Source organism: Camellia sinensis, chromosome 8 (assembly GCF_055761805.1).
Source record: "Camellia sinensis isolate YWXY chromosome 8, ASM5576180v1, whole genome shotgun sequence".
NCBI classification, from domain to species: Eukaryota; Viridiplantae; Streptophyta; class Magnoliopsida; order Ericales; family Theaceae; genus Camellia; species Camellia sinensis.
In genome coordinates, this window is record NC_138968.1 from 187,875,400 (window position 1) to 187,936,347 (window position 60,948).

Genomic DNA, 60,948 nt, shown 5'->3' on the forward strand with positions numbered 1-60,948 from the left:
TCAGAGAACTAATTACTTTGTATCATAATATTCAAAAAATACTTAACATTAAACATAACTTTACAAAGTTATTACTCACAGATGATTGGTAGCCCTAACTAGATGGTAAGGTGGCCCTTCACTTGTTCTGAGGCGCGTGACCTACATGAACACATATACGAACACATACTTGAAACAAACGTTCGAATTGTACATAACTTATGTCGTTTGCTCTTAGTGTGTTTCTAACCCTTAATCCTCATTATGGAGTCTTAATCATGGCTTAGAAATGCCTAGGATGGAATGAGGATGTAAGAATGCGTTGGAAAACATTTCTCAAGATTTACTGAAAATAAGGTCCACGCTCGAACGTGGCTTTCCTCGCTCGAGCGGACATGCAAAATGTGAATGGTCGCTCGAGCGCACATTCCTTCGCTCGAGCGATCTGTAAAAGACAAGAAACTTTTGGGAGCTTGCAATTCACGCTCGAGCGGACTTTTTGTCGCTCGAGCGGAGTGCACGGACTCAGATTGGTCGCTCGAGCGTGAACTCCCACGCTCGAGCGTAGATACAAATTCTGGAATTTCCAGATTTGATCACCAAGCTCAAAACTCGAATTCAACCTTCCAAAACACATCTCTTGGGCCCCAAAACTTGAGATAACATAGCAAACTTGTAAAACATGAAGAATTTAGGATCATTTCATAAAATCATGGCCCAAGGGTTTGCCAAAAGTTCCCAATTTCAACTTAAACTTCAAGAATGTTTATGAATACGACATGCATTAATTTTTCTTGTATCAAACTCCTCAAAACATGATCAAACACCACAAAAAAACTTGAAACTTGATGATTTTCCCAAATGAGGATGAATTTCAAACATGCAAGAGAGGATTCATGGAAATTATGCTCAATTTGTAAGAAAATGTACATGCATGCATGAATTAGCTCTAAATTCAACATCTTTGGTCCAATTCTTGCACACAATCACAAATTCTTCATGAAATGATCTACTAGATGGTTAAAAGTCATAATTAAGTCTTAAATCCTTACCTAGAGTCTTGAATTACTCTTGTTCTAGCACAATCTTTGACCAATTCAAGCTATAGCCTCCAATTCTTCTTCAATCTCTTCCTTTCTCTCTCTAGAATTGTGCTTCTTCTCTCTCTAAAATGTTTCACCAGATTTTTCCACTCAAGGGAGATAAAAGAAATGAGCTCAAATGAGCTTATAGGTTACATATAAGTCTATGGTGCTCAAAATACATTAATTAGAACATAAGGCTTACCAAACGCAACTTAACGAATCAGACTGAATCAATTTTTAATAAAATTTGCCATATGGTTCTAAAAATTCCAAATAACACATCGGTGTAGTCAATTTCAGTTTCGGGTGCCGATAAGGCTTTCGATTTACACATTAAAGTAGAATTCCAAACAGATATTTCTATAAGTAACAGATAAAAGGTCAAATATCATGCAATTTACATATTAATCCCATAATTCATTTGATCCACTCAATTAGCATCTTTAATCACTGATTAGTAGCTAATTACAGGTTGGGGTTATTACACCCAACCAACATATCAGATCAGCATAATCTTCTGCAGTCTATCAACCGAAAGTAACAAAACATCAGCAACAGCCTTCAAGAGATCACCCCAAACCGAAACTAGCAAAAGCATCGCAAAATTGCAACAGTAGCATCTTATCACCACCAGTAGCAATAATACATCAATAATACAACATAAGTAAGCTACCAATAGAAACAACTATACCCAATGCCCAAGATAAAAACACTGCATCAACCATTATGAAAAACTCCATTGCTATTACATCTACTAACAGACCATCCCCACAACGCAACCCCTGAATTACTAGATGAATTTTCTTACCAGATGGATATTCTTTACAATGTCACAAACATTATAAGAACAACCTAGATCAAATGTTTTCAACCACAAAGCTAACCGAACCTTAATTAGCTCACACAACTCCTCCAAAATTGGTTGCTTGTTAGAAAATATAAACTCATTTTTGCATTTCCACACAGACCATACCACCGCTGAGGGGATAGCTCTCCAAAACTGTTTTTTTTTTTTTTTTTCTTTCTAAAATTCTAGCTCAGTCACCAGTTAAGTAGACAATTCACTGATCCTAGAGTTGCCCAAGATAATCCCCACCAGTCAATTATACTCACCCATATTTGCCATACAAAAGGACACAATAACATTAGATGGTTTACTGATTTCAATTCAGATTTGCAAAAAACACACGAAAAGCCTACACTGCCTTTAACATACCAATTTTATTTAGATAATTTGCTGTCTTGAGTCTACCTTTCCATGCCAACCAAGTAAAGAATTTGGCTTTAGGTGGAGAGAAATTATTCCATATTAATCCATATTAAACCAGCTGCTGTCAAAGTAGGCCCAGATTCTAGATCACCCCATTTGTAGGCATTGCTTACCTTGAAACCCCCTCCATGATCAACCTTCCATCTCACATGGTCCTCTATGTCAATACTTAACCTTGGCCCTACACCCAATCTGTCAGTAAGCCTTACTACTTCTTCTTTCTCCCACGCATGCAGATTTTTTCTAAAATTAAAAGACCACCGATCTGTGCTATCCTTTCTTGAAATCTGCACATGCAGTGACACATCTTTCTCTATACTCAACTGATACAACCGAGGAAATTAAGCACACAAACTAGAATCCCCTTACCAATTATCCACCTAGAACTGTACTATTCTATCATTCCGTACTCTAAGTTCCACATTTTCCATATAAAATGTAAAAATTCTTGGGTTAGATTGTGCCACATCCAGAACGTCCCTCCAGATCTTTGAAGTGGAAGCTGCTACAGTAGCTAATGGCACCCACCTTCCACCTATGGATCCATACTTGCTACATACAATTGATTTCCAAAGTGCACCATCCTCCACTGCATATCTCCACCAGCATTTGAGAAACATACACTGATTGGAAAGTCTAATATCTTTAATTCCAAAACCCCCTTTTTGTTTATTCATTGTAATCTCGTTCCATTTGACTAAATGAATTTTCCTCTTTGTATCTGTACCTCCCCACAGAAAATTAGCTTGCAGCCTATCAAGCTCTTTAGCCACACTTTCAGGAATCTTAAATAAAGACATGTAGGTGTCGTTTGGTAACACTTACGTTTTTAGTTTTCTGTTTATATTTACAAAAAATTTTAAAAACTCAAATAAAAACTTGTTTGGTAAAATTTTTGATTTATAAATCAGTGGTCTCAGTTTATAAATTTGGCCAAAAAAAGAAAACACAAAAAATATGTTTCCGTGTTGAGTTTTGAGTTTTTTTTTTTTTTTTTACCACCCAACACTAGCCACCACCCGCCACTATTTTCCACCACCGTCTTCCGGCACCACCACCTACCCCTCACCACCACCACTCACCACCTACCTGCTACTACCACCCATCACCCACCACCCGCCACTACCATCCACCGCCTGTCACCACCACCCACCACCTACTTGCCACCACCACTCACCACCCACCTGCCACCACCATCCATCATCTGCCACCACCACCCACCCGCCACCACCACGACCACTACCACCACCATCACCCACCACCACGACCACCATCACCCACCTGCTATCACCACCCACCACCAACCACCACCACCACCACCACCACCACCACCCACTCGCTACCACCTACCACCCACCACCCACCATCGTTACCCATCCACCCACCACCACCACCACCCGCCATCCGCCACCCACCTGCCCCCACCACCCGCCGCCACCACTACCACCACCACCCACTCGCCACTAGCCACCACCCGCCACCATTTTCCACCACCGTCTTCCGCCACCACCACCTACCCCCCACCACCACCACTAACCACCTACCTGCCACTACCACCCATCACCCACCACCCGCCACTACCATCCACCGCCTGTCACCACCACCCACCACCTACTTGCCACCACCACTCACCACCCACCTGCCACCACCATCCACCATTTGCCACCACCACCCACCCACCACCACCACGACCACTGCCACCACCATCACCCACTACCACGACCACCACCACCATCATCACCCACCATCCACCCGCCACCCACCTGCTATCACCACCCACCACCAACCACACCACCCACTCGCTACCACCTACCACCCACCATCCACCATCGTTACCCATCCACCCACCACTACTACCACCACCACGCACTCGCCACCATCCACCACCCGCCACCGTCACCTATCCACCACCCGCCACCACTCGCCACCCGCCACGGCCCACCACCACTCGCCACCCACCACCACCGCCACCACCACCACCATTCACTCGCTACCACCCACCACCTACCACCCGCCACCGTCACCCACCCACCCACCCACCACCACCACCACCACCGACCATCCGCCACCCACCTGCCACCACCACCCACTCGCTACCACCCACCACCCACCACTTACCCGCTACCACTTACCACCAACCGCCATCCGTCACCCACCTACCACCACCACTCACTACCTGCCACCACCACCCACTCACTACCACCCGCCACCGGCACCCACCCACCCACCACCACCACCCACCCGCCACCACCAGCTACCCACCACCCGCCGTCACCACTTTCCATCACCGTCTTCCGCCGCCACTTGTTACTACTTGTCATTTCTCACTCTTTTTTATATTTAAAATTTTTTTTAAACATTTTATCAATTACCAAACGCGTTTGTAATTTATGTTTTTCTAAAAATATATAAAAAAATAAACTAAATCCAATTTATAAAATTTTTATAAATATAAACTGAAAACGTAAACGTTACCAAACACACCGGTAGTAAATGAGAAGTGAGGACAAAACAGATTTGATTATGACCACTCGACCTGCGAATGACAGCAGCCTTCGTTTCCAACTTGACAACTTTTTCTTAAAATTTTTACCATTCATTTATCTTGTTCTATTTGAAATTCACGTAAATGGATAATAAATTTTTCTTCGTGTTTGTGGTATGACCACCCAAACAAGAATCACATAATTTAATAATAAAATTTTATTTGTTTATAATATGACCACATGAATTTGTATAATTGCTACTCTCTCGCAAATACTATTAAGTGTGTTTAGTTTCAATTTTCTATATTCAATTACCTAGAAATTGAGTTTTTTATTTTTTGTATTTTTTTGTTTTTAGCGAATATTTTTAAAATTCTAAACAATTTTTTTACTTTTTTAAATACACCTTACTTAGATGTATTTAAAAAGTAAAATATTTGTAAAAAAAAAATTTTAAAAAATCAATAAATATACAAAAATACAAAAAAATATATTGAATTCTCGTATTTTTTTTTATTTTTATATTTTTGGTATTCAGTGAATTTTTTAAAGATTTTTTTCATAAATATTATATTTTTAAATGTATTTATATTAGGTGTATCTAAAAATTAAAAAAATTGCTTAGAATATTAAAAAAAATAAGTGAAAATAAAAATACGAAAAATAAAAAAAATTTAGTTTTCTGAGAAGTGAATCTTAAAAATAGGAACCAAACAAGTTGATGGGTCAGATATCGGATTAGAATGAACGAAGTAGTTCATGGTTGTGGAAGATGAGAGACTATCCTCCACACCAACTTTGTTGATTCCCATTTTCCATTTCTTGTAATAAAAACGAAAATTGAATGACAAGCGAGTGCGATACATACCAACAAAGTTGCAACCAATATGTGGGTGATCAATATTAGCTCTCATTCACCACACTCTGGTATTCCTTGTTTGTCTAATTGAATTTTGAACAACTAATAAGTTACAAGAAATGCTATTTTTTTAGAATTTTTTATATAGAATTTTTTATTAGACTTATGTGACAGTAATGTATTTGATATAATAAAAAAATCTTGGTTTTTCTTCTTCTTCTTATTAAAGTTAAAAGCTCATGACTTAGTCACATCATTTTGTATAATTTTCTGTTTGTATTTCTTTGTTTGTATTTTATGTTTTTATGGATAGAACCAAGCTTCTCCAATTTAATTTTTGAACTGCAGGGTCTAATTTTCATGGTTGTGGGCTCACTTAGCATTCATTTTAATAATTTGAACTGTTCAAAAAATTATATTAACCGTACATCAAAAGTTACATGATCAGATCACATTTCTTTTTAAAATAGTGGACAACAAGTATTTTAAAAATAGATTGTCTATTTTTTATAATCATAATAATATAAACTGATTATATGACTATCGATATTCGATCAATTTAATTTTTTACATAAGTGATTTATCCAACAAATCTTATAAGTTGAACAATTTAAATTATTAAGATAAGATCAGAATAGGCCCACAACTATGAAATTGAATCCCCAATCCATTTTTTAAACTAGTCACAAGCACGGTTGATATGGAGACATACATGAAGGACATATAAGCGGACTAATTTTCAATGACATGGTGAAGTGAATTAATTAGGCAAGTAGCTTCCTTAGTGGGCTCCAAATCTAAAATAATTCCTCTTAGTTTGTTCGTAAAATTAGGTCAAATACTTTGTATTGTCTTCTTCAAAAGTTAATTTTTTTTGATGATTATTGTCGTAGTTAGGAAGATGGCTCTTTCAAGGTTCAATCATTCACTATATCTGGACTCTTAAAAAAAAACAAATGAATTGATTTGGCACATGGGCATTAGTGCACGTGTCCAAGAATTTGCATTGCACATGGCAGCACATGTATAGTTCTAAACTCACACAAATGACTCATCAAGTAATATTGATACTGAAAAATGATTTATCTATGTAATTTTTTCTCTCCAAACCCCTGGAACAATGTGAAAAGTAAAATTTAAAAAACCCACATTTAAATATTTTTTTTCAAAACTCTTCTTACATACATTTTATCTTGTTATCCTGTTAAAGAGATTGTGAGGAGAACAAATTATGTAAATATAACACTGATGATTTATGTTTATATAAAAAAAATTAAGTCTTTAACTGAAAAAATGACTAATCTTGCTATCTTTTTCCTTTTTGTGTGTGTGTTTGTGTTTTTTTTACCGAGGGAGTTAAAAACAACAATTGCCATTTTAAAGTTTTAAAAACAATTATTAAATACGGTAATATTAATTATACATCCTTTTAAATTGTACAAATTTTCTCTCTTAACATTTTTTTGAGAAATTTAATACTAGCTTCTCTAAAGTATTTTCATAATTGTTGCCCAAAACCCATGATTACCCATGTTTAGAAAATCAATTTAAGGAAAAAGTTATGGAGACAAAAAGACTAGTGAATCAACTTGCAACACTCTGGATTTACAACGTGTCTATTTTCAAGTATTAATCTTCATATTACCATTAAAATAAAAAAAGTATTTTTATTTTGGGGTTGGATGAGAATTAGAGAAATGGACTATAATTATGATAAAATTACATGACTATAATTATTAAATCAATTTAATTTTTATATAATTTCAAACATGGCCAGGGGTTGGGATTAGACCAGATAAGCCCATCATCTTTTATTAGACAAACACAAAACTAATATAAACACATGACTAAGATGAAGTCATGAAGCAAGGAGCTCAGCCGGGAGAGTGGATACCAGTCGTGAGGGCTAGGAAAAGACCAGGACCATGGACGATGGAAGGGAGTGTAGGTGTGTTCACTGTGTTTGTGGACAACCTACCAGCATCATTGAATCCAAAGGTTTGTTAAATCTTTTTACAAAGTTTGGAGTGGTAAATGATGTTTTTATACTGCAAAAGAGACGAAGGGTTACCAACACAAGGTTTGTTTTTGTGAGGTTTGATTGCTCTGTAGCAGCCAAAATAGCTGCCTAGAAAGCCAATGGTCTATGGGTGGATGATTGACCATTACAGGTGTACGGGGAGCAAATATTCCGGCGTGCCCGTATTCCTTTCTTCCAAGCTCCGTCGATATCCGATCACCTGTGAGCAAATAACGGTGAGCTACCCGGCGGTGTGTGGCCGGAAAAACCCTCCGACGGTCAAGTTAGCACACACCTTAGAGGGAATAGAGAGAAGGGAGAGAGTGTTTGAGTGTAAGAAATCCTTACAGATGTGTTCGTGTGTTGCGTATGGGGGGCGCAGACATGCTTATATACCTTCTGAGCCCCATATCCACTCCCAGTCATCTCCTGACACGTGGCTCTACTATCCCATCTGTCAGCATAAATCATGCCATTCACCACCTAACCTCAACTGCCTGACTTCGCAGCTGGAGCTCGGCAGCCGAGCTGCTCTTCCTCGGCCATGTCATGCTTCATACTCATGCGCCCAGCCGGACAAACACGTGGATGACCGGGCTAGGCGGCGTCTCGGCAAAGCCTAGCCCGGGCACCTCCTTCGGTTGGCCTTCCTGCCGGTCAATCAACTACCTCGGCTGACCGCGCCTTTCCGGGCGCCGGTCTCTCAGCATGCCTGGCTTCGACCATCCTCGGATCGAACATCCCGGTCTGACCGGTCGCTTCCCGGCCGAGCAATTTCTGTACGGTCCGGGGTGGCACACACTCGGTCCAAACTCTGCCCGGCCCAAGTTTTGGCTCCCCTTCTCTGGGCGAACAGTGGATCATCTCGGCCCAATGCGCTGCTGGGCTCTCAACCTGATCGGTCAATATCTCGGCCCAACCCCAGATCATAAATTACCCTCTCAATTGCCCCTTAATTCCGTCCGCGGAAGCGTGACTGGGATTATTCACTTCGACCGAGATAACATCTCTCCGGTCGTCAAGACGCCAAGCCTTCACCGAGCTAATCTGCTATCCTTCCCCGGTCATGTTCCTCGGCTTACAGCCTTTTCGTCGAAAGTAGCTCGGCTGGCTCTTCGTCTCTTCATCCCGTCGCTTCAATCCTGACGTAGCCATAAATGGGGACACGTGGCGTGCTCCCATTGGTCATCGAGAAGCCAACCCGCCGTTCTTGTTAGATTTTGAATTTGGGCGGTCTCTTTCGCCTATACAAACTCCCCCCCCCATCGTTCCATTTTTTCCTACTGCTGCCTCCATCTCTGACGATTCTAAAGCTCAAGCTCGACTGCCATTCTGCCATTCTTCGTGTTTAGGAAGAACACCTTCAGCCCTTCACAGGTAAGATACTCAATCCCTCTTATGTTGCTATTTTCTTTTATTTTACACACATTAGGGCACAAAAACGTAGCTTTTAGGGCATTGACCATTGAAAACGTCACAAACCTCCCACTGTTCTTGGCGTTCTTCGTCTTCTTGAAGAACGCTGAAGAACTGGGGTGAACCGGGCTCTGGGCCTTTTTTTGATCCAAAAAACCAACCAAACCGGGCAAACAACATGTTTGTAATAACCACGGCACAAACCGAGATAACCCAATTACTTGATCGCTTAACCGGGCTAAAATCAGGTCTGCTTGGGCGACCGAGCTCCTTAATTAGTCAACCGAGGTGGTTTGGCACCCTTACCGACCGAGCTGAAGTCTTGCTCCTAATGCGAAACCGCGCTCACTTACACTTGCCATCCTTTTCCTGCAGAGTCCAAGGGGACCATTGCCATTCCTGAACCTCTCAGGACCGAGCTGCAGCCAATTACCACCGTGCCCAACCCATCAACCGGGCTATAGTAAGTCGGCCACAAATGGGGAAATTCCGCTTCCTAGTGGACACTCCGGCCGCGCTAGCCGCTTTCAGAGAGGAGTACGGCGTCCCGGTCGACGTCCATCTCGAGCTGGCCGAAGAAGAAACCACGCCTTGGGGTAGGGAGGAATGCCCCTTCACCGTGCTGTCCATTGTCGAAGGGGGCCTTCGTTTTCCTCTTAACCCGCTGATTACCGAGTTCTTACGCCGAACCGGGCTAGCGCCAACCCAAGTGTCCACCAACACGTACAGGATAATAAATGGCGTGCATGAGCTAAATAACCGGTTAGGCATAAGCCTAGGTTTAGCCGAGATCCTACGCCAATACACACTTGGTCACACCGGCGACGGTCTCGCCTATTACCTGAAGATTCGACCGGGCCGAGAGAAAATCGTAACCGGCACACCAGACAAGGATCTTCATGACGACGATTTCTTCTGGGTGTCTGGTAACTATGAAACAGCCGAGACACCGGGCTGGATGATTAGCAAAAATTTTGGGAGCACATGTAAGCTGCGCAAATAATCTCGGTTTACACACTTATGTTTTCCGCAGTTTAATCATTCTCTTGTTTCTTTTGCAGCCATCCAAGCCTTGCAAGCCAACTACAATTTCTCCAACGTAGAGGCGATCAGGACCGCGCTTCGCTACCGGGATCGTGACTGTAACCAACTACTCGGCTATAGTTCTACATATAGATATTCCGCTCCCCGCCGGAGTAAAGTAACCGACTTCCTCAGAGCTCCTTCGCCACCGCCAGATCCAACCCTTCCCGACGTCCCGTTAATCCGGTTAACAGACGAGCAAGAAATGGCCAAGAGAAGTCGAATCAAGAACCTGCTCACCGCCACATCTGCCGAGGTGCCGAGCGTGGTAACCCGGTCGCCAACCGCCGGTCAATCCAGTGGCGCCGTGGTCGCCCTGGCCACTCAATCCGCCGGGCAATCCAGCCGAGAACTTTCTGCGCGGCGGGCCGGAAAAAGAGCTCGGGCAGATCCGTCCGCCGAGCTAGTCACCGAGCTCGCCACCGAGCACCCCACGGACGCCCCCGCCCCAGTGCCAGCCTGCCGCCCACATCTGAAGCACCGGGGTCAGGACATCCCGGCAACGGCTTCGATCAAGGCTGACAAAGAGCATCTGCTCGCCTTTGATCTGTCCAAAGCATTCCTACTACCGAGCGACGTGGTTGGCAGCGACCACGTCCCTGACACTCGGTTAGTCAAGTCATCAGTAAAGTCCATGGCCAGGGTAAGTCGGCGTTCTTTTGAAAATTTCACAAAGTGTTTGCCCGGTAATTTTTCTTCTCGGTCTCCTTTCTAACCTACTTCGCTTTTGTGCAGGCCATTCAAAAACAACATCTTGTCTTGGAGCGCATCCACCGGCTTAGGCAAAAGGCGAACGATACAGCCAGCCAGGTAGAGAGCCTTCAAGCCGAGCTCGGCCGGGCTAAAGCTTCTCTCGAGATGGCCAATAATGATAATAACAGGCTGCTCGGTCAACTGAATGCAGCTGAGAAAAAACAGAGCGAGCTCCAGGCCGAGGTTGACACTCTGAAGAAGGAGAAGAGGAAGGCTTGCCGGGCTGCCAACAACGCGGGTTTCAACGAGGCCGAGAAGAATTACCAGAAGCAAGTCTTTGCAACACAAGACATATACTTCAAGGCTGGCTGGAAATCCGCTTGCGAACAGCTCGGCCAGGGCTCTGACACCGACGTTTTTGCCAATCCTCCCAAAGCTTCACTACCGGTCTATCTCGTGCCATATGCCAACGATGTTTTCAGCGCTTTACAGACTGAGGCCGAGGAGGGACTTGAAGATGGGGACGGGGAGACAGATTCTGAGGAAGAAGAGGCCGAAGTGCAAGAGCAGCCCGGCAATGAGGAGCCCGGTGAACAAGATACCGGTCCAACCGTTGACCTTGAAGCCGGCGAGGACGAATTCACTCATCTATCCCCTCTAGTTTAATTTTCTTCTCTTTTGTATTTTTGCTTTCAACACTGCTGATGTAACCGGGCTTGGTCCCCACTTTTTGTAATGAATTTCTTATCAATGAAAATTCAAATTTTTGCAAGTGTATGCACGGTAGTAATCAGTTCTGTCTTCAGCAAAACATCTCGGTATAACTCATCGAACCGGAATACATAACACGGTCTAAGTACTTCAGCAGAACAAGACCAATTCATGAACCGAAATAGCCATCTCGGCTGTAACAAAGTTGAACAAATCAACACTTCCAACCGGAATACACCACCTCGGTTGGGAATCCAAAGTTGGACAAGACACCAACTCTTCCAACCGGAGTACATCATCTCGGTTGGGAATCCAAAGTTGGGCAAGACACCAACTCTTCCAACCGGAGTACATCATCTCGGTTGGGAATCCAAAGTTGGGCAAGACACCAACTCTTCCAACCGGAGTACATCATCTCGGTTGGGAATCCAAAGTTGGGCAAGACACCAACTCTTCCAACCGGAGTACATCATCTCGGTTGGGAATCCAAAGTTGGGCAAGACACCAACTCTTCCAACCGGAGTACAACATCTCGGTTGGGAATCCAAAGTTGGGCAAGACACCAACTCTTCCAACCGGAGTACATCATCTCGGTCCGTAACATAAAAATAATAATCCAAGTGCTAATGCAAAATGACTTCTATAATTTGACAAAAAGAATTACATTCTGCTTTGCAAGCCAAAAAATTGCTTTACAAAAAGAGGAAAGTAAAAAGCTTAAAAATAATACAATTTCAAGTTGGCCGCATTCCATGGCCGGGGTATGGCTCTTCCCTCTAGATCCTCCAAGTGGTAAGCCCCCTTGCCAGCCAGACCAGTGATCTTGTAGGGTCCTTCCCAATTTGCCCCTAGTTTGCCTTCTCCTGGCACCAGGGTGTTGCCCATAATCTTCCTCAAAACCCAATCCCCAACTTTGAACGGTCTGGGGTGCACTGTCTTGTTATACTTCTTGGAGAGCTCTTGTTGGTAGGCGGCCACATGGATGAGGGCTTTCTCCCGGCGCTCTTCCGCTAGGTCCAGCTCCAAGGCAATAGCCTCGGCATTTAGCTCGGGCTCAAAACTCTCGGTTCTGAGGGTAGGTATTTCAACTTCCAAGGGTATGACCGCCTCCATGCCGTAAGCCAAAGCAAATGGAGTTTCCCCGGTTGAACGTCGCGGGGTTGTTCGGTATGCCCAAAGTACACTGGGCAATTCCTCAGCCCACTTTCCCTTGGCCTTTTCCAGCCGTTTCTTCAACCCATCCAGGATAGTCTTGTTCGACGCTTCGGCTTGACCATTGGACTGCGGGTAGGCCGGGGTGGAGTTGTAGAATTCTATCTTCAGATCTTCACAAAATCCTCTGAATAGGCGACCGTCAAACTGGGTGCCGTTGTCAGAGATCAAAATCTTGGGGACGCCAAACCGCGTGACAACGTTCTGCCAGACAAATCGCTTCACGTCTTTCTCTTTGATGGTTGCCAAGGGCTCAGCTTCAACCCACTTTGTGAAGTAATCTGTGGCCGCGATGAAGAATTTCCGGTTGCCCGGTGCTGTTGGCAATGGTCCCACTATATCTAGCCCCCACATGGCGAAAGGCCAAGGACTGGTGAGGGGAAGAAGTTCCCTGGCAGGCTGGTGGATCTGATGGGCGAATTTCTGGCATTTCTCGCACTTGCGGACATATTTTTGCGCGTCAGCCTGCATGCACGGCCACCAGTATCCCTGCGAAATAGCTCGGTAGGCCAAGGACCTGCCCCCGATGTGGCTGCCACAAATGCCTTCATGAATTTCAAACAAGAAGGCCTCCACACTGTTCGGGTGCACGCACTTGAGATAAGGACCGGTGAAGGACTTCTTATACAACGCGCCTGATGGAGAGAGCCAAAACCGCTCGGACTTCACCCGGATTTTGTGTGCTTCTTTCTTGTCCGTTGGAAGAGTCCGGTCTCTGAGGAACAAGATCAAGGGGTCCATCCATGAAGGACCTAGCTCGGCGTAGAGTACATCTGTCTGCCCGGCGTTTTCAATGCTCGGCCGCGGAAGAAAGTCAATCAATAGGGGGTTTGGAGACGTACTATCGACCATGGAAGCGAGGCCGGCGAGTTCATCAGCCCGGCTGTTTTCTTCTCGGCCAATCCGTTGGACTCTGATTGCCTCAAACTGCTTGATATGGTCTCTGACCAGAGCTTGGTACTTCGCCATCCTGTCGTCCTTCGCTTCATATATCCCTGAAACTTGGTTAACCACAAGCTGGGAATCACTATATACCAGAAGCTCGGCAGCCTTCATTTGAATTGCACTCTTGAGCCCAGCAAGAAGCGCCTCGTACTCAGCCTCGTTGTTAGACGCCGGGAAGCCGAGTGTGATAGAATGCTCAATGGTTAGGCCGTCCGGGGATATAAGAACGATACCTAGGCCGGCACCATGACGGTTGGACGCTCCATCAACAAAAAGCTTCCACATGTCCCCCACAAAAAGCTTCCAGCAGTCAGATGGGTCCTGAGAGTTGCGAAGGGCAATGGGATCACAACTGCTCGGCTGTGCGGTGTCAAGTTTGGTGTTGACCGGTTCAAATTCAGTGCCCCTTGGTGATTCGACACCGGACTCAGCAAGTTGGTCCGTAATGCCCAAGTCCGTAGGCGAATCACCAGGTTGCGGTGTGAAGCCGGCCGCAAGGTCTGAGCTGCCTGGAACCATTACTCCTCCCCTTGAGGATTCGGCACCGGACTCAGCAAGTTGGTTCAGAATGCCCAAGTCCGTAGGCGAATCATCAAGTTCTGAGCTGTGTGGAACCATTCCTTCCCCCCTTGGTGATGCGGTACCGGACAGAGTGGATGGGTTGGTGATACACAACTCCGTCATCGTAGCACCGAGAGGTATTACCGTGCAAACTGAGGGAATTTCGATGGTGCGCGCTAACTCCGCGGCGCGACCTTCTGCAGCTGGTAGTTCCTCGGTTGGCATTGTGGGCGTCTCATCATCTGCCTCGGCAATGTCGACCGGGCATACCGGATGAGTGCCAGGTGAGAACTCGGCAACAAAATCGGCCAAGGTTTGCGCTTTGATTGCGGTGCGCGGCTGGAACTTCACATCGAACTGTCCCAACTCGACCGCCCATTTTAATATTCGGCTTGAAAAGTCTGCGCGCTCAAACAAGGCCTTGAGGGGGAACTCGGTCAGTACGACGATGGTATGGGCGTGAAAATAATGTGCCAATTTCCTCGAAGCCATCATCAGTGCCAACGCAAGCTTTTCCAGCGGCAAGTACCTCGTCTCAGCCGGCAGCAAGGTCTTACTTACGTAAAAAATTGGGAGGTGCTTAATTCCTTCAGCCCGGACTAACACCGCACTTACTGCGTGCTGGGAGACGGCAAGGTAAAGGTAGAGTTCCTCACCGGGCTCTGGTGTAACCAACAGCGGCGGAGAAGACAAATAATCTTTGAGCTCGGCCAAAGCTCGGTCACACTCGTCATCCCATGAGAACTTTGACTTCAATGCTTGAAAGAAAGGGCGACAGCGATCTGATGACCGGCTTATAAATCGATTAAGCGCGGCGGCCATCCCGGCCAGATGCTGCACGTCCTTAGCCGAGCTGGGTTGTTTCAATTCTTGCACGGCTCTGATCTGAGTAGGGTCTGCTTCGATGCCTCGGTTCGTGACTAAGAATCCCAAAAATTTCCCGGATCCCACACCAAAGGCACACTTCGAGGCGTTCAAGCGCAGCTTGTGCTTCTTCAGAATGGCGAACATCTCGGCTAAGTCGGACAAATGGTGTGCCTCATGTCGGCTCTTTACCACCATATCATCGATGTAAGCCTCCATTGTTCGGCCGAGCAAAGGAGCGAACATTTTGGTCACCATCCTCTGAAAGGTTGCCCCGGCGTTTTTCAAACCAAAGGGCATAACTCGATAGCAGAAGAGTCCCCTTGGAGTCGTGAAAGAGGTGATCTCTTGGTCAGGCCCATGCATGGCAATCTGGTGATAGCCGCGGTACGCATCCAAGAAACTGAGCCGATTGTGTCCAGCCGTCAAATCCACTAGCTGGTCTATGCGCGGCAAAGGGAAGCTGTCTTTTGGACAAGCTCGGTTGACTGTCTTGTAGTCGACACAAACTCGCCACTTTCCATTTTTCTTGGGCACCACTACCGTGTTGGAAATCCACCGAGGGTAGCGCACTTCCTGTATTGCTCGTGCCTCAAGCAAGTTTTTTACCTCCTCTGCTACTATCTCGGCGTGATGCAGCGCCGATCTCCTTGTTCGCTGGATGACTGGCTTTGCTCCAGGGAAGACATTGAGGTGATGGCAGATAAAGCTTGGGTCAAGACCAGGCATGTCGTAGGGCGACCATGCAAAGACTTCGATGTTCGCCATCAAAAACTCAATCATCTCGGTTCTCTCCATGGCCGAGAGACTTGAACCGAGCAAGAAGAATCTGTCCGGCTGCTCGGCATCAATCCGCACCTCAACTAATTCTTCAACAGCCTTGTCTTCTGCTTTGGTGCCAACATCATCCAAGACACTCCGGTCCTCCGGTCCCTCGATCATTTGAACGAATCCTTTTGCAGCCCGGCTCCCGTTGACCGCCACGAAGCACTGCTTGGACATGACCTGATCACCCCAAATCTCCTCGATTGCCCCCATAGCTGAGGGGAATCTCATCACCTGGTGGTAGGTCGATGCTACGGCTTGCATGGCGTGAAGCCATCCTCTTCCAAGGATAAGGTTGTACGTTGAAGGCACTTGTAGCACCCAAAACTCCACTTGCTTGACCACGGATCCCGCTTTGACCGGCAGGATAATCTTTCCCAATGGCCACTCCGGCTGCGAGTTAAATCCAACCAGTGGCGAAGTGGCCGGAGCCAAGTCTGTCTCACGGAGTTTGAGCTGTTTGAACGCATCATAATACATGATCTCGACCGAGCTTCCCTGATCGATCAAGATCCGTCTAACATCAAATTCTTTGACGCGTAGTGTTACTACAAGAGCATCGTTGTGCGGCGTCTGGATACGCTCTAAATCCCTTGAGGTGAAACTAATTACATCTTTCTCCTCTGTCTTCCCCCTTTTGATGGCAGGCTGTACTGACAAAACTTCCCTCATATGCTCTGCCTTCTTGATCATGCCCCGGAGTTCGCAAACGCGCTCCGGTTCCACGATGCCGTAGATGACATTAATAACTCCTTGTGGTGGTGCATCTCGGTCATCCTGTCCCCTGGGATCGACCGGAGCCTGATTTGGTTTCACGCCGCCATCAATGTAAAGGTCCAGATGCCCGGCTGCGACCAATTCTTCCAAATGTTGTCGCAAAGGCAAACAATCCTCAGTCCGGTGGCCCCTCTCTCGGTGAAACGTACAACGATACCGCGGATTGTACCCCTTTTGTCCATCGCCCAACTTAGCAGGAAACCGGACATACTCCTCGTCTCGGATTTCACTAAGTATGCGATAGATTGGAATCTTGAAAACCGTGGTTATTCCAGTCCTTGCCTTCATTCTTCTGTTTGCGTCCTCAATGTCATCCCGGGGGTAGTCATCCCGGTCATTCCGACGTCCTCTACCCCGGTTTTTACGATTTGAACCTCGGTCTGATTCCTCTGCTCGGTCATTTGAGCGGTTGGACTCTTGCCCAACTGCGTGCACCTTGCCTGCTGTCTTCTTGTCTGTTCCGACCGGAGTGGCCTTCACGGTGGAAGCCGACGCATCATCCTCTACTCGGATGTGCTCATTGATGCGCTGCATGAGCTGGCCCATGGAGGTCGGTTGGTGCATGGTAAGCGAGTCCCGCAGTCTATGTCCGACCGGGAGACCGCGCTTATATTGCGTGATAGCAAGGTTGACCGGGCAGTCTAAGATCTCGTTGAAGGTTTCCCAATACCTTGAATTGTACGCCTTCAGTGTGTCGCACGGTTCCATCTTGACACTTAGCAAGTGATCGACTTCCTTTGGTGTTTTTGTGTTGGTTTTGAAGCGCGTAACAAACGCCTCGGCCAACTGATGCCACCTTTGTATGCTCCCTTCCGGCAACCTCTCGAACCACTTTAGGCCCAGCTCGCCTAAACTTGACGGGAAGATTAGGCACATAAGTCCGTCATTGCGCCGATGTCCGGCCATAACCTGTCGGAAATGGCTCACATACATGTACGGATCGGTTTTTCCGTCGTAAAGTGTGAACTTAGGCTGATGGAAGCCTGCCGGAAGCGGCGTTGTTTCTATTTCCAGGGAAAAAGGAGTGGCACTCAGCCTTGCCAAGTCTGTATCTTCGAATATTGGCATTGCCTGGCGGGGTGGAGGCATTCCGACCTCCTCGCTGCCGTGAACCCCGTAGGAGAGCCGCTGGAAAGCAGGTATTCTCTGAGCTTCGTGCCGGCGAGCCCGCTCCCTTAACACTGCCCGTAGGTCCTCTGACTGAGCAGAATAAGAGTACCTCGACGTCGTCGCCGGACGTGAGGGTTTGTAAGTGCTGTCTTGCGCGCTAGACTTTTCTGCATGCATGTCGGAATCACCAACCTGGTAACTCCTGGTGATGGAAATGGACTGAGTACGTCGTTGACTCTAATCGCCTGACCGGCGGGATGAGGTGCGCTCACTGTGGTCTCCCACTCCAGCTACACCTTTCCCTTTGACATGCCGCTTAAGATCCTCCATTTCCCCCGCCATCCGCCTGATGACAGCGTCTTGGTCCCTTAACTTGCTTTCCAATCGCCTGGCGTGTGAGTCTCTCCGCCGGTGACCGTCTGGGCTCCGTGAATGCCCATGACTCCTTCCGCGCTTATCCCGCGCGTCTCCTGACTGTCCTCTAGTGGGCGTCCCCAAGTCAGCCATTGGATGGACGGCAGGTGGTCCCTCTCTCCTTCGGGTATACTCCGGGGTGGCTCCGTCGATGGCGGACAACGGGAACTCGTCGTTGTTCGCCATGGACGGCGATCAGATGAACCTGGAAGACAAGGTTTTGTCTGTCAACTTTCCCACAGACGGCGCCAATTGTACGGAGAGCAAATATTCCGGCGTGCCCGTATTCCTTTCTTCCAAGCTCCGTCGATATCCGATCACCTGTGAGCAAATAACGGTGAGCTACCCGGCGGTGTGTGGCCGGAAAAACCCTCCGACGGTCAAGTTAGCACACACCTTAGAGGGAATAGAGAGAAGGGAGAGAGTGTTTGAGTGTAAGAAATCCTTACAGATGTGTTCGTGTGTTGCGTATGGGGGGCGCAGACATGCTTATATACCTTCTGAGCCCCATATCCACTCCCAGTCATCTCCTGACACGTGGCTCTACTATCCCATCTGTCAGCATAAACCATGCCATTCACCACCTAACCTCAACTGCCTGACTTCGCAGCTGGAGCTCGGCAGCCGAGCTGCTCTTCCTCGGCCATGTCATGCTTCATACTCATGCGCCCAGCCGGACAAACACGTGGATGACCGGGCTAGGCGGCGTCTCGGCAAAGCCTAGCCCAGGCACCTCCTTCGGTTGGCCTTCCTGCCGGTCAATCAACTACCTCGGCTGACCGCGCCTTTCCGGGCGCCGGTCTCTCAGCATGCCTGGCTTCGACCATCCTCGGACCGAACATCCCGGTCTGACCGGTCGCTTCCCGGCCGAGCAATTTCTGTACGGTCCGGGGTGGCACACACTCGGTCCAAACTCTGCCCGGCCCAAGTTTTGGCTCCCCTTCTCTGGGCGAACAGTGGATCATCTCGGCCCAATGCGCTGCTGGGCTCTCAACCTGATCGGTCAATATCTCGGCCCAACCCCAGATCATAAATTACCCTCTCAATTGCCCCTTAATTCCGTCCGCGGAAGCGTGACTGGGATTATTCACTTCGACCGAGATAACATCTCTCCGGTCGTCAAGACGCCAAGCCTTCACCGAGCTAATCTGCTATCCTTCCCCGGTCATGTTCCTCGGCTTACAGCCTTTTCGTCGAAAGTAGCTCGGCTGGCTCTTCGTCTCTTCATCCCGTCGCTTCAATCCTGACGTAGCCATAAATGGGGACACGTGGCGTGCTCCCATTGGTCATCGAGAAGCCAACCCGCCGTTCTTGTTAGATTTTGAATTTGGGCGGTCTCTTTCGCCTATACAAACTCCCCCCCCCATCGTTCCATTTTTTCCTACTGCTGCCTCCATCTCTGACGATTCTGAAGCTCAAGCTCGAATGCCATTCTGCCATTCTTCGTGTTTAGAAATGGAGGATATTATGGTATGAGAAAGTAGAGGAAGAGATGTGGTTATAACATTCAGATCAAATGAGGAGAGGGCACTGAAAATATCATCTAAAAAGGAGCTGATTTTGGACTGGTGCAAAGATATTGCTGAAGGAAAACCAGGGCAGGTATTGGAGCAGGAAAGATGTGTATGGCTCAGCTACTATGGCATCCCATTACACCTGTGGAATAGCTCCAATCTAAGAAGGATCAGTGAGGTCCAGGGGCAAGTTTTATGTTTTGAGGGAGATATGAGCCAACCACTATCATTTGTGTGTGCAAAGGTTAAGGTCTCCACCAAAAGCATGGAACCCATAAAATAAATTCAGTTGTAAATCTGGAATGCAGTGGGATGGTGTTTCCAGTGAGAGTCTACGAAAAACATGTGGTAACCGTGAAAACACTAAAACTTATTTGCAGATGCCACAAGCTTCAAGATATGGATGAGATTGGTAGTTCAAATGTGTTAGAGAAACAATGTGTGGGTCGGAATTGTAGGAAGGATGAAGATGATGATGCTGATATGGAGGATGAATCAGCTGCTGATTTGGAGGTTGGGTATGATGTGGCTAAAAAAACTAGGCTAGCTGGTGGAAGTTGGAGTGTGGAGGTAGAGAATGTGGCATGCCGAAGGAGTGTAACGAAAGCTAAAGATGTTCAAAGTGATGTAGGAAAAGTAATCAGTGCTGAGGCCTGCAACATAATGATGGAAGTGCGAAGCCAGAGGATCAACTTAACAGAGGAGACGATAGTCAGTCAGAGCATGGAAAATCAAGTGTGTATGGAAAATCATGTTCGAAGTTATGTTAGAAGTCTAGGTGGGTCAAGCCTAGAAAGGCCTGGTGTGAATATTGAAGTGATTTTGGGCCAAAATAATACACTAAGTCAGGGGGTGCGCTTTGTAAATCACAGACTAGGCTGGGGCAGTAGGATATAACTGTAAGAGATAAACCTGATGAAGTAGGGCCATTTGCGAGAGTTTCAAGCTTTTCTGAAGCCCATGAGAAGGAGCCCAGTAGTAGACATACAAGGCATAGAAAGGGGAAGGAAATGATTAGTAGCAGAAAAAAATCTAATCAAAATTTTCTAAGGAAAAGGTCGTTCAAGCTAATGAGGAAGTATGGGAGCAGAGGCGCTTCAACAAGTAGAGCACTGCCCAGGGCTGCAGTCTGGCGAGAAGAATGACGGCAATGTCCCTAACTGCATCGATAAAGGGTGGTGTAGATAAAGGGAGGGTCGTCCTGAATGAAGCCGAAGCAACTTTGAAAATGGGAGAAGTCCTCGGTGTACAACTTAATAGGAAAAGGCCAAAGTGTTAGAGAAAATAGTGGACCTTGAATTGAAGGACAAGGAACGCATTGAAGAGGGGGTGAGAGTTGGGGTATAGAGTACAGCAGCTGGGGGGGAAATAAGAGTAATAGTGGTTAATTATGAAGATTCTATCATGGAATATTAGAGGGTTGAGGAGAAAGGAGAATAGAGGCAAATTAAAGGAGCTTTTAAAGGAGAGAAATGTAAATATTGCTTTGTTCCAAGAGACAAAGAAGTCAGAAATAACAGAGGATGAAATCAGATCTGTGTGGGTAAGGGGCAAAATGGAGTTTATGGTGGTGGATGCTGTTGGCTCTGTAAGGGGATTATTGTGTATTTGGGACCCAAATGTCTTCCAAGTTAAGGACTGCTGTAGCAATAAAAGATTCATATTATTATCAGGTACCCTCTTTAACCAATTTGATTGTGCTATTCTAAACATTTATGCAACTAATGATATGGGCTCAAGAGGGAATCTGTGGAATTGTTTATTGAAATTGAAGTAGGAATTCCCTAATCCCTGGTGTTTAGGAGGGGATTTCAATGAGATTATGCAGATTGGGGAAAGGAAAAGGTGTTTAAGGAGAGATAGAGGCACGAAAGAATTTAATGAGTTTATTGATAAGTGTAAAGTATCTGATTTACCACTACTTGGGAGGAGGTTCACTTGGTGCAATTCATGTGTTGGTGAGAAGTGGAGTAAAATAGATAGAATACTAGTAGACCTAAAATGGCTTGAGGTGTTTAACCTAAAGTTGTGGGAACTACCAGTCCGGTGCTGTTCTGCTGTTTTGTGATGAAGTTTGGTGCTGTTCTGCTGTTTTGTGCTCTCTGCTGTTTTCTTTCTTTTCTCAGTCTCTACTGTTATCAGCCTTTGCTGCTAATCTCTAGTTTTTTGTGTGTTTTTTCTTCTTAGTCTGATGTTGTGGCAGCATCTTTGCTCTCTGGTTTGTTGGTTCCTTACCAACTGGCGCTTGGAGCCTTGTAATAGCTCCAAACTTTTCTTTATTGATGTATCTTATTATGCCTTATATGTTTTCATCAATAAAGATTTTCTTTACCGACAAAAAAAAAAAACATGACTAAGATGAAGTTTCAAGAAAACATGATAATTACTTCTTCAAAGCGGGTTAAGATTACTTCGTGAAATTCTCCTCCCAGAATCAACATGCAAATAAATGCGTTGCAAAAATGTCATGGTTATACAAAGCCAGTGAGGCCAGTCAAAGGGCTAATTGGTACAGTAACAACAATACATAAAATGTAGGCATTTCTTCTGGGGGTGAAAGAATAACCGGAAGAACCGAACGAACCGACCGAACCGTACGATTTTCGGTCGGTGTTCTATTTTTTTTTCGGCCGGTTCGATTCGGTTTATTATTTTTTTGTACATTTGGTTCAGTTTATGGTTTTTGATTTTTTGAACCGAACCGCACCGAACCGAACCGATTCATATAATATTAATAGTCTTGAAATCCTAGCCATCCACGTCGCACCATCTGAGCCGTTCGCGTGTCTCACTATGTTTAAAAAAAAAAAAAAAAAACACACACCACACGTATACACGGTTCACACCAACCCACCACACACCACACCATAGATTTTTTCTCTCTATTTGTCTCTTTGTTTTCTTCCTGAGAAGAAGCTCTCTCAGTTTCTCCATTTTTTCTCCATTTTTCTTAGACTGTCACTCTCTCTCTCTCACGGCCCTCTCTCGCCATCACTCTCTCTCACACACACTCTCTCTCTCAAGAATCAAACGAGAGCTCTCTGTTTCGAACGAGAGACACCGACTGTCACTCTCTCTTTCGCACTTCCTTCACTCATCAACGAAGCAGATGATGAAGATCTTGGTGGGTTTGTAGCAAAATCAACAAGCAGAAGCTTAATCAAAACCCTAAGGTGATTTTCGAAAACCCTTTTATTGATTGTGCCCTAATTTTCGAAATCCCTTTTATTGATCTTGGTGGGTTCTCAGTTTTCCATGCAATTCCAGCTGTTTATTGTTTGCTTTGGTTTTGTTTTTGATGCAACTGTTACTTGATTGCTGTGAATGTTGTGCTATCAGTTTGAATTTTTGTAAAAAACTGATCTTTTATTTTTTTGGGATGAGATGTTGAAATGGGGTTTTGGGTTCATTGGGAGTTGAATGTGCTAGGTTGCTCTAGTTTTGTTGATTGGATTGGAGTCTTATAGTTGAAAAATTACACGCTGCATCAAATTAGTCTTAGGATTTTCTTCTACAAGCCATGCTTTTGACAAAATTTGCCGCTTGTATTTTGGGTGACCCTCTTTTTTTGGAAGATTGAAAAGTCTAGACCCCCTCAATCCCACGATTTCCTCCAAGAACCAAAAATTTTATTTTTTCTCTATTTTTTACATATTTTTTCGTAAAAAATTTAAAAATCATCTAAACATGTTATTTTTTTTTTATCCCATATTTTAGTTAAAATGGTAAAATATTATTGAAATAGTTTGTTTCCAAACGAGACCTTAGTACTAATATTTATGCCTCTCAAGTTTTTATTTTTATTATTTATTTTTTATACAACTTGTTATTCGGCTCAAAAAATCGACTAATTTGGGGACCATCTTACTGTCCACTAGAGGGTTTCATTTAAAATTAGGGCAATTACCATTTAAATACCGTACGAATTGGTCCGAAAAAATTATTTACATTTATGAGGTTTTGAATTTTAGACCATGATGAGAGTACATTGTAGGCCCAAGCTTTGACCACCAAAAGTTTATGCCTCTCAAGTTGTTTGCCAAGTAACATCTTGTTGATTTTGATTTGTAACACTTGTTATCGTTATATTATATTATATTATTTAAAAATGAATATTGTAAATGAATTGTGCAAATTCAAAAAAATAGAGCAAAACTTCATGACTTTTTAATCCCAAAAAAAAAATAAATACTTGTGACCTCATTCCCATGCTTGATTCACTTGAGTAGCATTTTGACTTCAGAATTTTTGTAGTGGTAGTTTGGGGACTACTATGGTGCAAACAAGAGGGTTAAACCCCAATCCTGTCAAAAATTTTGATTCTAATACTTCTTAGCATTGTTAAACACATTATACTTCACAAGGCAAGAGTCCATTTGGAGGAAGAATTTTGATTTGCCCAGTTTTTATTCTAAATGATGTATAAAAATTTATTCCAGATCATCACAATTTTGAAAAGTTAATTCAATTAAAGAATTAGAAGGAAAAGGTAATGAGCTTTTTTTTTTCTTTTCTTTTCTTTTCTTTTGCCCATGGTGCAACTTATATCAAAATTTGAAATGAAAAGTAATTCTATGATTATATGGCAATGAGTTCAAAGCAGCTTTTTGATTTCTCACAGCACTTGCACAGTAGTAATTCTTTGATGCTCCTCCTGGGTGCTATCTTATAATTTATATCAATCTGAAAGGTTTATGCTATCATAGATATACTGTTGTTGGTAGTTTATGTATTTGATTTGGTTCTTGGATTTCTTTGATTCCAAAATGAAGTAAGAGACACTCATTTGCCTATATTTAAAATGTAGTAACAGACTGTCTGTGTTTTGACATTCTTTTTTTTTTTTTTTAAAATTGTTGTGCTAATGATATATAAAGAAATAACAAATATATATATATATATATAATGGTTTTCAAATTCTTGTTGTTATTATGTTTAGATGGATGAAAATATGCTTGAAGTGCCCAATGAAACTGAAGAACCTATGGTACAAGAAGCTAAGGAAACAAGAACAAAAAAAAAATCTGATAATGTGGGTAAAAGACCACGGTCTTTGGTTTGGGATCATTTTACGAAATTGGATTGTGAATCTGGCAAAAGGCCTAGGGCCTCTTGTAATTATTGTGGTGTAACTTATGCATGTGATCCGAAGATTAATGGGACAAAATCAATGCTAACTCATATAGAATCAAGGTGTAAGAAGTATCCTTTAAGGGAAGATGCAAAGCAAAGTACCCTAGGTTTTAAACCAAAAAAGGATGGTGATGGAGAAACAAGTGGTAATCTTGTAGCTGTAAGCTTCAGTGTTGATGCATGTAGAAAGGCCCTAGCAAAGATGATAATAATAGATGAATTGTCTTTTAAATTTGTGGAGGGTGAGGGATTTAGACAATTCATGCGTGTGGTGCAACCAAAATGGTTAAAAATCCCCTCTAGGATTACCGTTGCCAAGGATTGGATGTCACTATATTTTAGTGAGAAGAAGGTTTTGAAGAATGCACTTAGAGATCAACGACTATGCCTTACCACAGACACTTGGACATCCGTGCAAAATCTGAATTATATGTATCTCACCGCACATTTTATTGATTGTGATTGGAAACTTCACAAAAAAATTCTTAACTTTTGTGTAGTTCCTAACCATAAAGGTGAGACACTTGGCAAGGTGATTGAGCAATGTTTGGTAGAATGGGGGATAGATAAGTTTCTCACAGTTATCGTTGATAACGCAAGCTCAAATAATGGTCTCATTAATTTTTTGAAGCGAAAGAGGAAAGCTAGGAAGAGTACCATATTAGAGCATGAGTTTTTACATGTGAGGTGTTGTGCTCACATATTGAATCTAATTGTTTGTGAGGGATTGAAAGAAATTGATGACTCCATAACAAGGATTCGGAATATTGTGAAGTATGTGAGATCCTCTCCATCTAGGATGGCTAAATTCAAATCATGTATTGAAACGGAGGGCATTGAGTGTCATGGTCAACCTTGTTTGGATGTAGCTACCCGATGGAACTCTATATATTTCTTGTTAGAGCGGGCTTTACCATTTCAAAAGGCTTTTGAGCGGTTAGAAGATGAGGACACACACTTCCAGTTAACTCTTAGAGAGGATGAGGTTGGTGAAAATAGTGAGGAGGGTGAAGTTGGTGGTGAGATTGGTGAGGAGGGTGAGATTGGTGAGGGATTTAGAGTTGGTCCAACTAATAGTGGAAAAGGAAAAGAGAGAAGAAAAACAATTGGGCCACCGACAAGTTATGATTGGATGAAAACGAGGTTGTATGTCAAGTTTTTAAAATTGTTTTACAATGCCACATTGCGTTTTTCGGGTTCTTTGTATGTTACTTGCAATGCATTTTTTTCGGAGATAATGTTGATAAAAAGTGCAATAACCGAATTGTGTGTGCATAATGATCTAAGTTTGAAATTATTGGCACATGGCATGAGTTCAAAGTTTGACAAGTATTGGGGTAAGTTTGACAAGATCAATTTGCTATTGTTTGTTGCTATTGTTGTTGATCCTCGTTACAAACTTAAATATGTGCAATGGTGCTTGGAAGAAACTTATGAAACTCAACATGTTGATAGTTTGGTAAACAAACTAAAGAGAGGATTGACAAGGTTATATGAGTGGTATGTTTTGAGTGTTCTAAATGGAAGTATGCAACCACAAAATATGGGGCAACCATCAAGGGAAATGAATTTGGATAAAGATCATGACACAGATGTTTGAACAAAAATGAAATCCAAGTTTAAGATGCATTTGGAAGAAGAAAATCATATGGTTAAAAAGTCCGAATTGGAGAGGTATTTGGTGGAGGGTTATGAAGAAGATGATGATAATTTTGATATATTGGGTTGGTGGAAGACTAATTCCACTAGTATCGCATCCTCTCTCATATGGCTCGTGATGTTCTAGCTATCCCCGTTTCCACAGTTGCCTCAGAATCCGCTTTTAGCACGGGAGGACGTGTTCTTGATCCATTTCCCAGCTCTCTATCACCCTCTATGGTGGAAGCTCTCATCTGTGCGCAAAATTGGTTTCGTTCCCCATCTCAAATCAGTCTTACAGATCAATTGGAAGAATTAGAGGAGCTTGATTCAGGTATTTTTTTTCTGAAGTCACAAGTATTTCTTATTTTCTTTTCTTTTTTTTAAATGAAAATTATATGTTTAACACTTTAACCTGTTGTGCATTGGGTCTTTTTTTAGTACTTATGGAAGGAACAAGCAATAAGGATGTAACTGTTATTGATTGATGCTTGAAAGCAAGGGTAAGAAATTGAATAGTTGATGTAATTTTTTTTTTTGTTAAATTGAATTATGTTGATAATAATTTTATTTTTTTTACAGGTCTCTTTTGCTTGCTTAGTTGGAAAGTTCATGTTGCTGCTGCTTGCCTTAGATGGTTTCTATTTTATGTTTTTGAGTTTTGAGATTGATTAATGGTCTGTAATATGTATTAAGGCTTAGATTTAGACACATCGTTTTATGGTTGGATTGGATATATGGTTGGTTGATGGCTTAAACTTGCCTTAGATGGTTTCTGTTTTATGTAATGGTCTGTAATATTTATTAAGGTTTAGATTTAGACACATAGTTTTATGGTTGGATTAGATATATGGTTGGTTGATGGCTTAGACTTGGATTTGGATACAAGGCTTAAACTTTATGATTGGATATATGTTATTTTTCATTTTTTTGTTGGTATATGTTAATAACAGGGCAGGGGCCTCAAACTTATGCAAGAATTACATAGCTTTAGGCCCACATTTTATGCAAATGGATAAGAATATAGGCCCAAAATGTGAGGCCCAAACCTATGCAGGAATTACATGGCTTGAGGCCCAAATTTTATATAAATGGATAAAAATATAGGCCCAAAATGTGAGGCCCCAAACTTATGCAGGAATTACATGGCTTGAGGCCCAAATTTTATGCAAAATGAATAAAAATATAGGCCCAAAATGTGAGGCCCAACCAGCAAAAAAAAAAAAGAAAAAACTGAAAAACCGAAAAACCGAAAAATCGCACCGTAATAAACCGAACCGCGCCGGTTTATGTCATTTTTTTGGGCGGTTCGGTTCACAAATATGTAAAACCGAAATTACCGATTCGGTGCAAAACTAGTGAAAAAATCGACCGAACCGAACCGAACCGATTTCACCCCTAATTTTCTTCACACAATACACAGTGTATATATATATAGAGAGAGAGAGAGAGAAAGAGAGAGAGAGAGAGATTGAACCAAGGGCTTAGCATGTCACATGCACACTACACAACTCTATATGTTGCATAAAGTGGTTTCTTTTTCTTTATAAAACAAAACATTGGCAAATTGGCAATGCATTGCAGACTTGTACATATCTGCCAGCTGTAGAAAGTTGTTCATTGGATGGATCACCTTTGATCTCATAATATATACTGTGAATTATGTCCTTGGTAGTTTTTTTTTTTTTTTTGAAGCGAAGAAAATTTTATTAATGAAATTCAATTTTTTTTTTTTTTTTTTTTTTCAAATTTTTTGTCCAAAAAGTATATAGAGTACACTATCTGAAAGGCTTAGAATGGCTTCAACAATTTTAAAAGGCTTAGATAGGCTTAGAGAACCTATCAGAATATTCTCTACCTGTTATTGTCTGAAAGTACTTCAAGATTTTGAAATCTCATACTAGAGTTTAAAAGGTCTATGTCACGGTGTCAAATCCTTATTAGTCAAAAATTATTTTTCATGCAGCATAGAGAAGGGACTCATTATTATTTTATTGTTTCGTATATAAGCGTACTTGAATTCTTAACTTTTTAATAAAGTGTTTATTTTTCAGAAGAAAAAAAAATCATGAAATCAATATATCATTTAAGTGGGAGAAGGGTCGTTGCTGTGAAAATTCTAGTGTCCTAGTTTGATAATTGAAATGGTTTATCTTTTAGAGCTTGTCAAATAAATTACTTATAAAAAAATCAAGTCGATCAATATAATTGTTAAAAAAAAAATTTAAATAATATATTATCAAAATCATGTTTACTATTCATTATTATTGTACTAACAAAAAGAAAATATTATACAAATAAAAAAATTTAATAACTTTTTTTAGGGTAAATATTAAAGAAGATTTAAAAATATTATATACTTTTTATAATACAAAATGTATAATTGTTTTAAAATTTTTAACATGCGACTAAAAAGCACAAGAAGAAAAGAATAATAGTAAGAACTCCAAATGTTTTGTCAATATTTTTACCAAATGTCTCTTATATATTAAAACGTGGGCTATGCTTGGCCGGGTTTTAGCAAAAGTTTTGAGGAAAATGGGATCAAAGGTGGGCTATGTTTGGGCCGGACCTGAGCGTTATTGTATTCAATTTTGAGTACTTTGAGGCCCAAAATTAAAGTAAAAGAGTAGAAATTTGAGCTGGATCTCAAACAGGCCCTCGCCTACCTGTTGCCCCCAGGGCCCAATCTCCTTGGATGCTGTGCCCAATACCTGAAATTATCTACCACGTGTCTATATACTTATCCAATAATATTTTGTATTTTGCACATCTTGCTCTTATTTTTGGACCATGTAATTATTTAACTCTTTGTTATCGAACAGTTAGTATGAAATTCTCGAAATACACAGGATAAATAGTTGATAATTTGACAATTTTTTTGAATGAGATGCTCCCGAAAAGGATATTTAAATATTCTCTCTCTCTCTATCAAGCAAAGCCTTTATGAATGAAGTTGAAGTTTGACATGTTTATCATCTCAAAGTGAATGATTTTGAGAAAGAAAATAATGATTTTACCTTCTTAGCCCTTTTCATTGTACTTTTACTGGCATTTTTGGCCAAATGCTGGAAAAAAACATGTCGGCCAGTGACTAATTTCTTTGTAAATGCCGTGAATCAACAGCTGACATTTATCAAACGTCGAGAAAAATTTTGACACCAATTTTGTTGGCATTTTTGTAACTTTAATGTACATCCGTTGCCTTTTTACGTAAACTAAAAAATAAGAATATGTATTATAACATAACAACAATTTGATTCTAATTTTTAGTCCAATAAACAAAACACTATCTTAAGCTGTATTTGAATCTAAAATTTACAAAGGACCATTAGTGAAATTACAAATCCATTTTCTATCATCTCTTATTCTACCACTTTTTTTTGGTCTGATATATTTTATTATTAAGTAACAATAGGCAAACTAACAAGATTTGGGCTGGACCTGGACTTCGCACGTGTCAAAACAAGTGTGATTGCCAGAATCATCATCGAAATCAGGGTGTGGAGGTTGTTTGTACAACGTTAAAATGATAGGGACAAATCTTAGTGCTGATTGGAATTTATATGATGGAACTAATCATACCTCAGAACATGAAGGGCTCGCACTCATGACTCCAAATAAAATGAACCAATGACATATTTCGTACATTTTACGTGCATGTGTTGCGAAATCAGGCTGCTCATGGGTTGGCTCGTATGGCGGGTCATGTGACTGGTAAGAGCATTTGGAGGAATGAGGTGCCAGCTGAATTATGTAGGATTATTCTGGCCGCGTCTGTTTAGTTTTTATTTGTCTTGACCTTTCTTAAAAAAAAATAAATAAATAAATAAGTAAATATTAATAGATATGTGATTTTTTTTTCTATGTAATATAAATAAACCAAGGAAATTAAATATTGTTCCCTTCATCCCAATTTGTTGGTTCACCTTTCTATTTTAATTTGTCCTAAAATATTTGTTCACTTTTTATTTTGGGATACTAAATTTTATTAAATTTTCAAAATTACTCCCTATAAATCATTATAAACATATTTTAAAATTCAAATAGAAAAGTAATGGAGAAAAAACTATTTTAAAATTAAAATTAAAATTAAAATTAAAATGATGGTATGTCTCCTTAATAAGTTAGAGTTTCTATAATGAATAAACAAATTGAGACGGATGGAGTAATAGACATGATATTAAACAATTTACTTTTTACCCTTTAGTACAAATCTAGTTGGGATTGTTGTGATTAATTATGATGCTCAATACACTTCTCCCCATTATTGATGTTTGATTTTCGCTTTTGTATTGCTTTTCATCAATAAAATTTCATTTTTTGCTGATAAAAAAAAAAAATAATTTAGTTTTTATGAAAAAGTTAAATTGATCAAATATTAATAATAAATATGTAATTAAATCTAACTTAGTAAATTATACGATTTATTGGTAAAATAATATTTGTAATTGTGCGTGGTCAGTTTATGATTGATTCTATGTTTATAGACTATTTGGCATAAACTAAATAAGTGTGTTTATTTAGATAAGTCCACTTATTTTAATCATACCACATCTCTATTTTTTCGTATATCTTTTCATAAAAAATCAAAAGATATATTTATTTAGATCATCCTAAATAATCTGGGAATCACCTGTCGATGGTGCTTAGTATCCAGGTGGCTGCATGTAGATACACTACTCACTAGCCATGGAGTAAGGCTTGGTTTTTTCTGCATCAACCTCATCTCCTATCTCCGACATACCCATTCTCACTCATTTCCAAACAACGAAGAGAGAGAGAGAGAGAGAGAGAGAGAGAGAGAGAGAGAGAGATCTGGGGCGAAAATCCTTGAGTGTGGATCAGTTCTTGTATCCAGAGATCGATCTCCGAATGGTAGGTCAGTGCACGTATCCAGAGATCAATCTCAGATTGTTCTTTGGTCTCGTTTCTTTACATTTCTTTGATTTTTTTTGTTTTTTGTTTTTTGGATTGTACTCGAGTTTCTAGCTTAATTATACAGCGATTTCTTACAAACAAACGATCTGATATTTGCAGAAAATTTCGATCTGAATTTCTGAAGCAACGAGAAGGTGGGTCTCTTTTGAGATCTAGATACACAATTTGCATTGATCTACGATGTCTATAGATCTATGTATACTTGCACCTATTTTTTAAATTTTTTTTATAATTATTATTTTGATATCATCTTTCCAGATTCTCAGATCTCTCAAGATTTGAAAATCTAGAGATAGGCATGTATCTGATATTTTTCTAACCGTTTGATCTGATCTCTTGATCCTAAGTTGATTAGGGTTTCCATTTTGTGTGTTTCAGGTGTCAAAGATGGACTCTGGAAAGAAACCAGTGTGTGAGTTCAAAGGAAACGTAGAGGTAAAAAAAAAAAAAAAAAAAAAAGGCTACAGTTTCTTTTACACTGCCTGCGATGATTTGTGAAATTAAGGGTTGATTAAAGAGATTGAGGACTAGTGATAATCGTGATGAAGAAAACCCTAAAATTTTCTGCTAGAGAATAAGAAACAATAAACCCTAAAATCTCCAGATATATCAAGATACATAAATAAAATTAGTCCTGTATAGTTTATATGTGATTTCTTGGCTACCGATAGGTATCTGCGACATAAAATAAAAAAAATTTATAATAGACGCATCATGGGTATATCAATATAATTTTTTATTTTATTTTAAAAATGACACGTGAAAAGCATGTGCAAAATATATAATATATAAATATAAAAAAAGTATTAATATATTAGATACATAAATAAAATTAGTCGCATGTAGTTTATATGTGGTTTCTTAACTACCGATAATAAGTATAATGCTTGGGTCGACCGAGACTGTGCATAGACAAAAAATCTCTCTCTTAAAACCTCCTTCCCCGGCCTCTTTTTTGGCCGGCTGGCTGCCGTCTTTGGCTATGGCGGTCGGCTGGCCTCGCTCGTTTCGGCTTGCCTGTTAGTTCTTTCGTTCAATAAACTTGAGTCCCCCATTTTCTCCACTTAGGTGTGTCTTTCTTTGCTGTCCAGGATCTTCCTATAGGGCCGCCCAAGTTTGTCTTCAGTCGTTCAGGGTTGTCATTCGTGCACTTTTGGCGAGTAGGAGCTTGAGGGGTGCATTCTGGTCTGTCCGGTTGTCACTCGAGCGCTCCAATTCGTGTAAGAGTTTGAGGGGTGATCTTCTTTCTTTTGTATGGTGGTGATCTGTGGGTGTGGTGTTTCGGCAGTGGGTGTTGAAGCTCTGTCGTCAGCAGCAGAGTTGAAGCAGCTTAGAGTTTTTTGGGTTGCAGTAGGGGTGTTGAAGCATGGAGTTTTTTTCCCGGTGGTGGTTTGGTGTCCTCTCGGCCCGTGATGTTGTGTTTTCAGAAGAGTGTGGTGATCTGTGGGTGTGGTGGTTTCGGCAGTGGGTGTTGGTGTAGCTCAGCGAAGTTGTAGCAGCTTGGAGTTTTCTTGTGCTGCAGTAGGGGTGTAGAAGCTTGGAGTTGTTTCCGGTGATGGTTATGGTGTCCTCTCGGCCGGTGTGGGCATGGGAAGGTGGGCGTAGCAGCAGCCTAGGGGTGGCGTGAGCTAGCAGCTGAGGTGTGGGGCTTTGGGAGTTGTAGCAGCAGGTGGAGTGGTTTTTGTCAGAGGCGTGGTCTGTGGTTTCTGTTTTGGTGGGCTGACTAGATTAGTTTAGACTTTGTAATGGGTGGTTGGGCTGCTCGGGTATTGTCTAGTTTCTTTTTAGTTTGTTTTGGAGGTTTTGGTGGAATGATTATGTGGGGATTCATGTAGTTTAATTTTTCAGTTAAATTCTTCTTAACTTGGTTGTTTAAAATATCGAGAGGCTTAGGGGTTGATTGTATGGGTGCGAGTAGCAGTAGTAGGGGTATTTTCATACTTCCGAATCTCTCTCGATGCATGTCATCTTTCTGTACCTTTAATTTCATGCTGTTAAATGAAATTTTTCTTTACCGATAAAAAAAAAACTACCGATAAGTATTTAAAAAAATTTATAATAAACGTCATCATGGATATATCAATACAAAAATTAACAAAAAAAAAAAAAAAAAAAACACATAAAAGGCACGTGCAAAACATACAATATATAAATATAAAAAAATTATTAATATATTGTCTCCCATCTATGTTTTAAACTTTCGAGTAGATACAAAAACACAAGCAAAATATATAATATATAAGGATACAAAATTATTAACATAGTCTCCCTTCTTTGTTTTCAACTTTCGAGTGTCCTTTGACAAACTCGCTTTTTCATCTGTAGAGTAACACGAGTTGTTGCTACAACTATTGCTTATTCAATTTTTGATGTGCTTCCTTTTTCATGTTGAACAAATGGCCATTTTTATTTTCGTGATTTTTTCTTATAAAAAATAAAAAACTTTCCTCATCAATTATAGATAGAGAGTGCTTACGCCAGTTCATCGCTAGGGACTCATCATTATTCATTTGACAAAGACGATAAGGAATATCTGCCCGAACCAGTTTGGACAAGCAATCTTCAGTCCCAACAAACATTAAAGATTGATGATCTCACTCGGGCAAGTGATCTTCTCATGGCGGTCTCAGTTCGTGCTGATGTGAATAAGCAGAAAATCCTCAATCTTGCTATGGCAGCTGTTGATGAACTCAAACAATTGGCCATCTATCAGGAAGCTTTTTGGGTGCTTGACAAAGATGCTGGGACTTATGTCCTCAATGAGGTTGAATATAAGAAGAGGTTTAGTCCTCTTGACCCGACATTGGAGGAGATATTGAGGATGCTTAAAACAGAAGGGCCTATACAATTGGCCAAGTTGAATGGCACTGCCAATGTCTTGCCAGCAGGACATGGACTGGTAACCTTGCAGACCGAAGCTTCCCATGACATCGGGCTTGTTAATATGAATCCACCCAACCTGGTTTATATGTTTATGGATGTGGTAGGGTTTCTTCTTTTACTAATACAATTTATGTTTTATTTATTTGTTTATTGTATATATGAATAATGGTTAGTAACATAAGTTTTGTCCCTTGTTTTGATGTCAGGAGCACTGGGCCAAATTGTTCTCTACCGTTGTATCAAAAGCCAAAGTGCTAGAAATAATATCAATGGGACAGAATGGGGACCTTGATGGAGCTCTACAAGTGGTAATCTATAAGTGATTATTTATTTATTTTCCATTCTTTTTTTTTTTTGATCAGTAAAGAAAAATTTCATTAACAGCATGAAATTAAAGATACAGGAAGATGACATGCATCGAGAGAGATTCGGAAAGTACAAAAATACTCCTACTACTGCTACTCGCATCCATACAACCAACCCCTTGGCCTCACGATTTTTTAAACCAAAAAAAAAAGTTAAGAAGGACTTAACTAGAAAATAAAATACATGAATCCCCACAAAATCAACCCACCAAACCACCCAAGCTGCTCCTGCAATCCTCTTATCAACAAACTAAAATTTTCTTTTCCAACACCCAAGCTGCTATACACCTCTATTCAACCCAATTATTATATTCACCTTTTCTGCTGCCCTCCCAATGCCCACACCACCCAAACTAAAATCTTTTCAACAACCCATACTGCCAAGACCCACGCCTATGCTGCTACAACTCCCAATGCCCACACCATCCACGCCTATGCTGCTGCCCACACCATGCCTATGCTGCTGCAACTCCCAATGCCCACACCACCCACGCCTAAGCTGCTGCCCACACCACGCCTATGCTGCTGCAACTCCCAATGCCCACACCTATGCTGCTAATCCGATCGAGAAAACTCCATAGCCAACACCGGAAAACTCCAACGCCTATGCTGCTGCAACTTCCCTGCTGAACTTGACATTGCAGCTCCAACATTAGTTGTAGTAGACAGATCATCTCTCTGATTAATTACCTCCTTGGAAGAGCAACTCCCATTGCCACCGCTATCTCTTCCGCTAATAGACTCGCTGATTCCTTCTCCAGTGGTAGTGGCGGTGGTTCTAGTACTTCTCTCCGACCAATTACATTGCCTTGATTGAGTCTGATAGAATATCTTTGAAATCACAAGTTCTTCTTCTTTCTCACACCCACTGCAGATCCAAACACCGACCAAACACCGGGACACCTCCATACATTTGGAAGAAGTTTGCTCCTCAAACTCTCACTCGAAGAGGAGCGCTCGAATGAAAACCAGACAGATCTGAATCGACTTCGACACCCATGTTTCCGCCCAAACAAAGCATCGATACTTCTCCAAAAATCTAAACCAGAGTTCACCTCTCAAGCTCCTATGCGCAAAAGAGCACTCGAATGAAGATCCTGGACGGCCCCTGATGAAAACAACACACCACTACCCCCAATGAATCAGCTATAACGGGCCCCGAATCACCAAAAAATAAAGTCTACCGCAGCACACAAATCACACCTAGGTGGGAAAATAATGGGGGAATCAAGTTTATTAAAGGAAAAAACTAACAAACAAACACCAGAAAGAGCTAAGCCAGCCGACCGCCATAGCCAAAGGCGGCGGCCGGCCGGCCCAAAAATAGGCCTGGGGAGGAGGTTTTTAGAGAGAGAGAGAGAGAGGAGGTTTTTTAACAATGTTACTTATTTTCCATCCTTCGTACTGAGCTGAATATGAAATTTCAATTGTTTATGCAATGTTGATTTATACATAAGCACCATGAATACGGACGCGTGTTGATATGAAGTTCTTTTTAAAAAAATATAAGACAACACGTGAGAAACACACGCGGAATATATAATTTTTATATATTTACTATATGATATATATATATATATATATATAAGAATAAACAATTATTATGTGTCATTTATGTGCATATTTAATTAGTTAATTATTTTTTTGAAGTCCAAAGAAGAAAAATAAACATAAGTTGTCATTGATTTTCCTTTATCACTGAAATTTAAGTTATTTTGTTCAAACCTATAACATGTTTCATGTATGTCTCAATGATAGACATACATTTTCTCAAACGTTTGAAGTGTGTCCAAATTTTTTAGTTTTTTTTAGTTTTTTTTTTAATTTAAAATAGTAAGACATTTTTGGATGTATGTCCAACATGTGTTGGAATTGTGTTTTGTCGTCATTTGATACAATAGGCTACAGTTTTGGAAGTGACAAGCAAAGGCAGTATTCAAACACTCTCCAAGTATATTCAAGGGAGTTAATGTGGGTGCTAATGGGTTGAATGTATGCAAATGATACCGTAATTTTCTGTCAAGCAGAATGGTCTGAAATCATTGTTGTTAAAAGAGTATTGAGGTGTTTTGAAGTGGTTTCTGGGTTAAGGATTAATTTCCATAAAAGTGTTGTGTGTGGGATAGGTGTGGATCAGGGGCTGGTATCAGAGTTTGCTTCAATGCTTAATTGTTGTTGTCAGAATCTTCCATTAAAGTACCTTGGTGTACCATTAGGTGCAAACCCACATACAAAGCAGTGTTAGAAGCCTGTTTTTTTTTTTTTTATCAACAAAATAAACTTTATTAATGATAAAACTAAAGATGCAAAAAACATACAACAAAAAGAGAAGGGAGGTGCAATGAGCATCAAAGCTAAACTCAAAAATCCCAACTAGGTTATTGACAATTTCAAGAGAAAGCTGACGGGATGGAAAAGGAAAATGTTATCTTTAGCTAGCAGAGTTGTTCTCATTAAATCCATGTTGTCATCATTACCTGTTTACTACATGGCGTTGTTTAAGCTTCCAAAGTGTGTTGCAAAGGAGTTAGATAGATTGCAAGCAATCTTTTTGTGGAGGGACTCTGAGATGAAAAAGAAAATACATCTGGTAAAGTGGAGGGAGGTCACTATGAACTTGAAGCAAGGGGGTGTAGGGATTAGAGATACAAGGTTTGCAAATCAGAGCTTGTTGGTTAAATGGTGGTGGAGGTTTGCCTTGGAGGATGATTCATTGTGGAAGCAAGTTATTTGCAACAAGTACAGATCAGTTGAAGGGAGATGGATGCCATGATTTAGTACATCTGCTAATATATCTACTGTTTGGAGGGATATTCTGCATATGGTCCTGTCTAATCCCAGGTTGCAGAGCTTTTTTTTGCAGAGTATATGGAAATTATGATTGGGAATGGTTGTAGAATCCTTTTCTAGTAAGATAAGTGAAGGGGTGACTCCAGCCTGATGTCTCAGTTTCCTAGACTGTATCAGCTATGTACTGATTAGGATATATCATTGAATGGGCAACTCTCAAGGGCTAATAAGCAGAATAGGTGGGTATTCAGTTTTAAAAGGCCCTTGCATGCATGGGAGGTGAAAGAATTGGATAGACTTCATAATCTGTTAGGTGATAGGCCAAGGTTGACTATGAATCTGCTAGATACGCCAAGATGGAAAGTAGATCAAGAAGGGGTTTTTAAGGTGTGTTATGTGTATAAAAGTTGTGAATTGTCTTTAGGACCGGCAATAGGGTCCGTATCATTGATTTGGCATAATTTTTCCCCTCCCAAGGCTAAGTTTATAACATGGTTGGAAAGGAAAGATTAAAACATTAGATTTCTTGCATAAAATTAGAGCATTAAGAGAAAATGCTGACTTGTCCAGTATTTTGTGTAAATCTGAACCGGAGTCATTAAATCATATCTTGCTTTGGTGCCCCCTGGTGTGGAGAGTTTGGTCAAGTATTCTGGGTTGGTGGGGATTGTGCTGGGTTTTACCTGGAAATGTGCAATGTCTGATGCAATGGTGGATGGGTTGGAAATTTAGGAAGAAAGAGAGTCAGATTTGGAGAACTTTACTAGTGGCTGTTATTTGGTCGGTGTGGAAGCATAGAAATGAGTGTATTTTTTCAGGCTTTCATCCAAACAGTGGGGCCCTTACTGAGCTTATTAAAGTAAGGATCGCAATATGGTTGAAAGCTATGGATGCTCATTGCCGTTACTCTATTAATGATATTGTGCAGAATTTCCAACAGGTGAAACGGAGTATATGTTAGGTGATGGCCTGTAGTGGCATTGTGAGCACAGGTTTTGTATGCACGCTAGGCTGTGGCAACGGCTGAGTGCTGTTGGTTTTTGCCTTTATTCTGTTAGTTGCTCTTAATTGCTGCAGTGTTTGGATTAAAATTGTTGGTGTATGATTCGGTTATGAGGTGCAGTGTTTGGCATTGGTGAAGATGCTGAAAATTGGAATTGCTGCAGTGTTTGGCATTGGTGAAGTTGTTAAAAATTGGAATTGCCGTCTGGATTATGATACAGGTTCTGTATGCACACTAAGATGTGGCAACAGCTGAGTGCTGCTGATTTTTGCCTTTATTCTATTAGCTGCTCTTGATTGCTGTAGTGTTTGGATTAAAATTGCTGGTGCATGATTCGGTTATGAGGTGCAGAAAGGTAGTTGCTGTTTACTGGAAGCTTACGGATTTGGTCAAGGTGGAAAGATGCTGCTACTGCGGGAGCGTTGCTGTTGAGGTTTTTGGTTGGTAGCTTACTGACTGGTACTGTTGCTGTCATTGTGGTTGTTTGCTATTCTGTTTTTCTTTTTCTGTTTTTGGTTGCTTTGATTGGTTCATTACCAATCTCGGGTCGAATGCTAGCATATGATTGTGCTTCCTTCGCGGTGCCAACCTAGTTGGGATCGTTGGGGTTAGCTATGATGCTGCATGTATTTCCCGGGTTTATTGATGTATATTTGCATGTATCTTGCTTTTTTTACCAATAAAATTTTTGTTTTGTTGATAAAAAAAAAAGGGTACATGAGAGATGCATTGATTGTATATTGAATCTCTTCAATATATCTGGCTTGAACTTGAGTTAGCATTGATTAAAGCATCAATCTTTGTATGTGATAGAAAGTTTAGTAGCATTGGCACGCTTAATAACAATCTGAATCTCCTAAATAAATAATTGATGTAATTAACTCAGTTTGCATCCAATACTGGATTTTGAAATTATTATACACATGGTGGTTATATAATAACCCGGTACGTAGTAGATTGACGATCTAAAGAATTTAGAGTTGAGTTTTTGCCTTTTGAATGTACATCTAATTAAGTAGAGAAATCACAAATCATAATGTTTGAATTCTCATGTTTGATCAAACTCTCTTGTTAATATTGTTTTCCATTTTGGGATTCTGAGTTCATATATCCATGAAGCAACAATAATTTATATAGAGTTAATTATAGTCATGGTAAAGCATGCAATCTGTATACATTTTAGTCTATAATTATTTTTGTTCTCTCTTCACTTTAGTCCTTAAAATATATTAATCTTGGTTGAATGATCTTCCAGATGACAGCAGAGTTTCATGTTGCCTCACCACTTGTTGAGACTAGAGAGAGTTACTTTGCAAGGTACTGTAGGCAGTTGGGCTGGAACACCTGGGTTGTGGTTGATGTTTCTTTGGAAAGTATTTTTCCTAATCCAGCAGTCAGATTTGTGAGGAAGCCATCTGGCTGTTTCATCCAAGGAATCGGAAATGGATACTCGAAGGTGATCAAATGGACATTATCACAGATATCTCTTAACTATCACTGAATATCATTTTACTTAACTTTAAAAATTCCTACATTTAGACTCTCCTGATATGATTAATGTTGTTGATGAGACATTTAAGAGTTGTTTGTAAAATATTTTGCAGGTGACATGGATTGAACACACTGAAGTGGATAACACATCGGTACATTATTTGTTCAAGCCACTGGTCACTTCAGGTTTTGCGTTTAGTGCACAACGATGGGTTGGAACCCTAGCTCGCCAATGTGACCGTGTTGCTGCATTTATGGACGAGAGTGGTAGAGTTAAATTAAATGTCCATAAGATAAGAGTAATCTTATATAAAATTAATTGATTTTACGAAGTTTTTAATTTATTTATTGATGCAGTACTTATGACATTATTAATGTAGGTCATATTTCAAAGTTTAATTTGTATGACACATAGTAAAAATGGTATTCTTGAACTAATAAGAACAATAGTAGCACTATCTAATCACACTAATATGGTATAACTTGAATTAATAAGAGCACTAGTCATAATAAGAACAATAGTAACACTATCTAATCACACTAATATGGTATAACTTGAACTAATAAGAGCACTAGCCATAGGATGAGCAAAGCTAACTTCTCTCATCCTAGTTGGCGAAGTGAGAGAAAATGCCAGTTTAATCCATACGAACTTTCTCAAATCCTTGACTTCCAAACAAAAAGCAAGAGTTCTATTCAACTAAACTTTTCTCACGATACAAGAAAAACATGATTAGGAGGCATTTTACAAACGCCAATAAAGGGCAGGAAAACGCCAGCCATACTTTAAGTGGCGTTTTTCAAAAATCATAATGAATTCATAAATATGATATCCTAATAAGTTATCAACTGTTTGTTATTAATTCCACAGTGATGATACTGAGAGATGGAAGGAAGAATCTATTGATACTGGCAGATAGAATGATGAGAAGCTACCATAGCAGCGTGAGCAGCAGCCCCATTGAAAATCTATGGCAACCAATACCTGTGGATGGTGGTGAGGACATCATGGTCACAACAAAGCACAACTTTGGAGATGATTCACAAACTCCTGTTGGTGTCTATGTAACCGTTGCAACCACCATCTGGGTTCCAGCCCAACCACGTCATGTTTTTCACTTCCTTCGAAATGGGGATCATCGTAACATGGTATGTATTTTCAAAAGATTTGTTTTCTAAAAGAAAAAGTAATGATATACTCGTATACTAACAGAAAATACACATAATGTGACAGAGTTGTTGATTTTAGTGTCTAACCTAGGGTTTTAAGAAACCTTCAGGCTGCTATTGTATCATAGTTTAATTAGCATGGAGAGATTTTTGGCTCAAAATTGGGGTTGTGATGGCTAAAGATTTGCCCCATTGTCTTTGTTCTCTTATTTTAAATAATCTTTTTATTATAGGATCTATCTCTTTAGCTTTTGTAATAGAGAGTGCGTTTCAGACAAAGAGATAGGAGAGCATGAGACCACTCATTAGAGAGTGACAAGTATTGTAGGGTCAATTAACATTTTAAGCTTTTGTAATTAGTGGCGGTCAAATATAGTATGAGAGTTCTTTTTGAAGAGGTTTTAGGTTTAAGTATTTTGGTTTGCATTTATTTTCCATTTGAATTATGTTTCTCTATATGTTTGGAAATTTGCATCTTTATGTGTAAGATTGGATTCCACATGAGGTAGAAGGGGGCCAACCTTCTCAAAAAAAGAAACGATATGATCTCGAGACATATTTTATTAAAGGTGAAACTATAATAATCGATTTATTATTAACGTGGTGATCTTCAACCATTGAATATTTTTAATGAGTTTTTGTTGAATTCTAGAAAATACGGACACTTTTAAGAATATGACATACTCGTGTCATATTTGTGTTGAACACTGACACACTTTGGACACTTTCTGACATGTGTTCGACATTCGTCAGAACGTGTCTTATTTTTTAATTTTTTTTTAAAATTCGTACATTTTTTGGACACTTGGAGAACACAAATGTCTACCATTTAAGAAAATATCTATCAATTAGATACAGTGAAACTAATTATAAGTTTAAACAAAATAATTTAAGATATAAAATAACAATAATAAAATCATATAAATTTATAAGAATAAGTGTTATATAACATTTTTTTAGTTGTCATTTTTGAATGATATATTCTGACATGTAATAAATATTTAAAATTATATATTTTATGTGTATTCCTTATGTGTTGTATCTTGCATATTTTTCCAAATTAACATGTCAGTATGACCTGCATCCATACTTCTTAATTTCTTGTTGCTGTTTGATATGCAGTGGGATCTGCTCTCTGTCAACCTCAATACCCGAGAAATAGCTCACGTTACTACTAGCCGTGACCTTGGAAACTGTGTTTCAATCATAGCAATAGATGTAAGCTTCAGATTTTCTTTTTTCTCTTCTGACACTTTGTTTCGAAGAAAAATATTTTTTTTAACAAACATGTTTCATCTGCTAAAACACTGCTTAATTGTGTAGACTTCACCACTGATATTTTACATGCAAGAGAGCCAAACCAACTCAACCGGTTCATACGTGGTTTATGCACCTGTTGACATACTTGCTGTGAACTCGGTACTAGGTGGGATATGCTTTTTATCTTGAGCTCTTCCTTTAATTCTTTACTTTGAGTTAATAATTTTTTTTCTGATTAAAAAAAAAAACTCGGTACTAGATGGTGGAGATCCGGATAAAGTTCAGATGTTGTCCTCCGGCTTCGCCATCCTCCCCGACAGGCCTACAATGCATGGGGAGGAGATTGGAGGGACTCTCCTCACCATAGCATTTCAGATGTTGGATGAATCTGTATCGACCCGGGACTATCTACCTTCATCATCAGTGACGACACTTTACACCATCATCACTCGAACTGCTGCTATGATCAGGGCTAGAGTGATTCTCTGATGCATAGAAAAAAAGATGGGAGTGTATCATGGAGTGAAACAAGTTGAGTATATGATGATGCAATGAATATGGTAAGTCCTCTTCACTCCAAATTGAAACAAATTTATATAGCATAGGATCCTTTGTCTATTAAATCTTTCTGTCCCCTTGTGTCCCAATGCACTTTTCTTCATTGGATCATGATTCAATGTTTGAAATTTATTAAGACTGGGGGACAAAAATTTGGAGACAGAAGATCTTTGGAAATCTTTTGATGTGGTGGCTGTAAAGTATGATATGCTATAATACACAAGATTGCTCATTGGGTGATCTTCAGTCTCGATGCATGCGTACAAAAAGATTAAAATGGTATAAAAATATGTAAAAATATTTTAAAACATGTGAGGTGCACCAACTTAGTGACATTTATGTGCATAATTCTTTTAAATTTATAGGGTTAAAAGAGGATTTTTAAGATTTCAAATATATAGATACATTATGAGAAGTGGTCACTTCTCTTTATTCTTGTGAAGGGTAGGTCAACTGATCACTACTTGGCCCATCAATCTTCAAAATTTTCAATCTGTGAATTTCCAAGAATTGTACATTTTGGGTGATCATAACTGATGTGTTGTTCCAGCAAAGAAGAAAAAGAATAAATAAAAGAAGAGAGTCTGGTGATGCTCTACTACTAGAGTAGTGCAGTATCCCTAGAAACTTTAAAATAAAATTATGTAAGACTTAAAGTGATGTCGTGTACATTAAAACTGTTCATGTTATTGTTTATTTGTTTGTTTGCATGCAATCCTTCCTGTTGTATATAAACTTGGTATTTTATGGGTATCTTTAATTGTTGAATAATTAGTGTCTTAAATTTTATGTACTCCTAATATTATTGATTGTGTAAAGTCTATACTGCCATAGTGTACCCATTTCCTTCATGTACATTTGGGTTTTAGAAGTGTGGGCTTCACAAGTGTGTGAGAATGAGGAATATATCATCGTGGTATACCCGTTACATAAAATATAACTTATATATATACACTAGTATAAAAGTTACGTGTTACTATTATTGTAGTAAATTTAAATTTCAAAAATAAAAATCTTTTAACAAATTATTTGGTTTGGTTTAATTTTTAGAATCATACAAGGCACGTGCTATTATTGTAGTAAATTTAAGTGTCAATAAATTATTCTGTTTTGTTTGATTATTTAAAAATTATTTTTAGACTCGTGCAAAGCATGTGCTATTATTGTGGTAAATTTATATGTCAATAAATTATTCTGATTAGTTTGATTTTTTTAAAATTATTATTAGACAAATTTTTGTTCGTTTTAATAACAATTTAATGGTGAAAATGTATAAAAACCTTTCAAAAATTTTATATAACTAGTGGATGCCCTAAAGGCACAGTGTAAATTATGTTGGGATGAAAATACAATTGTAATTTATACGTATCATGTTGAAATTTGTTAAAGACACTGAAATAATATAAAGAAATATTATTATTCTTAAAGAACTTTTAACAATTTTGCTTGTACTATACGCTCTACAGAATAAAAATAAAAATAACAACATATTGCAAATCAAAATAGTAAAAACATACCTGCCTCATGGTGTATCATCTAAATGTTTAGGATTTCCTATCTAATTTAAAAGAAATCAGGTTTTGTATGGGAAGAAGCAGGCTGCAGAGTCTTGGTGGTTGACAAAACGGAGAGATGAATGAACTGATATGCTAGTGTTGAACTGATATGCTGTGTTGCAAAGGAGTGCTATGTTGTTATCTGTTTGTTGATTGTGTTTTGTTCTGTTACTTTGGTTGGTTCCTCACCAACTTGGAGGTGTTAGCAAATGATAAGATGGACTTTTTGGTGCCAACATAGTTGGGATGATCTTGCTCATCGTGATACTTTTGCACTCATCTCTCTTTATTGATGTAAATTGTTTTGTACCTTGTACTTTTCTCTTTCATCAATAAAGTATCTTTTTTGCTAATCAAAAAAAAAAAAAAAGCAAAAAGCAAGTTAAGAAAAAATTATAAACACTAAACAAAACACACAAATTAAAACTATTGTACACTTGTTAACGCTCTATAATCTTTAAAAAAAAAATAATACTAAACATCAAATAAAGCACACCAACAAGTGTTATGCGATCTCAACAAATTAAATTAAAAATTAAACACCAGACAATGCGTACTAGCCTATACTCTGCAATTCCAAACAAATCAAATAAATCAATGCATACCAATCAGTACTCTACATTCTAAAAAAAATGAATGCAAACTAGCTAATACTTTACAATTTAAAAAATAATAATAATAATTCAATTAAACACCAAACAATGCACACCTGCTAGTACTATTGTTGCCAATCAAATTATAACCACATAAGCAAAACAAACATTATATTGCCATACACCTAAGTCGATATATATGTTGCTTTACAAAAGAGTCGGTTAAAGCTTTTGCAAAGTATGTGTATGCTTCAACCTAAAAGTACTTGGTTACACTAAGAAACAAAAAAGTAATACTAAATCAATTGTACATTCTTGAGAATTTTCATACAACCTTAAAAAAAATTAACAACCATGTATGGAAATCAAATGTTTTTTTCCAAATCAGTTGTACATTCGGTTAAATTTATTTGGATAATAAAACCATTGGTAGCAAATCAGACAAAAAAAATTCAAAATTTAATTTAAATACTTAGCTGGTTACATTCAAGATGAGATAAATAAATAAAAAATTAAAAAAAAGCACATAAAAAAATGCAAACATTAAGAATAGGGAACAATTATCCACGAATTAAGAAAACATTGAGACGCTCATATCTATGAATTTAGTATGCAAAATCTAGTGTGTTTTTCTAAACATGCCATGATCATTAATAATAATTATGGTTTTAATAAATAAATAAAAAAACATAATTTTTGATCAAGTTAAATGTAAATAAGTTATAAAAACACATACAAAATATATATCTCTAAGACAAATTAAACATTTCCAAAAACCTTCACTTGTACATTCGGTTGAATTTATTTGGATAACAAAGCCATTGGTAAATAACTGTCATGAATAGAAATAATTAAGATATAAACATTTAAGATAATAATTAAGATAATAGTAATAAAAACACAAAAAAAAATGTCACGACCCAACCCTAGGGACTTAGGGTTAGAATCACAACTTACTAACGTATTCTAATCGTAGCAAATTAAACAGTGCAGGCGGAGGCCAACGGAAATAAAAATAATTAAACAGAAAGTTACTTCATTCTACTATTTTAAAAAAAGTACATCCCATAGGCTTTTATTATTTTATTATGCAGCGACCGGCCATTAGAAAAAACGACAAGAAGAAAAGAAAAGAAAAGAAAAACAAATTAACGGATGCGCATCAATTTCTTGCACAGATTCCACTACACGAGGTTATGAGCTTTCCTTACATCTCATCACCTAAAAGACTAACAGCAATAAGCACACAGCAGAATGAGAAATATTATGCTAAGAGTATAGAGAATACAAAATAACCATGGACAGTTGGTGAAGCCAAAACATTTACATAATTTAATTTGGTACATAAATTATTTAAGTGGCAAAAACTGAAATACATAAATTATATAAATAAATAACCATAACCACAGTACAGAACAGAGGTCACAGAAATGACAGTCAAAACAAAGGTCAATGGATCCATGACAAACAGACGACCACAAAGTAGCCTTACAGAGGCCAATGATTATTTAAGTCCCCCAATGCGTGGGACTCCCGTGGTGGTACTTGCAAAACATAATTGTTTATAAGGTCATAGTCAAATATTCTTTAAAATTTAAACAAACATATCCATAAGTTTCATTTTAAACAAATAGAGTTCAGAAATTAATCCACTTAATTAAAATATTAATATAACTTATAAAATATAATTTGTATAAAATAAATTATGGTAAGTCAAAACATATGTAAAATATATTATGGTAACTTAAGGTATAATATAATTCACCTTAATATTGACCCTTAACTATACTTTCCACTATCACAACCTTCTCCAGTATCTTGCGTGCCTCTCCTTCTTTTTTTCCTTTTCTTTCCACAGATCTTGATCAACTCCTCCCTATTTATAGAGAGGTAAAAGCACCCTGAGACAAATATGTGGCACAACTCAAATCCCTCCCCAGATTTGATCATAAATCACCATGGATTTATACTTATCTTAATGAATATTTATGATAATTACACTTTGGCCAGTTCTCTAACATAACTATATAAACAAATTAATTCCTAATTAATTTACACTTTATCACATACCAATAGAAAATTTATTATTTATTTTACTACCACACCCACTATTATTATTATTATTGTTATTAATATTTATTTATTTATTTATTATTTTAATAATATATTATCACATACAACCACAATTATATATAACTATAAATAGTTATGTGGTATTTAATTAAATGTTCAAGGTGTCACATTTCTCCCCTTCTAAATAGAAGTTTGTCCCCAAACTTGACGTACCTTAATTTTCAAAAAGGTGTGGGTATGTGGCTCACATTTGACTTTCCGTTTCCCACGTAGCTTCTTCAATACGATGATTTTGCCATAAGACTTTTACTAACGGTATGATCTTGTTTCGAAGAACTTGATCCTGAGGATCGAGAATTTGCACTGGTTGCTCTTCGTAAGAGAGATCCTCCTGAGCTTCTAGGTTTTCATAGTCGACGACATGTTTTGGATCTCGGAGGTACCGTTGGAGCATTGAAACGCGAAATACATTGTGGACATTGGATTATTCAGGTGATAGTGCAAGGCGATAGGCTACAGGACCAATTGTAGACGTCCCCGAACGTCCCGGGAGAAATCCCGTTTTGTTCATTGGGGCTTACTACAGTTCGGACTCAAATGTCACCGTCCTGTATCCAATCTCGCAGAGTGCAATGCAAGACCGATGAATCATCAAAGAGTCCAAATCTGGCAAATTATTTTGAAAAACTGATTTTTAGAAAGAAGTGCCAAACATGAACTGCTTTGCCAGATACAGAGTCGCCACCTAAATATTTTATTTTGGGAGAATTTAGGAAACCCTAACTCGTGCCTAAGGCCACGTGTCCGTCATCACCAAAGTTATCTCGGCTCGGGAACTTGGGTATGATTGGGGAAGGTCACTTCATGAGCACCCCCGCTCGCCCGATCAAAGATCAGCCTCTACTAACCATGATATCGAGTTTTGAAAACATTATGTGCTCTTATTTCGGTTATTAGCCTAGAATTACTATGTAATGCGCGCAGCATACAAGTATAGACTGGATCATCTGAGTTGGAACAAAACATTTCATGTTCAGTTTTTTAAAGCGGTTTGCTACTCGCAAGTAGGCTAAAATACGGATTTTGCCACCCTCAAGTAAGCTTAGAAAACATGGTGATTTGCCACTATCTAGTGGGCTTAAAACTCGCAATCAATGAATTGTTCCAATTCAGATAATCCAACCTTTACCCACAAGCATTCAGGCAGTTATATCACATAAGCACTTAGCCTCATGGTAAGCATGCTATCATGGCAGTCACTCACATACATGCAAGGATGCTAAAGCATAAACACTTACCGAGTACTCCAAACCAAAGAAACAAGCTAATTAGAAATTGTGAATGAATCCTAACTATACTGAGATGCCTAATGCAACACATACAGGTATGCAACTAAGATAGGCTCGGCTATTCTAAGATGGCATGTGAAATGCTACAAAAATCATGTATTCAACTTGGAATTGAAATACAATGCAGTTAGTATGATGCGCCGAGCCCGGTGCATGCAAGACAGATGAATGAATGCAAACATGCAAAACATAAGGATGCTAATTGAAACACGTCCTAAAACTAACCATCGTAAGCTGGTAAATAAAAGGGAGAAAGACGTGGGGTTGGAAGACATGCAGCACACACATGCACACTTATTTACAACATTGCCCTCTCGGAGGAAGATCTGAATAAATGATACAGAACCAACTAGCTAATCTAAGCTAACCTAATTAAACTAGCTATTACACAACAAAATGAATAACAAGCTACAACTAATTATTACACAACACTAACTAATTAACAAATTAACTAAATTAGCAATTAAATAAGCATGCAAACTACATGAAGTGGGCTGCTTCAGCTCTGCCTTGGATGATGGAGGATGCATGCATGCTCGAATCGCCTCGCTCAGAAATCCATCGCGATGCCCCAACTTGCCTCTGTTTGCAACTGATCTCAGAACACTGCAAAAAGCTCCAGAAGGCTGAAAGTCCACCGAGGGAAACTGAGGGAGGGCTGCTGACCAGTTTTTGTCAATGGAGACCACTTGCTGACCATTTTTTGTGGTGAAAACGAGAAAAAGTGGTCGACCTACCACTTAATCTGGTTGGCCGACCAGTTGCTGCTGCTGATTTCTGGTTTGCTGCACAGAGATCAAGAGAGGGGCATGGCAAAGTATTTGCAACACGTGTATGCACAACCACCCTCCCTATCATTACATAAGCTCAAGGAAGTATAGTTCTCGACCCTCGGGCCACCAATCACGCATCTCGATGCATGATGGCTAAGGAGTCGAATTGCACGACTCAATGTCAAATGGATGCACAAATGAACACAATAAGGCATAAACTCTATTATGGGTAATCAAGAGTGTCAGCGACCGGGAATTGAAGCAAGTTTCGTCACTTTGAGTACGAAACGTCTCTCGTTTCCCGTGTTTGGATTAAACCCTACTCCAAACACTATGCAACAACTAGAATGGCATGGCATGCAAACATAATGCAATAACTAGCATGCAATCCTAAACGACATGCAACTAAGACATGCAAACATGCAAGGAATGACATGCAAAGGTGCAACTAGCATACGTAATGCTATGAACTACAAATGGCATACTCAACGTACATGACGCTATATGGCATACACAACGCACATATGACGATGGACATACACAAAGGCATAATCAAGGCATACACAATACGACGATCAAGCATGCGACAACATGGACATGGCATACACAATGCAAGATGGACTTAAACTAAAATGAATGGGCCTCAACCACACTCAAATCAGTGGCCAAACATGATGAAATGAAGCAACAACACTCATGCAAACATGCCCAAATGAAAGGGACCAAAACTAAGGCACCAAGTGCAACTTTACCAAGGCATGGCAAGCATGTAATATAGCATACAACAACACATTTTCCAGTTCTGAAATGACATACGAAAGGGTCCCAAATCATGCAAACAACTCACACAATGCATGCTAGGTGGCCCAAATACCGAAACTAGTGAAGTGGATTACACTAGAGATATGCAAAGCGATGCTCAAATGACCAAGCCACCCCCAAACAGTCCCTATGCAGACCAAAACAGTAGCAAATATGGACTAAAATGGTGGCTTAAAAGGCATGGAAATGAACCTCATGCAATGGTTCAAAAATGAGGCAAACAAGCACAACTCTCAAATGCACTTAAGGAGTGGAAAACATGGGAATATGGCACAAGTATGAGGTCTGAAATAACATGCACAATGATGCCAAGACATGCAAACATCTCTATTCAAGCATGCAAGAGGCTACAAAAGTCAAGGCTAGGCATGGATATTGAACTACAACCATGCATAGCATTCATCATTCGACCATGAGGCACAAAAAAAGAGCTAAGGTAGTCCAAAACATGCACAAAATTAGGTTAAGGCATGGCCAAAAAGTGCTAGAGTTAAGGGCCAAAACAACATGCAATACAAGCTAGTGAAGAGGGTTTACACTACAAGTATATTAACCATTTAAGAGGCCACTAAACCAGAAAAATTCAGAGGTATGACATGCCAAATAAAGCCCAAAAACTCATTGAAACATGGTCTATGCGTGCAAGAATGAGATGCTCCTTTGATAGGCCATGAAGAGGGTTGTTCTACATATGCAAGATGGACATCCAATATGACAAAACCACCTCTATACAGAGGTTATTCAGGCCCTAAAACTCACTAAAAAGGGCCTGAAATAAGGCTAGGAAGCATGCAAGTATAGGCTCCTTTGATATGCTATGAAGAGGGTTATTCTACACATGCAAGAGGGACACCTAATATGGAAAAAAAAGCTCTGGACAGAGCTCATGCAGGTCCTAAAACTCACCAAAAATGGCCTGAAACATGGCTTGGAAACATGCACACATGGGCTCCCTTGTTAGGCTAAATATGCTAGAAAACAAAACAAGGGGTGAGAGGGTCACCCCTCTCTGATTTTGGCTCTCAAAATAGTATGCTAGCCACTGAAAATCCACTGGATTTTAGTGGCTACAAGGCCAAACAAAGCTCAATGCAAAAGTCTAAGTGCATGGCTCAAAACAATGTGAAAACAAGCATGCAAGGGGGTAGACGACCCCAACAAAAAAATGGTCTTAAACAAACATGTTAAAGATCTCAAAATAAGACTTTTTTCAGTTTATGACAAAGCTCAAAAACGCTTGCAAGTAAGGCTAAAAGATGAAGCAAAATAAAGCCTTAAAGAGGGAAAATGAGTGTTACCCTTGAAGCTCAAGAAGACCAGCAACCTCTGGACCAAAACTCAACCTTTAACCTCTGAAAATGGCCTCCAAGAAGCTTAGACCAATGGTGGAAGGGTTAGGCTATGGAGTTGTATGCAAAAGGGTCAAGAACTTCACACTTTAGGGCTCAAAGGGAGAGATACAAAGAGAGATAAATAATTTTTCTTTCAACGAAATCTCAACCCTCTATAAGGAATGGGAGGCCTCCCTTTATAGACAAACAAGTCTAAAGCTTCTTAAAGAAGCTTCAAACCAAGGGCAAACATATGGAGGATCCAGTCTATGCCCTTCAGCTGGCACAGCTGGAATCAACTCACAGAGACAAAACTGAGGGAGGCAGGCCGACCAGTTCAGGGGGTCGGCCGACCACTTGTCCTGGTCGGCCGACCAGGTCAAAGGGGTCAGGTGGTCGGCCAGTTACTTTTTGTGGTCGGCCAGCCAGTTCAAAAAGTCCAACTCCATGAAAGGTGGTCGACAGCCCCATTTGGTGCTCTCCCAACTGAATGCAAGCTAGTGGTGTGGTGGGAGACCAGTAATTGTGGCCCAAAAGTAAGGGAGACCACTTACCTGTCAAGAAAATCATCCGACCGGGGAAAAGTGGTCTCCAAGGAGAAAAGGTGGTCTCCCACCCTAGTACCACCTTCCAAACAATGAAAATAGGGTCCATGCCAAAAATGAACCAAGACGGATGCAAAACGAGGGTTCGTAGGCCAAAACGCGCGGCCGGAGGCCTCGAAAACTGACTGTTAAGCATCGAAAGTGGCGTGCGACCACGAAGGTGGTCTCCCGGGCCACAGTGTCCCTCTAGAGAGAGGAAACAAGGTGTGTGCCAAAAACCAAAGCAAACAGAGAAAGTTAAGCGGTCCCGAACCGAGGCGCACGGCCGACGGCTCCGAAAATCGAAAACTGGTCTCCAAACGGGAACAATGGTCTACGACCACGAAAAGTAGCTTATAGCCACCGAGAGATGGTCTACGAGACCTCTCCCTCCCTTCAGGAAGAGAAAACAAGACCTAGTTCGCAAACAGAGGTAAGGCACAAAAGGGTCCCGAAGTCCGAGGGTAAGGCTCTCAGCAGAAACTCTGTAACCTCAGAACAAGCACAACATGCATCATCATCGAGCGCTCAATCGATGACGTCTGAGTCTTAAGGTTGATCAAAAATGGGGTGTCTACACCAATCCTTTCCAGTATCTCGAATAGCCCGATGTAACGTGGGTTTAGCTTTTCTCGCTTTCCAAATCGGATAACTCCTTTTGTTTGTGAGATCTTGAGAAATACATGATCTCCTACTTGAAATTCCAAGTCCCGTTTCCGTGTATCTGCATAACTTTTCTGGCAGCTCTGAGCAGTGCGAATTCGCTGTTGGATGAGTTGGATTTTCTCACTTGTGACTTACACGATCTCAGGGCCTAACAATTTCCTGTCCCTAACTTCCGTCCAGCATAGAGGTAATCAACATCTCCTTCCATACAGAGCTTCGTACGGCACCATTTCAATGCTTGCCTGATAACTGTTGTTATAAACAAATTCTACTAAAGGTAGGTGCTGATCCTAGTTACCTTTGAGGTCCAACACGCATACACGTAACATGTCTTCCAACATCTGGATTATTCTTTCAGATTGCCCATCAGTTTGTGGGTGATAAGCAGTGCTAAACTTCAGTGTAGTTCCCAAAGCCTCCTGTAATTTGTTCTAGAAGTGAGACACGAAGCGGGGGTTTCAGTCAGACACGATTGAAACTAGGGTGCCATGCAAATGAATAACTTCTTTGATGTACAAGGTGGCAAACTTATTAAGGGAGTGCATGATTTTAATTGGTAGAAAATGCGCCAACTTCGTCAATCAGTCTACTATAACCCATATTGCATCATTCTTCGAAAATGACTGTGGTAGCCCGACTACGAAGTCCATAGTGATGTGCTCTCATTTTCATTCAGGAATAGGGAATGGTTGCAGTAGTCCTGCAGGTCTCTGATGTTCTACTTTAACATGCTGACAATGCAAACATTTGGAGACATGGCTTGCTATGTCTCTTTTCATTCCTGTCCACTAGTAGTGTTCCTTCAGATCCTGATACATCTTTGTGTTACCAGGGTGGACTGCAAATCTCGAACTATGAGCTTCCACCAGTATCTTCTTCTTGAGTTCCGAAATGTCGGGTACGCAAATTCGATTTCGAAATTTTAGTATCTCATTGCTTATAGTGAAATCAGGATTAGGTGTACTCCTTTGCTCCTCATACTTTTTCTTCAAAAGGTTATCATCACATTGGCGTGCTCTAATTTCTTCAATCAAGGTAGGTTTCACAGTTACGTTGGCGAGTAGTCCATTGATCTTGCGGGAAACGAGAGTACATGCCAAACCTCTAGTCATCTTTCGGCTCAGTGCTTCTACCACCACGTTAGCTTTGCCTGGATAGTGATGGATCTCTACATCATAGTCTTTCATAAATTCTAGCCACCGCTATTGCCTCATATTCAATTCTTTCTATGTGAACAGATATTTAAGACTCTTGTGATCAGTGTAAATCTTGCAGGTTGCATCGTAGAGATAATGACGCCAGATTTTGAGGGCAAAGATCACCGCAGCCAATTCCAAATCATGAGTCGGGTAGTTCTTCTCATGAGTCTTTAATTGTCGAGAAGCATAAACAATGACTTTTCTGCTCTGCATGAGAATGCAACCCAAACCATTGTATGAGGCATCACTATAAATTACGAACCCATCTGTTGCTGTAGGGAGTGCTAGTATAGGAGCTAACACAAGTCGATTTTTTAATTCTTGGAAGCAACGCTCTTGTTTGTTAGTCCATTCAAAGGGTGTGTCCTTCTGAGTTAGCTGGGTCAAAGGTGATGCTATTTTTGAGAAATCTTGCATAAAACGTCGGTAATTACCAGCTAGACCCAAGAAACTTCGAATTTCTAACACATTGGTAGGTTGTGGCCAATTCACAATTGCTGCAACTTTTTGGGGGTCAACTGAGATGTCATCTTTGTTAATGACATGACCAAGAAAGTGTACACTAGTGATCCAGAATTTGCATTTCTTCAACTTGGCATAAAGTTTGTGATCATGTAGTGTTTGTAGAACCGTTCGCAAGTGCTGCTCATGCGCCTCTGGTGACTTGGAGTATATGAGGATGTCATCAATGAAGACGATGACGAACTCATCAAGATAGGGTTTGAACACTCGGTTTATGAGGTCCATGAAGGCTGTTGGAGTATTTATGACGCCAAAATGCATGACAAGAAACTCGTAGTGCCTGTAACGGGTTCTGAAGGCAGTTTTTTCAATGCTTTTCGTTTTGACTTTTAGTTGATAATAGCCAGAACGTAAGTCGATTTTGGAGAATACTTGAGCGCCTTGAAGTTGATCGAACAGGTCATCGATTTGTGGTGGAGGGCACCAATTCTTGATAGCGACCTTGTTCAGCTCCCAGTAATCGATGCATAACCTCATCATACCATCATTTTTCTTTACGAATAGTACTGGAGCTCCCCAGGGTGAGGTACTAGGTTGAATGAAACCTTTGTCCATGAGTTCCTGAAGTTGAGTCTTCAGCTCTTTCAACTCTGTCATCGACATACGATAAGGAGCTTTTGATATTGGTTGTGTGCCAAGTTGGGTTTCAATGGTAAATTCGATTTCCCGATCAATCGGGATACCAGGTAGATCTTCAAGAAAAACATCCGGGAATTCTCATACTATGGGGATCGTATCAACAGTGGGGGCCTCTTTTTGTGTGTCGATCACATAACAAATATAACTACCAAAACCCTTTCTTAAAAGTCGTTGGGCTGTTATGGAGGATATAATACATGGAGGATTAGAAACTCCAGTCCCATCAAAGACAAGCTCGGATTGGTTTGGTAACCTGAGGGAGACTTTTTTGGCTTTACAATCAATAGAGGCGTGGTTGGCAGCCAGCCAATCCATACCTAAGATCACATCAAAGTTCCTAATACGGAGGGAAATCAAGTTTACATATAATATTTTTCCTTTTAAGGATATAGTACATGATTTGTACACATCAGTACTATAGGCAGACTTACCAGAAGGAAAAGACGCAGACAATATATATCCTAATAGTTCGGGTGTTGATGCCAACTTGACAGCAAAGTGTGGTGCAACAAAAGAATGAGTTGACCCAGAGTCAATGAGGACGTGAGCTAAATGACCATAGACAGAAAGTATACCTGACACAACGTTTTCGGTAACTTCTAGTTTTTCCGGTACCAAGGCGAAAGCCCTTCCTTGACCTTTTTGGTCCTTTCTCTCTCCTCCAGGTCCTGCGGGTTTTCTGATTAGGCCAGAGAGGCTAGCTGCAGAATTGGTTAGCTTTGGACAATCCTTCAGCAAGTGGCCAACTTGACCGCATTTAAAGCATGCTTCCGTGTCTCGATGGTATTGTCCCCAATGAGCCTTCCCACAAGTAGGACAAATTGAAATAGTGCCACCTCAGGGGTTGGTAGGTGTAGACACCCCATTTTTGACCGACCTTGAGACTCAGACGTCACCAGTTGACTGCTTGGTGATACTGCATATTGTGCTCGTCCAGAAGTTTCAAAATCTCGGCTGCGAGCCTTGCCTCCAGACTTCCGGACTCTTTTGTGCTTTGCCTCGGTTTGCGAACCAGGCTCGGTTTTCTCTGTTTCTTTTCCTGAGGGGAGGGAGAGGTCTCGTAGACCATCTCTCAGTGGCCATGGGCTACATTTTGTGGCTGTAGGCCATTTTATCCATTTCGGAGCCCGGTTCCTGATTTTTCGGAGCCGTCAGGATGTGTGGCTCGGTTCGGGACCGCCTGACTATCTCCGATTGCTCCGGTTTTTGGCATGCATCTTATTTACTCCCTTTTGAGGGACACTGAGGTCTGAGAGACCCACTTCGTGGTCGAATGCCACTTTCGGTGCTTAACAGGCAGTTTTCGGGGCCCCGAACTGCGCGTTCTGGCCCCCGAACATTCGTTTTGCATTGGTTTTCGTTCATTTTTGGCAGGTACCTCTGTTTCATCACCAGGAAGGCCGTAGAAGGGTGGGAGGCCAGCAATTGTTTCAGCAACCAGTTATATTCCTCCGGCGCCCTCCGACGCCCGTTTTTCTCACTTCCAAGCCAATGTTGACCACCCTAGGGTCACTTTCTTCAATCCTAACCCCCATATTTGTGTTGTACACACCTGGGAGGACACCAAAAGTTGGTGGCCGGCCAGTAATTCCACCTGACCCTTTTGAACCCTTCCTAAAAATTGCCTATTCTCTCTCCTGTTTTACAGTTGGCAATTTTGAACCACAGGGTTGTGTTGAGGGCACCTGGGAGGACACCAATTTGTGGTGGCCGGGCAGAAAATCTTTTTGAACCTTTTGACCCTTGGCCGGCCGGCCATGGGGGGTGGCTGGCCGGCCACCTGCATCTCCAAAACCTGGCCGGCCTTGCTCCTCAAGGTGTGTATATTACAGCTGTATACTTCTTCCCCCCCAAAAATCTGTATCCGGAGGGGACAACTTTTGGGGGGAAACTTGGCTTGTTTTCCCTCCACTTTTTCCCTCCATTTCTCCCCCATTTTTGGCTACATAACAGAGCCTCTAGCTCTGTCTTGAGGGTTGGAAAATTTCCGTAAGAGCCTCTTGCATTATATCCCTCTCCCTCTCTCATTTCCTTCAAAAAACACCCAAATCCTACCCCATTTTCACACCATCACCTAGCACCACTCCACCACTTCCATTTACAGAAGCTTGGAGGTCTTCTCAGAGGCTAGGAGGCAGCAAATTTGGTTCAAGAAGTTGTTAAAGACTGGTCTACAAGGGTAAGCACCCTTTCCCCTCTTTTTGGCTCTTTTTTTTGTATCTTTTTTTTTAGTTATTTTTCTTACTGTTTTGAGCTCCGACCAAAACTGAAAGTACCCTTTATTTGAGCTCTATTTCATGTTTCATTAAGGGAATTTTGGCATTTGAGGTCCCCATCTTGCACTTCCTTTTTTGTCTCTTCTCTAGGCCCTAATCTTGCATGTTATTTTTGGCCTATATGTAATCTGTTTTGGGGCATGTTATAAACTGTAAGTGAGCTTATTTTGAGCCCTTCTTCAACATTGGAGAAGGGCTCATTACTGTTTGGGACCTCCATGTGCCACTTGTCATTATACCCCTCTTTGGTCCCCATTTTTGCATGATTTATTAGCCTATTGTGTCTCTGTTTTTGGACCTTGGTCCGAACTGAAAGTGGCCATATTTTGACCCCCTTGTCATGTTTCATTAAGGGTCTTTGGCTGTTTGATGAATTTTTTGTATACTTTGTGTTTTGACCTCTTTTGGGCCCTACCTTGCATGGCATTTTGAGCATACTTGTATATTGTTTTGGGGGTTTCCATAAACTGTAAGTAGTCATATTTTTGGTCCCTCTTCAGTGTTGTAGAAGAGTCTTTTTCTGTTTGGATTTTGCATCTACCACTTGCTTCATTGTCTCCCTTGCGGAGCCATTTTTGTATGATAATTTAGTCCCATTTGCGCTTACTATTTGGCCATGCTTTAAACTGTAAAAATGCTTGTCTAGGGGCTTCCTTGCTTCTGTATTTTCATCCCATGTACCAATTATGCATGCTTTGTATAGCTTTAAGCCATTTCATGTACCTAGTTTTGCATTTCGGGAGAAATTCCATGCATCGGGTGTCATTTCGCCTTGTTTCGGGGCTGTTTTGCCCCTCATCTTGCTACTGATTTTTGCATGTTTGCATGTCATATTCCATGTCTTTTCCATGTCTCATTAGAGTGGCATTTCGGTGCCTGAGGGTCGGTCCTCAGTTTGCGTGCACGCGTGCACGCATTTCGAGTTGTCTTGTTTTCATCTGATGGCCTCCTATGTGAGTGTGGCTGAGGCTCTCTCATGTTGGTGTAAGCCCATTATTGCATTGCGTATGCCATTTCATCCATAGCATTGTGTATGCTCGGTTGTGTATTACCTCGTGTAGCTTGTATGCCATTCCATAACATTGTGTATGTTAGGATCGTATCTTAGTTGCATTTCATGCATGTCATGCATATTGCATCGTGTTCGGGATAGGGGTTAGCCCGGGCACGGGAAACGAGGTGTATTCCGTACTCCGAGTGACGGAACGTGTCTCAATTCCCCAATCACCGACACTCCGGATTGTCCATGATGGAGTTAGGTTTTAGTTGTGTTTTCACATGCATTCATCCTATATTGAATTGTGCAATTCGACCCCTCGGCCATCATGCATCGAGATGCGTGATTGGTGGCACGAGGATCGAGGCATGCATACATTTGTGAAAATACATTGCTATGCCCCTTTTTTGCTCTCTGTCGCAGCAAATCAAGAATCAGCAGTCTTCCGGGGCTCGGCACGCTTTCCAAGAATAATTGTAAAACAGAGGCTAATTGGGGCATCCCAGTGGATTTCCACGCAAGGCAGCCCAAACATACATCATCCATCAGAGTCAAGGCAGTCCCTGGCTTGCATGCCAGTTTATAGCTTCCCTAGATTAATTTGTAAATTAATTAGGATTTTTGTATTTATTCGGGACTGTATATTATTCGGACCTCCGTGCGAGGGCACAATTGTAATAAGTGTGCGTGCGTGTGATGTATGTCTTCCAACCCCACGTCTTTCTTCCCTTTTATTTACCTATTTATGATGGTTAGATTAGGGCATATTTCAATTAGCATACAGTATGACAACATGTTTGCATCATTCATCTGTTTTGCATGCACCGGGCTCGGCGCATCATGTTAACTGCATTTGTATTTCAATTCCAAGTTGAATACATGTTAGCTGTAGCATTCCATATGCCATGTTTAGAGTAGCCGAGCCTGCTATAGTTGCACTTTTTCATGTGTTGCATTAGGCATTTCTGTATAATTAGGATCATGCATGGATTTCTAATTAGTTTCTTTTTTGGCTTGGAGTACTCGGTGAGTTTTATGCTTTAGCATCCTTGCATGTGTGTGAGTGACTGCCATGAATAGCATGCTCATCATGAGGCTATTTGCTTATGTGATATAACTGCCTGAATGCCTATGGGTGAAGGTTGGGTTATTTGGATTGGAACAAATCATCAACTGTGAGTTTTAAGCCCACTAGATAGTGGCAAAACCATCTTTTCTAAGCCCACCTGAGGGTGGCAAAATCTGCATTTTAAGCCTACTTGCGAGTAGCAAACCATCTTTCAAAAACAAACATGAAATGTTTTGTTCCAATTCAGGCGACCCAATCTATACTTGTATGCTGTGCGCATCACATAGTAACCTAGGCTAATAACCGGAATAAGAACGCACAATGTTTTCAAAAATAGATATCATGGTTAGTAGAGGCCGATCTTTGATCGGGCGAGCGGGGGTGCTCACGAAGTGACCTTCCCCAATCGTACCCAAGTTCCCGAGCCGAGGCAACTTTGGTAATGACAGACACGTAGCCTTTGGCACCGAGTCAGGGTTTCCTAAATTTCCCATTAAAAAAACATTTAGGTGGCGACTCTGTATTTGGCAAAGCAGTCCATGTTTGGCACTTCTTTTCAAAAAATCTATTTTCACAATCGATTTGCCAGATTTGGACTCTTTGGTTCAAGATTAAGAACCGTGACAATTTTAGAGTCCTGAGCTGTAGTGACCCCAAATGACGGAACGGGAGCTCGTTCCTCCCGGGGCGTTTGGGGACGTCTACAGTAGGACCTTGACGGGCTGAACTGGTTGTGCCCATATTCACCTTTCTAGGAGGCATAACACCGGGTCTTCTGTTATCTCTTTTCCAAAATCGCTTCTTTTGGCTTAGTTCCCCAGAACGTGAGGCTTTAATCCCCTTTTCTGCAATGTACACCCGATCTACCACTTCTACATAGGTTGGCAGTTTTAAGACCTTAAGCCTATCTTTAATTTCAGCATCCAATCCTGCTTCGAATTTTCTTGCTTTTCGAGTTTCGGTGGGGATGAAGTATGTCGCAAAACAAGTGAGCTGTGTGAACTTGCTCTCGTATTCGGCCATCATCCTGGTTCCTTGCTTTAAATGTATGAATTCTGATGCCTTCTGTTCCTGCAATGAATCTGGGAAGCATTTTTCGTAAATACTTCCAAGAATCTTGCCTAAGTCGCAATTTCTTCTTTCTCCAAAGTGAGAAGCCACCATTCCTGTACATTGTCTTTGAAAGTGAAAATGGCAAAAGTTACCTTCTGTCTTTCGGTGCAGGGTAAAGTGCGAAAAATCTTTTCCATGTCTTTTACCCAAGCGTCCGCTACCATTGGGTTTAGACCACCGGTAAATGTGATGGGGTTCAGATCCTGGAACTATTTTATGGTAACCAGCTCTTCTCGCCGTTCTGACATCCCATTATTGATGTTAGTTTGCAAGACTTGCAAAAAGCTAGTAACTGCTCTTTCCATGATTCTTTCCATCGATTTAGTGCCA

General features: G+C 40.7%; 2 protein-coding genes across 2 annotated transcripts; one reads left to right on the forward strand and one right to left on the reverse strand.

The window, feature by feature from the left end:
- Nucleotides 1-31,923: 31,923 nt before the first annotated feature.
- LOC114274839 (homeobox-leucine zipper protein ROC2-like) lies at nucleotides 31,924-42,987 on the forward strand. Its single transcript, XM_082885877.1, has 10 exons — nucleotides 31,924-31,971; nucleotides 33,998-34,519; nucleotides 34,626-34,727; nucleotides 39,833-40,033; nucleotides 40,182-40,367; nucleotides 40,449-40,470; nucleotides 40,940-41,217; nucleotides 42,361-42,456; nucleotides 42,562-42,664; nucleotides 42,758-42,987. Exons 1-10 carry the CDS (start codon nucleotides 31,924-31,926, stop codon nucleotides 42,985-42,987), a joined length of 1,788 nt encoding a protein of 595 aa, XP_082742003.1.
- A 10,604-nt stretch (nucleotides 42,988-53,591) lies between these two features.
- Nucleotides 53,592-60,669, reverse strand: LOC145798352 (uncharacterized). The gene is made up of 5 exons (XM_082885878.1): nucleotides 60,253-60,669; nucleotides 55,595-55,964; nucleotides 55,361-55,480; nucleotides 55,007-55,216; nucleotides 53,592-53,953 (listed from the first exon to the last, which is right to left on the reverse strand). The coding sequence occupies exons 1-5, from the start codon at nucleotides 60,667-60,669 to the stop codon at nucleotides 53,592-53,594; spliced, it is 1,479 nt and encodes a 492-aa protein (XP_082742004.1).
- Nucleotides 60,670-60,948: the final 279 nt, after the last annotated feature.

Coding starts and splice junctions, on each gene's coding strand:
- LOC145798352 (XM_082885878.1), bottom strand. CDS start 60,669: ATGGTGGCTTCTCACTTTGGAGAAAGAAGAAATTGCGACTTAGGCAAG. Junction 55,481..55,594: donor GTCTGCGTCTTTTCCTTCTG/GTAAGTCTGCCT, acceptor ATGTGATCTTAG/GTATGGATTGGCTGGCTGCC. Junction 53,954..55,006: donor ATTCGTAAAGAAAAATGATG/GTATGATGAGGT, acceptor ATCACTATCCAG/GCAAAGCTAACGTGGTGGTA.
- LOC114274839 (XM_082885877.1), top strand. CDS start 31,924: ATGGACTCTGGAAAGAAACCAGTGTGTGAGTTCAAAGGAAACGTAGAG. Junction 34,728..39,832: donor TTGATGGAGCTCTACAAGTG/GTAATCTATAAG, acceptor ATGATCTTCCAG/ATGACAGCAGAGTTTCATGT. Junction 40,368..40,448: donor TAAATGTCCATAAGATAAGA/GTAATCTTATAT, acceptor TTATTAATGTAG/GTCATATTTCAAAGTTTAAT.